This window comes from Primulina eburnea, chromosome 2, assembly GCF_022965805.1.
Source record: "Primulina eburnea isolate SZY01 chromosome 2, ASM2296580v1, whole genome shotgun sequence".
In the NCBI taxonomy this organism is placed as follows: domain Eukaryota; kingdom Viridiplantae; phylum Streptophyta; class Magnoliopsida; order Lamiales; family Gesneriaceae; genus Primulina; species Primulina eburnea.
This window is the reverse complement of record NC_133102.1, coordinates 6,923,122-6,994,899: the sequence shown is the minus strand read 5'-3', so window position 1 is coordinate 6,994,899 and position 71,778 is coordinate 6,923,122. Positions and strand designations below refer to the sequence as shown.

At 36.5% G+C, this 71,778-nt stretch overlaps 5 protein-coding genes and 1 long non-coding RNA gene across 16 annotated transcripts; 2 read left to right on the top strand and 4 right to left on the bottom strand.

Moving 5' to 3' along the window:
* Positions 1-17,214: 17,214 nt before the first annotated feature.
* On the bottom strand, positions 17,215-17,802 carry LOC140824048 (uncharacterized). The gene has a single exon (XM_073185650.1). The coding sequence runs from the start codon at positions 17,800-17,802 to the stop codon at positions 17,215-17,217; it is 588 nt and encodes a 195-aa protein (XP_073041751.1).
* A 13,934-nt stretch (positions 17,803-31,736) lies between these two features.
* Positions 31,737-40,721, top strand: LOC140822846 (uncharacterized). Of its 2 annotated transcripts, XM_073183761.1 has the most exons (7): positions 31,737-32,471; positions 33,560-33,611; positions 34,391-34,480; positions 35,011-35,075; positions 35,162-35,317; positions 35,397-35,487; positions 39,955-40,721. In XM_073183761.1, the coding sequence occupies exons 1-6, from the start codon at positions 31,806-31,808 to the stop codon at positions 35,445-35,447; spliced, it is 1,080 nt and encodes a 359-aa protein (XP_073039862.1). In that variant the 5' UTR covers positions 31,737-31,805; the 3' UTR covers positions 35,448-35,487; positions 39,955-40,721. The 2 variants fall into 2 exon arrangements, with proteins under 2 accessions (XP_073039862.1, XP_073039861.1); XM_073183760.1 differs by lacking the exon at positions 39,955-40,721 and having other exon boundaries at positions 35,397-35,646.
* On the bottom strand, positions 35,583-42,362 carry LOC140822844 (pyridoxine/pyridoxamine 5'-phosphate oxidase 1, chloroplastic-like). The gene is made up of 14 exons (XM_073183759.1): positions 42,151-42,362; positions 41,878-42,066; positions 41,742-41,780; positions 41,345-41,512; positions 41,165-41,270; positions 39,376-39,539; positions 39,035-39,277; positions 38,824-38,912; positions 37,895-37,945; positions 37,710-37,800; positions 36,768-36,872; positions 36,592-36,662; positions 36,322-36,417; positions 35,583-35,962 (listed from the first exon to the last, which is right to left on the bottom strand). Exons 1-14 carry the CDS (start codon positions 42,340-42,342, stop codon positions 35,896-35,898), a joined length of 1,671 nt encoding a protein of 556 aa, XP_073039860.1. The 5' UTR covers positions 42,343-42,362; the 3' UTR covers positions 35,583-35,895.
* A 1,235-nt stretch (positions 42,363-43,597) lies between these two features.
* On the bottom strand, positions 43,598-49,435 carry LOC140822843 (aminoaldehyde dehydrogenase 2, peroxisomal-like). The gene is made up of 15 exons (XM_073183758.1): positions 49,245-49,435; positions 48,838-48,980; positions 47,946-48,026; positions 47,716-47,864; positions 47,403-47,495; positions 47,190-47,313; positions 47,037-47,102; positions 46,877-46,943; positions 46,577-46,653; positions 44,904-45,017; positions 44,509-44,586; positions 44,273-44,424; positions 44,136-44,196; positions 43,818-43,924; positions 43,598-43,737 (listed from the first exon to the last, which is right to left on the bottom strand). The coding sequence occupies exons 1-15, from the start codon at positions 49,351-49,353 to the stop codon at positions 43,647-43,649; spliced, it is 1,512 nt and encodes a 503-aa protein (XP_073039859.1). The 5' UTR covers positions 49,354-49,435; the 3' UTR covers positions 43,598-43,646.
* Positions 49,436-51,919: 2,484 nt separating this feature from the next.
* On the bottom strand, positions 51,920-65,869 carry LOC140822841 (pentatricopeptide repeat-containing protein At3g12770-like). Of its 10 annotated transcripts, none has more exons than XR_012116044.1 (4): positions 65,539-65,865; positions 62,197-65,286; positions 62,027-62,085; positions 51,920-52,545 (listed from the first exon to the last, which is right to left on the bottom strand). XR_012116044.1 is itself a non-coding variant. In XM_073183757.1 (2 exons), exon 2 carries the CDS (start codon positions 65,275-65,277, stop codon positions 62,605-62,607), a length of 2,673 nt encoding a protein of 890 aa, XP_073039858.1. In that variant the 5' UTR covers positions 65,278-65,286; positions 65,729-65,869; the 3' UTR covers positions 61,702-62,604. The 10 variants fall into 10 exon arrangements, 2 of the variants coding, with proteins under 2 accessions (XP_073039858.1, XP_073039857.1); XR_012116048.1 differs by lacking the exon at positions 62,027-62,085 and having other exon boundaries at positions 51,921-52,488; positions 52,529-52,545; positions 62,554-65,286; positions 65,539-65,866; XR_012116041.1 differs by having other exon boundaries at positions 62,027-65,286.
* On the top strand, positions 52,541-61,624 carry LOC140822842 (uncharacterized). Its single transcript, XR_012116049.1, has 2 exons — positions 52,541-53,433; positions 60,196-61,624. It is a non-coding gene; the product is annotated as an uncharacterized lncRNA (long non-coding RNA).
* Positions 65,870-71,778: the final 5,909 nt, after the last annotated feature.

The following is a 71,778-nucleotide window of genomic DNA, read 5'->3' as shown; positions in this document are numbered from 1 at the left end:
GCAAAGACGATTGAGCTCCTGAATCTTAAGCAGGGGAGTATGTCTGTTGATGAATATCAGCAGAAGTTCTTCGAGTTGTTACCCTTTGCCCCTCATATCAGTGGCAGTTCTGAGGCCAAGTATGACCATTTCCTCCAGGGTCTTAACCAGGAGATTTTTGATCGAGTCACTGTCTGTGATAATCCTACTTCTTATGATGGGTTAGTGAACCGGTGTCGCCAGACAGAGATCAGTCTCCAGCGTGGTAGGCTATTCTTTCTTCTAGACCTCCGAGTACTTTGAGCCCTCGATCTCAGTCTTTCAAGAAATCTGGTTCTTCTTCTTCTGGATCTGGATCACGGTCTAGCGGTGTGTTCCGCTTTGGTAAGAAGAAGGTTTCTTGTGTGCATTGTGGGAAGAACCATCCATCGGAGCAATGCCGATCAGCCGCGGGAGCTTGTTTTCAGTGCGGAGAGATGGGTCATCTCAAGAAGAATTGTCCTCAGTTGCGAGGTGGAGCAGGATCTGGTTCCGGATCTCAGACGACTGTACAGCAGAGGAGGCAGGGTCAGGCAGTGGGTAGTTCAAATCTTCGACCTCGTGCCCAAGGTCAGGTTTTTGCGCTGAACCAGGATCAGGCTGCAGATGAAACGGAGAGAGTCATAGCAGGTACTTTTCGTTTATGCGGTATTCCTGCTTTTGTTCTTATTGATACCGGAGCATCACATTCATTCATTTCTGCACGATTTGTTAAGCGTCATAAGTTACCATATGTTTCTCTAGACGTCATTCTTTCCGTTTCTACCCCGATGGGTCATTCGGTGTTAGCAAAGCGTCTAGTGATGGGTTGTCCCTTAGATTTTGAGGGTAACAAATTGATTGCGAATCTTATGATCTTGGAGATGGAAGATTTTGATTGTATTCTAGGTATAGACCTATTGACTACCTACCGAGCTACCGTGGATTGTTACCAGAAGCTTGTTCAGTTTCGTACGACTGAGAGCTCTAGTTGGTTTTTCTATGGTGAGGGAGCGCGACCTCCGATGCCAGTGGTATCTGCTCTGAAAGCCTGTCGTGCTTTAGAGTCGGGCGGGGAAGGCTACCTCATCTATGCGATTGATTCGTCCACAGGTAGTGTTGGTATAGAGGATATTCCAGTGGTTTGTGAATTTCCTGATGTCTTCCCAGATGAGATTCCTGGTTTTCCTCCGGTTAGAGAGGTGGAATTTGGCATTGAGTTAATGCCAGGGACTGCACCGATTTCTCGTGCCCCCTATCGTCTTGCTCCGTCAGAGATGAGAGAATTGAAGCAGCAATTGCAGGATCTTCTTGATAAAGGTTATATTCGCCCAAGTGTTTCACCTTGGGGAGCTCCAGTCTTGTTTGTCAAGAAGAAAGATGGATCTATGCGATTGTGCATTGATTATCGCCAGCTGAATCGTGTGACGATCAAAAACAAGTATCCATTACCTCGTATCGATGATTTGTTCGATCAGCTTCAGGGTACCTCTGTTTACTCCAAGATTGACTTGCGATCGGGTTATCATCAGATGAGAGTTAGAGATGATGATATTTCCAAGACTGCATTTCGTACTCGATATGGGCATTACGAGTTTCTAGTTATGCCATTTGGATTGACGAATGCGCCAGCAGTGTTCATGGATCTGATGAATCGAGTCTTTCGGGATTTTCTAGATCAGTTTGTTGTGGTTTTCATCGACGATATCTTGATTTATTCTCACAGTGTGGAAGAGCATATCCAGCACTTGAGGATTGTGTTGCAGATTCTTCGCGAGAAGCAATTGTATGCTAAGCTGAGTAAGTGCGAGTTCTGGATTGATCGTGTAGTATTCCTTGGTCATGTGATTTCCAAGGAAGGAATTTCTGTGGATCCCAGCAAGATTGAGGCAGTGCTGAATTGGTCACGTCCTACGACGGTGGCTGAGATCCGTAGTTTTCTAGGTCTGGCAGGGTATTATCGTCGCTTCATCGTGAATTTCTCTCAGGTAGCTAGACCCTTGACGCAACTTACTCGGAAGGATGTTCCATTTGAGTGGTCATCTGAGTGCGAAGATAGTTTCAGAGAACTTCGTCGACTTCTGACTTCTGCACCTGTTTTGGCGTTACCGTCAGGATCTGATGGTTTCAGTGTTTACACCGATGCCTCTTTTCAAGGCTTAGGGTGTGTGTTGACGCAGAATGATCATGTGATCGCTTACGCATCCAGGCAGTTGAAACCTCACGAAGAAAAGTATCCTATTCATGATCTAGAACTAGCTGCTATTGTGTTTGCGCTAAAAATCTGGCGTCATTACTTGTACGGGGTTAAGTTTGAAATTTTTACGGATCATAAGAGTCTGAAGTATCTGTTCACTCAGGCTGAGTTGAACATGAGACAACGTCGTTGGATGGATCTACTTAAAGATTATGACTGCGAGATCAAATACCATCCAGGTTCTGCGAATCTCACAGCCGATGCTCTTAGTCGCAAGGTGAGAGCCTCTGCACTTCAGACCAGTGCTATGATTAGTACTATCCAGGATTGTTGTTCATTGGGATTTAATTTCAAACATCGGAAAGGTATGGAGAGCATTCGTGTTGCTACCATTTTATCTGAGCCAGCTTTGTTCGCTCGGATTCGAGATGCACAGATGTCTGATCTCAAGACTCAGAGATTAGCCCGATTGGTTGGTGGAGATAGCAATTTCCATTATCAGTCTAATGGTCTTCTGTGTTTGTCTAATCGGGTTGTGGTACCAGAGGATGATACTTTGAGGGAAGAGATCTTGGCTCAGGCTCATCGAAGCAAGTTGAGTGTCATCCAGGAAGCAATAAGATGTATAAAGATTTGAGGACACGATTTTGGTGGAAAGGGATGAAGCGCAGCGTTTATCAGTTTGTTTCCAAGTGTCTTGTTTGTCAGCAGGTTAAGGCAGAGCACCGTCGACCGGGAGGATTATTGTTGAACTTACCTATTCCCGAATGGAAGTGGGAGCATATCGCGATGGATTTCATTACTCACTTACCATTGTCTTCGAGGAATAGTGATGCTATTTGGGTAATGGTGGATCGACTCACCAAATCTGCTCATTTTCTGCCATATAACCGTGATTTCACTTTCGATCGTATGGCTCGATTGTACATTCAAGAGATTGTACGTTTGCATGGGGTACCAGTCAGTATTGTCAGTGACAGAGATCCTCGTTTTACCTCACGATTTTGGGGTAGTTTTCAGTCGGCATTGGGTACTTCACTAAGTTTGAGTACGTCTTATCATCCAGAGACCGACGGTCAAACAGAGAGGACTATCCGTACACTTGAGGATATGTTGCGAGCTTGTGTTATGGATTTCGGACCCGCTTGGCAAGATCATTTGCCTTTGATTGAGTTCGCGTACAACAACAGCTATCATCGTAGTATTGGTATGGCACCATTTGAGGCGTTGTATGGGCGACGTTGTCGTACTCCATTATTCTGGGACGAAGTTGGGGAACGACATGTTGAGGGACCGGAGTTAGTCCAGCAGGCTATTGATAAGGTTGCAGTAATCAAGAAACGGATTAAGATCGCTCAGGATCGACAGGCTAGTTATGCGAACACCAAGCGGCGACCTCTTTATTTTCAGCCAGGTGAGAAAGTGTTTCTCCGAGTTTCGCCTTTTCGCAGGATTTTGAGATTTGGTCTCAAGGGTAAGCTATCTCCGAGATTTGTTGGTCCTTTTGAGATTCTGGAATGTGTGGGAGATTTGGCTTACAGGTTAGCATTACCTCCGTATCTGTCTGGGATTCATGATGTGTTCCATGTATCTTTGTTGAGACGATATGTAGCAGATGAGTCTCACATCTTGCATCCATCTGAAGTTCAACTAAATACGGACTTGTCTTACGTGGAACGACCAGTGCGGATCCTCGATCGCAAAGACAAGGTGTTGCGGAATAAGATCATTCCTCTTGTCTTAGTTCAGTGGCAGCGCAGAGGCACCTGAAGAAGCCACTTGGGAGCTAGAGAGTCGTATGCGTTCGGAGCATCCAGAGCTCTTTTGAGTTGTACTATGGTTGTAATATGGATGTGTGTGTGTTTTCCGTTGTAATCTAAATATCAGTTGTGTTTAGCAACAATTGAGATATAATAACAAGGTTGTTACTCTTTTTTGTTCATCCTCTAAACTTGATTTCGAGGACGAAATCTTTTTAAGGGGGGGAGAATGTAGTAGCCTGAATTCCAAATTGGGCAATTAACGGATTAATGGTGATTAAGAAGGTTTAATGTGTAATTTTGACCATGGTCATGATCGGACGGACCGAAGATGGTTCGGTAGCACCGAAGAGTTCGGACGATCCGAAGTGGGTTCGGTGGATCCGATCATGAGGTGTCAAGAGTTGATCGACACGTCAGTTTGCATGCAAGTTCGGATGATCCGAAGTGTAGGTTCGGTGGATCCGATCATGAGGTGTCAAGAGCCGATGGACACGTAGGAGTTCGGACGTTCCGAAGTGTGTTCGGTGGATCCGAACATAGCCTATAAATAGTGCTCGGAATTCCTCATTTTGGATTGCAAATTCTTGAAGTTGTGTCTCCTAGTTGAGAGGTTTGGAAGGTTTCTAGGGTTAGTTGTTGGTCGAGCGATAGCCAAGAGCTGCCAGGATTGGTAGCGTAGCGACGCTTGAGTTACGAGGCAATTGACATCAAAGGGCTGTCGACGGACGAAGGTAAACCCTAAACCTTTGGTATTACTGGTTTTGCTAGTCGAGCATGGTAGTATTGTTCATTGGGTATGCTTTTGATGCGTAGGCTTGTTCTAGACCTGATTAGCGGTGTTGCGTAAGGCTAGGCTTGCTGTGATAGAGGTACGAAAGTACTATCCGAGATATCCTGGTCGAGTATACATCCTTATATGTGTTGCATGATTATGTGGTGCATTGATATATGTCATATGATGCATGCTATTATGTCACGTTTTATGATGCATGTTGCATTTCATGTTGAGCCGTATCTCCTTCGAGATAGCCTTTACTGTTGAGCTGTATCTCTTTCGAGATAAGCTATATCTTGTGGGGCCGCTCAGCCCTGTCTTGTCTTGTGGACGCATGGACACCGAGAGTACACAGTGGCCGACGGGTCGGGAGGGCTTCGGTGATCCGGGACATTTTTGGTCCACGTCTGTTCTTGTAGTGGATGCAGTGACCCAGAGGAGTACCGCGCGGCACTATCCACTTGGCGCCTCTAGACTGAGCATTTTGAGATCCTTTGTTACTCCTGTTTCTTGACTACCCTGGTATCATATCATAGCATGTGCATTTCATATAGGCTTGTATACTCATGCTTTTGTACTGGGCGTTCTTATTGCTCACGTCCTCGGTTTTGTTTATCTTGGACACCCCATTCCCACGGGGCAGGCCTCAGGTTGGACAGCTCAGGAGGAGGAGGAGGAGGACGTTGAGTAGCTGGTTGATTTAGTTCTTCGGTATCTTTTTGATTCGATATGGTTGTACCGTATATTTCCTTTTAGTTTAGTTGTCCTGGATTTTCGATTGGGTTGTATAACTATCTTTTGGTGACAGTTTTCCGCCTTTATTTCTGATTGTTTCTAATTAAGTTAATCGCATGCTTAGTTCTTGATTAGTAGGTGATTCTGGAACGGGTCACTACAAAACTAATTCCCCATCATCGAGAGAAAGTTTAGTGTTGGCATCCATAGGCGTAGATCTCGGCTTGCAGCCAAGAAGACCAGCTTCTGTAAGAAGTTTTAAAGCGTAGTTTCGTTGGCAAATCGAAATACCATATTGTGATCTAGCCACCTCTATACCCAAGAAATATTTCAACTCACCCAAGTCCTTCAACCGAAACTTGCTGTCAAGATGTGTCTTTAAATCATTTGCCTCATTTTCAGAGTTGGTGGCAATAACAATGTCATCAACATAAACCAATAGAGCAACAAAAACACTACCTCTTGTGTAATGTCCGGTTACTCGTACAAATGATTATAACGTGTTTATCTCGTTTATTTTGTAGTTAATTACCTCATTAGATTTCACGTGATGAATGAAGTATCAATATTGAGATTGAACATGACTCTTATATTGTTCATGGTGTATTGAGAATGAATATATGTCAAAATAGTGATAGTAAGATGTGTACATAGAAATAGTGTAATGGAAGTTGTGGGAAATGAGATGTAAAGATGGTAGTTCGTACGGGTTTTAGCATAATGATTTGAATATTGATCCAAATTGTGTGAGGCCTTAACCATTAGAAAGCTAAGATATAATGCTACAACTTTCACGTTTTGGGTTTTGTCCAAATCATTGTGGAAGACAAGCCAAAAACGCCCCGAAGTGAGTTGTGTGTATCGTCACTCCTACAATGACACATGTTGGGAGAATGAGCATAACTTTTTACTCAGACCTCCAAATGACCTGAAACCAGTGGGAGATTCAAGCCAAGACATAGGGCTACAACTTTGTAGTTTATGACTTTTCCAGATTATGAAGGGAAGAGCCGTTTCTGGAGCAATTTCTGATGAATCAGTGTGCAGAGCCGAAACTGGCTCGCCCTAGCGGTCAAAAATGTCCGCCCTAGCGAGCCTGTACAGAAATAAAATGTATAGGGCCGAAACTTGCTCGCCCTAGCGGTCAAAAGTGTCCGCCCTAGCGAACCTGTGCAGAAATAAAATGTGTAGGACCGAGATTTACTCGCCCTAGCGGTAAAAAGCGTCCGCCCTAGCGAACCTGCTGTATAAAAGGATAAGTTTTGACTTTTCTAAGCACTTTTACCATTCCTATCTTCTTCCTCAGCAAAAACACGAAGCAAACCTAGAAAACTTTCTCCCAAAAGCTCTCTTCTTCATTCCTTTCATCATTTTGAAGTTAGAATTAAGTTCTCCATCACAAGAACTTCCTAAGGTTGTAAGTTTTCTTCACTTTTAGTTGTTCTTTGTGTAGAGGTGTAACTTTCACTAGTATAGACATAGTAATTAAATTATTGATGTATTTGACAGTATAGGAGCGAGAACATCGTCTCAAACCAGTATTCGTACACTTGGACTGTAAGTTGGCATGTTCTTGAAGTAATACATGAGTAATATTATGAATTTCAAATGCATCTCATTGTCTATTGATATATGTACATTGTTAGTATGTTTATTGATGAAAACATAGCACCATATTCCATTGTTATGTATTAAATATGTAAGGAACTCATGAATATTGATGATGGGTGCTATGTCATGAACAAGAACATGAACATGAAAAGAAAAGGATTGATTTACATGATATAGAGCTTGTTGACATCATGGGTGGTTTTAAGTCCACCAAAGCTATTGGCCAATATATGTTCATGGGGCGTGGGGTTGCCAAAGGTTGCTCCCTGACGTCCAACACAGTAGTAGCTATATAATAAAGCAAGCACGGTAGTACAGGTCAACTAATGAGGCTCAAGTACAAACATGAACATGAATATATGCTATGATATGACATGGTTTAAAGTTTCATTGTTGTCACGACTTGATATATATGTTCCTTCGATGCATATTGATACATATAAGTGCCAACTTATTGAGTTTTATAAACTCACGTAGCTCATGTATTACAGGATCAGGTAGTGAAGATGCATAGGATGCCGGTTCACCAAGGGATGGTTGTGACGTGTCTCACCTCGACAAGAACCGGGCTTCTTATTGTATAGCTTCCGCATATGTATTATAATGAAACTAATGTCAGGGTTTGAAACAAGTTCTATGATATATGTGATGGTACAATGTACGTTTGTATATGAAATATGTTTTTATGTATATATGAATAGTATTGCTTGAGTTTTGGTGTATACAAAATATAGGGACATCATGCCAAAATTTTTATAAACCATCAAAGTGATGCCTCTTGTTTGATTTGCTTCATACTATAGTTATATCATTCAAACCTTATTTTGATTATGGTAATCATGCTAAGTATAGAGTAAGGGTGTGACAATTTAAATGGTATCAGAGCCCACGGTTCTTCGACAGGGAAGACACTGCACTTCATCTACATGGAGAACTCGGCAAGTAAGTATCTTTGTATCTCATAGTTATGCTAAGTTATGTGTCTATGTATCCTACATGTAGGTTAAGATAAGCAACGATGCCACCGAAACGTAAAGTACATGAAGGAGAGTCATCTAAGGGCAAGGCCCCAGCAGTCGAAGGTGAGGGCAGTGCACCACGACCGATAGATGACTTCGCGCAATTACTCCAACAACAAGCAAAAGTCCATGGTGAACAAATCCAGCAGCTACTGGAGATGCAACGGACTACTCATGAACAGGCACAAGCTCAAGCCATAGTACACAGACATGTGCCTGTTCAAACAGACGTATATGATCGTTTTAGACGTTTGAATCCTCCGGAATTCATGGGAAGCACCGATCCAGCAGTAGCAGAAGAGTGGATTAAGTCATTGGAGTCCATCTTCTCCTACCTTCATATGGATGATGCTGACCAAGTGACTTGTGCCATCTTTCTCTTAACAAAACATGCAAGAATATGGTGGGAAAGTGCAAAAGTGGCATTACCGGTTGGACCACTGACATGGGGAACTTTCAAAACCGTGTTTTACAACAAGTATTTCAGTAAAGACGTACGAGCTAAGAAAGCCAGCGACTTCCTTAACCTGAAGCAAGGAACTATGGCAATGACAGAATACATACAACAATTTGAGGCCGGAGTCCAATATGTACCATATATTGCACAGGATGACACAAGTAAGGGCGAACACTTCATGCGAGGACTTCGCTCTGAAATTAAAAGAGATGTACGAATGTCCAAAGTTGCTACGTATGGAGAGATAGTGGAAAGAGCACTTATGGCGGAGCAGGATGAATATGACATTGACATAGACAGGCAACAACGAAGGCAGCAATACTTCCAAAGGAGCCAAGCAACAGGACAAGGCAAGAAGACCGATAGTAAAGGTACCAAACCCGAAGAATCCCGTGGTAAGGGTCCCCCTCCACGTAAAGAACAGGACATACCACCTTGTCCTAAATGTGGAAAACTCCATGGCGGGGAGTGTATGCAGGGTTCTAATGTCTGTTATCGTTGCAAAAAGCCAGGGCATCTCGCCAAGAATTGTCCAGGGAGTTCTGATAAAGTACAGGGACGCCTTTTCTCGATGACCAAAGAGGAAGTGGATGCAGATACATCGATGATTACTGGTATGTTCTTGATTTCTGGTATCACTGCTATTGTTTTACTAGATTCAGGAGCCACGCATTCCTTTATTTCGGAATCATTTGTAAAGAGACTGGGCATTACAGCAAGTACAATAGAGACACAACTCGCCATAGCCTTACCTTCCGGGAAAGAATTACAGACAGATCAGATTGTACGAGGATGTCCAATATATGTCAAGGGTCATCAGATGTATGCTGAATTGATTGTTTTGAAAATGACCGATTTTGATGTGATATTGGGAATGGATTGGCTCTCGATGTATAGAGTTATTATTGACTGTGGTCTAAAGATGATCAAGTTTGCACCAGTAGGAGCTGAACCATTCACAGTAGCGAGTGCAGGTATATCCTTACCTCTTCGGATAATCTCTTGTATGAAAGCTTGTAAATTATTACAGAAGGGGTGTCAAGGATATTTAGCATCTGTTTTAGTTAGTGATCCACCTGTTCGTGAATTAAAAGATACAGATGTTGTTTGTGAATTTCCAGAAGTATTTCCTGATGATGTAACAGGCTTACCCCCAGATAGAGAGATCGAATTTGTAATTGATGTTGTGGCAGGAACTCATCCGATCTCAAAAGCTCCTTATCGACTAGCTCCTACAGAAATGAAAGAATTGAAAGAACAGTTACAGGAGTTGCTTGATAAAGGGTTTATTAGACCGAGCTTTTCACCGTGGGGTGCACCTGTTTTGTTTGTGAAAAAGAAAGACGGTACTCTTCGTTTGTGTATTGATTATCGGGAGTTGAACAAAGTGACGATTAAAAACAAGTATCCACTCCCCAGAATTGATGATTTGTTTGATCAATTACAAGGAGCCGCCATCTTTTCGAAGATTGATTTACGATCAGGCTATCATCAATTAAAAGTGAAGTCAGATGATATTTCTAAGACTGCCTTCCGAACCAGGTACGGGCATTATGAATTTCTTGTAATGCCATTTGGACTAACAAATGCACCAGCTGCTTTCATGGATTTAATGAACAGAATTTTCAAGCCATTTCTAGACAAGTTCGTGATTGTGTTTATAGATGATATTCTCATCTACTCACGAACTGTAGAGGAGCATCGAGAACATTTGCAATTAGTTTTGCAAACTTTGAAAGATAAACATTTGTATGCCAAATGGAAGAAATGTGAATTTTGGCTTGAACAAGTATCATTCTTAGGCCATATTATCTCAAAAGAAGGCATATCAGTGGATCCAAGCAAGATTGAAGCTGTTAATAACTGGCTACGACCTACCACTGTGACCGAGGTACGTAGTTTCCTTGGGCTAGCTGGTTATTACCGTCGGTTTATAGCGGGATTTTCTAAGATAGCATTACCTTTGACTGCTTTAACTCGAAAGAATGTGAAATTTGGGTGGGACGAAGCATGTGATCGCAGTTTCCAAGAGTTAAAGGCAAAATTGACATCAGCACCAGTCCTTGCTATACCAGAAGGAATAGGAGATTTTGTGGTATACAGTGATGCTTCGAAACAAGGTTTAGGAGCAGTTTTAATGCAGCACGGGAAGGTAATTGCTTATGCTTCAAGGCAATTAAAGGAATATGAAAAGAACTATCCCACACATGATTTAGAACTGGCAGCAGTGGTATTTGCATTGAAAATATGGCGCCATTATCTGTATGGTGAACGGTGTGAAATTTACACAGACCACAAGAGTCTGAAATACTTATTCACGCAAAAAGAATTGAATATGAGACAACGACGTTGGTTGGAATTGGTGAAGGATTACGATTGTGTTATTAATTATCATCCAGGTAAAGCCAATGTTGTTGCAGATGCGTTAAGTCGAAAGTCCAGTTCTATTGCTGCAATGCAAGTACAAGAGCAGATTTTATGGGATTTGCAGAACTTGAAGCTTGATGTTATTCCAAAGGGAGCTGCAATTCAGTTATCATCTCTCAAGGTTCGACCAACACTTGCAGATAGAATCAAGGCCGAACAAAGTATAGACAGTGAATTACAACAATTGAGGCAGCGAGATGAAGCAAAAGGACATTCGAACTTTGAATTGAATGAGAAAGGAATTTGGACATATCGTAATAGATTGTGTGTGCCAAAGCAAGGAACAATCAGAACTGATATTCTTATTGATGCTCATGCTACTCCATATTCGATCCATCCAGGAGGCACGAAAATGTACAAGGATTTGAAACCATTATTTTGGTGGCCAGGTATGAAAAAGGACATTGCTCAATTTGTTGCAAAATGTCTAACTTGTCAACAGGTCAAGGCTGAACATCAAAGACCAGCAGGACTTCTGAAACCGCTACCCATTCCTGAGTGGAAATGGGAACATATCACAATGGATTTCATCCTTGGTCTGCCAAGAACACAAAGAGGATTCAATGCTATATGGGTTATTGTCGATCGACTTACAAAATCAGCTCACTTTCTTCCGGTGAAGACCACATACACGATGAATCAATATGCTGAAGAATACATCAAGGAGATAGTGAGGCTTCATGGCATACCAGTGTCCATTGTATCTGATAGAGATCCAAAATTTACATCAGCATTTTGGAAGAGTTTGCATCATGCTATGGGAACTCGATTGTCATTCAGCACAGCATTCCACCCTCAAACTGATGGACAATCAGAACGAGTGAATCAGATCTTAGAAGATATGTTGAGGGCCTGTACTATTGACTTCCCAGGCAGTTGGGACAGTAAACTACCGTTGGCTGAGTTTACATATAATAATAGCTATCAGTCAAGCATTGGAATGGCACCATATACTGCATTATATGGTAGAAAATGTCGATCTCCAGTACATTGGGATGAAATAGGAGAAAGGAAATTATTAGGCCCTGAATTGGTACAACAGACAGCTGAATTGGTAACCAAGATCAGAGAAAGAATGCACACTGCACAGAGTCGACAGAAAAGCTATGCTGATGTGCGACGTCGTCGATTGGAATTTCAGGTTGGTGACCATGTATTTGTAAAGATATCACCATTGAAGGGAATTTTGCGTTTTGGTAAGAAGGGAAAATTGAGTCCAAGATATATCGGTCCATTTGAAATCTTGGAAAGAATAGGAGACAGAGCCTACCGAGTTGCTTTACCTCCGAACTTGTCAAATGTTCACAATGTTTTTCACGTTTCCTTGCTACGAAAGTATTTGGCCAATCCTTCTCACGTTCTTCATTACGAACCATTGGAGCTTGCATCGAATCTCTCGTATGAAGAACGGCCGGTCCAAATCCTCGATAGGAAATCAAAAGTGTTACGAGGCAAGGAAATACCCTTGGTGAAACTGTTATGGCGAAATCATGCAATAGAAGAAGCAACTTGGGAACGAGAAGACGAGATTCAACAGAGATATCTCGAACTATATGGTACGTCAAATTTCGAGGACGAAATTCTTTGAAGGAGGGGAGAATTGTAATGTCCGGTTACTCGTACAAATGATTATAACGTGTTTATCTCGTTTATTTTGTAGTTAATTACCTCATTAGATTTCACGTGATGAATGAAGTATCAATATTGAGATTGAACATGACTCTTATATTGTTCATGGTGTATTGAGAATGAATATATGTCAAAATAGTGATAGTAAGATGTGTACATAGAAATAGTGTAATGGAAGTTGTGGGAAATGAGATGTAAAGATGGTAGTTCGTACGGGTTTTAGCATAATGATTTGAATATTGATCCAAATTGTGTGAGGCCTTAACCATTAGAAAGCTAAGATATAATGCTACAACTTTCACGTTTTGGGTTTTGTCCAAATCATTGTGGAAGACAAGCCAAAAACGCCCCGAAGTGAGTTGTGTGTATCGTCACTCCTACAATGACACATGTTGGGAGAATGAGCATAACTTTTTACTCAGACCTCCAAATGACCTGAAACCAGTGGGAGATTCAAGCCAAGACATAGGGCTACAACTTTGTAGTTTATGACTTTTCCAGATTATGAAGGGAAGAGCCGTTTCTGGAGCAATTTCTGATGAATCAGTGTGCAGAGCCGAAACTGGCTCGCCCTAGCGGTCAAAAATGTCCGCCCTAGCGAGCCTGTACAGAAATAAAATGTATAGGGCCGAAACTTGCTCGCCCTAGCGGTCAAAAGTGTCCGCCCTAGCGAACCTGTGCAGAAATAAAATGTGTAGGACCGAGATTTACTCGCCCTAGCGGTAAAAAGCGTCCGCCCTAGCGAACCTGCTGTATAAAAGGATAAGTTTTGACTTTTCTAAGCACTTTTACCATTCCTATCTTCTTCCTCAGCAAAAACACGAAGCAAACCTAGAAAACTTTCTCCCAAAAGCTCTCTTCTTCATTCCTTTCATCATTTTGAAGTTAGAATTAAGTTCTCCATCACAAGAACTTCCTAAGGTTGTAAGTTTTCTTCACTTTTAGTTGTTCTTTGTGTAGAGGTGTAACTTTCACTAGTATAGACATAGTAATTAAATTATTGATGTATTTGACAGTATAGGAGCGAGAACATCGTCTCAAACCAGTATTCGTACACTTGGACTGTAAGTTGGCATGTTCTTGAAGTAATACATGAGTAATATTATGAATTTCAAATGCATCTCATTGTCTATTGATATATGTACATTGTTAGTATGTTTATTGATGAAAACATAGCACCATATTCCATTGTTATGTATTAAATATGTAAGGAACTCATGAATATTGATGATGGGTGCTATGTCATGAACAAGAACATGAACATGAAAAGAAAAGGATTGATTTACATGATATAGAGCTTGTTGACATCATGGGTGGTTTTAAGTCCACCAAAGCTATTGGCCAATATATGTTCATGGGGCGTGGGGTTGCCAAAGGTTGCTCCCTGACGTCCAACACAGTAGTAGCTATATAATAAAGCAAGCACGGTAGTACAGGTCAACTAATGAGGCTCAAGTACAAACATGAACATGAATATATGCTATGATATGACATGGTTTAAAGTTTCATTGTTGTCACGACTTGATATATATGTTCCTTCGATGCATATTGATACATATAAGTGCCAACTTATTGAGTTTTATAAACTCACGTAGCTCATGTATTACAGGATCAGGTAGTGAAGATGCATAGGATGCCGGTTCACCAAGGGATGGTTGTGACGTGTCTCACCTCGACAAGAACCGGGCTTCTTATTGTATAGCTTCCGCATATGTATTATAATGAAACTAATGTCAGGGTTTGAAACAAGTTCTATGATATATGTGATGGTACAATGTACGTTTGTATATGAAATATGTTTTTATGTATATATGAATAGTATTGCTTGAGTTTTGGTGTATACAAAATATAGGGACATCATGCCAAAATTTTTATAAACCATCAAAGTGATGCCTCTTGTTTGATTTGCTTCATACTATAGTTATATCATTCAAACCTTATTTTGATTATGGTAATCATGCTAAGTATAGAGTAAGGGTGTGACATCTTGTCCGTAGAAACAAAGAGTTATCAGCATGAGACTTAGAGAAACCTATATCTAACAATGCGGCAGAAAACTTTGCAAACCATTGGCGAGAAGCTTGTTTTAAGCCATAAATGGATTTATGTAGTTTACACGCCGCATTTGGAGGTAATTTCTCCCCCTCTCTGCAATACCCTTGGGGCAGAGACATGTAAACCTCTTCCAAGAGATCACCATGTAGAAAAGCGTTGTTTACATCAAGTTGAATTAAGAACCAACCGCGAGCAGCAGCTAAGGCCAATAAAACTTTAACAGTTACTAGTTTAGCCACTGGGGAGAATGTTTCAAGATAATCAATGCCTTCCGTTTGTGTGTACCCTTTGGCAACAAGGCGGGCCTTGTAACGCTGTAAAGAACCATCAGCAGAGAATTTAGCCTTGTAAACCCAACGACAACCAATCAAAGATTTGCCGTGTGGCAGGGAAACAATTGACCAAGTGTTATTTGCCTCTAAAGCATTGAGTTCTTCTGCCATTGCTTGTCTCCACTCAGGAAGAACAACAGCTTGAGAATAATGTTCTGGTTCAATGATGGAAGAAATATTGCTGACGAGAGCAGAAAATGTAGATGAAAGTCGATGAGAAGTAAGATATGAGGACAACGGATATGTGGTTGGACAAGAAAGATCAGATGCAACTGTAAAACAGTGGTAGTCACGAAGATGATGTGGGGCACGAGTTAGGCGATTGGATCGAGTATGTTGCTGTAAGTTTTCTGAAATGGGTAATGGGGGATCATTTGTTGGAACAACACTATGAGGAAAAATATCAGAAGAAATACTTGAGGATGGAATGGCTTTGAAAGGGAAAATATGTTCATGAAACATAACATCCCGTGAAATGAGTATCTCATTGGTTTCCATATTTAACAATTTATACCCTTTGTAACCTGTAGGATATCCGAGGAAAACAGATTTGATGGCTCGAGATGAAAATTTGTCACGAGCAGAGACAAGCGTGGAAGCATAGGATAAACAACCAAAAACTCTCAAATGTGAATAAGAGGGCAGTTTATTATGCAACAACTCAAAAGGTGACCTGTTGTGAAGTAACACTGATGGAGTTCTGTTTATCAAGTAAATGGAAGTGAGAATACAATCAGGCCAATAAATCAAGGGAATGTTGGATTGAAAGAGAAGTGCACGAGCCACATTCAAAATGTGTTGATGCTTACGTTCAACAACTGAGTTTTGTTGTGGCCTTTCCACACAAGAATGATAATGAACAATCCCCTTTTGAAGGAAAAAGGCAGTGAAGTTGAGTTCGGGAGCATTATCACTCCGAACCCCTTTAATGTTGACATTAAACTGAGTGGATATCATTTGATGAAAATCGGGAAAAATATGTTGGACATCACTTTTAGCTTTCAACATGTATGCCCAAGTGAAACGAGAATGATCATCTACTATGGTTATGAAATATTTATATCCCTCAACTGAAATTGAACTAAAAGGACCCCAAATGTCAATGTGTAAGAGTTCAAAAGACATGTTACACAGAGTAGGTTGAGAAATAAAAGGCAAACGCTTTTGTTTTGATAAATGGCAGATAGAACAAGGCACATTGTGTTGTTTGACAAAAGTAGAACCCAAGTATTTATTCAAGACAGAAAGTTTAACAAAGGAAGGATGTCCCATACGAAAATGCCATAAATGGGAAAGATCAACAGAAGTATTAGTATTACAAACGACCGGAGATGAAGCTTTTCCGAACTTGCTCAGCACATAAAGATTTCCAATACGCCTACCCATCCCAATCATCTTGGACTGATTTGTATCCTGAATTTTGCAAATACTAGAAAAGAAACAAACAGAACATGAGAAAGAATTAGTAAGAGAAGTGATGGAAAGCAAATTGAATTTAAATTGTGGTACATATAGGACATCATGAAGGACCAGTTCTCTGGTTAATTGAACCGAGCCAACATGAGTAACATTGATTGAGAAATTATTTGGAAGGGTCACTTTGGAATTGATCTTTCTAATTGTGGTAAAGAGAGACATTGAGCAACAGATATGATGTGTGGCTCCTGTATCTATTACCCAATCAAAACGTTGAATGGTAGGAAGAATACCATTGAAGCAGAACACTGAGGGTTCTTGCTGTTGTTGTTCCAAAGTGGAGTTACTCAAATTCTGAATCTTCGAGCTTAAAAACTCAATGAGTTGATTACATTGTCCATGTGTGAGGGAATCAACAGAAACAGTGGAAGCAAGATCTGGAGGAGCATAAGTCTGACATGATTGTGCTGGTGCTTTGCCAAAAGGTAGCTTTGTCCCAAACTTAGGATGACCAGGAGGAAAACCATGTAATTTGTAACACTTATCAACAGTATGGTTAGTGTAGTTGCAATGAGAACAAACCTTATCGCCTTTGCCTCTGGAATTCAAAAATTTCTTGACATTGCCTACAGCAGCAGATGTGCTTGGGACAAAGGAAGTATCAATATGTCCAGTGGTAATAGACCTCTGCCTTTCCTCTTGGACTACAAGAGAAAACACTTTAGCAATAACAGGAAGAGGATCCACCAACAATATTTGCGCACGTATCTGAGAATAAGATTCATTTAGCCCCATGAGAAATTACATAACACAATCCTGATTATGATAATTCACCCACTCTCGCATGGAACCACAGTGACAGACAGAAACAGGTTGGTAGTCTTTCAATTCATCCCAAAGCGTTCGTAATTTTGTGTAATACGAACTGACGCTCAAAGATCCTTGACTAAGTGCACTAAGCAGCTTTTTAATCTGATAAATCCTTGGAGCATTGCTTTGTTGGAAACGATCGCGCAAATCAACCCAGACCTCATGGCAAGTTGACATGTACATTAAGCTATCAACAATTTCTCGCACAACAGCATTTAAAATCCAAGAGGTTACCATGCTGTTACATCGATTCCAAGCGCCGTATAGCAAATCATTAGGAGAAGGACGAGCTATAGAATTATCCACAAAACCTAATTTGTTCTTAGCAGTCAACGCCATGACAATAGCTCTGCTCCAGGTGTTGTAATTTGAGCCTGAAAGCGGATGAGAAACTAGAACAAGTCCTGGATGATCACCATTCTGCAGGAAGTAAGGATTGCTTGAATCTTCAGCAAAAATGCGATTGACGGAAGCGGAATTGGCATTGTTGTTGATCGCTTGACCACCGCCTTTCACCATCGTCAAAAATTGAACTAATCGAGAAAAGAAGCAGATGATGCAAAAGCGAGCTGAAGATTAAAGGAAAAAAAACGATCGTAAAAATGATCGATCGAAACTTTTGTTTAAGCTCTGATACCATATTAGAGAAATGAAATTGATGCAGATGATGCAAAAGCGAGCTCAAGCTCTGAACTAAAGAATTACAAAACTGAATTCAAACTAACTAAGAGGAGCTATTTATACTGTATGTGTGGAAAGACTTATACTGTATGTGTTGACAGACAAGCCAAGCTAATTAATTTCTAACATTGAGTTCAACCAAACCGATCCGGTGTAATTGCTCACCAAACTCATACCTAATACATACGGACATCATCATTACCAAAAGAAATCAATATAATTATCTATGTTCATACTTCCAATGGCAGCTCTCAGAATTGCATCTCGTCCTCTCCGTTCTCTTTCTCTGCCTTCGCGCATAAGTATGTAATGTGTACCCATTATGCATGTAGATGAGTAAAAAAGATCGTTTTTATTTTCCTCGTTTCCATTTTTACTTTTGAATTTACGCCCATTGACTTAGAAATTTTGTATTTCTGCATTTGAATGACCAGATTTTTAATTGATCCTAGTCTATTTTCGTTTCATCTTGGCAACCATATGCTATGCATTTGTTTGTGACTAGATTAACAGGAACCTTGCATTTGTTTGATGCATGTAGTTGACATGTGCTAATCTAGATGTTTGAGATGGCATGTAACTGACAGAGGTGGTCATTAATGAGAAATTCTTGTATGTTATTGTTGTAGTTGTATATTCATGTAGTTGTATGTTTGTTTGGCTATTATTTTTATTTCTTTAAATCTCATATTTGTATCTGGGTATTTTTACATTTTTGACAGTAAATCTTGTATGTTATTTCTGGACTTTAATTGAATATTTATGAAGGAAAAGGACGGATATTATGTCTTCCGAAGCATTTCATTCCATATCAGAGATGAAGAGTGATAACCATTGAAGCGTGAAAGATGTTGGATGGGAATTTGTACACTTTTGGTGGATCCTAAAAATTTGGATAAATTAAAATGTAAGTTGTGTGATAAAATTATTGTTGGGACAGCGTGTTCTCGTACCCAAAACGTCGTAAAAATTTAAAATTTTTGTTTTTGGGCGTCATGTGTTTAGAAACATTCATAAGACGTTTAAAATTAAATAATAGAGTGAAAAATCAAATTTTTATATATTAAGATTATCATACATTTCTTATAAGAAATAAAAATTATAAGTATGACCGAGCAAAATTATATATATATGAATAAAATGTTAAAATTTTAATACAAGTGATATTATTTTTGGATTTAGATTATGAGTTCAATTCTCATTGATAGAGTATATATATGTACTCAACGGATAGAGTATTTGTTTTTTGAATTTAGATTATGAGTTCAATTTTCATTGATGTTATTTTTTTATTCATTTATTTTTCAATTTATTTTTTAATTTATATATCGAAATTATATTATACTTCCTCATTATTTCTTATAGTTATATTTTAATCTTTATTTAAATATAAATAAAAAATTATAAAAAATATTATACAAAGACGTAACGTTCACTAGTGATAATAATGATGGTGATGATTAGGGGTGTTCAAACTTCGGACAAAACCGAAAAAATCGAAAATCCAAACCGAAAAAACCGAACCGAAAACCGAATTTTATAATTCGGATATAAATGTTAAAACCGAAATTAATTTGATTCGGTTTCGGATTATAAATGTCAAAACCGAACCGACCGAAAAAACCGAAATTTAATTAAATTAATAATATTATTTTTATTTTATATTATTTATTGAGATGATATTAGTGAATGAAGAATTATTTTGAATAATACTTAGTTGATTATTGTTTATGTAATTCATTTGTATTTTATATTTAAATATTTTACTAAAAAATCATTTAAAAAGATAACATATTATATTTTATAATATATTTATATTGTTAATTAAATAATTGTATCAAAACCGAACTAACCGATCGAAATAACCGAACCATTTCGGTAGAAAATCGAACCGAACCGAACCGAAGAAAAATGGTTCGGATATCGGATTATATATTTGTAAAACCGAAAACCGAAAAAACCGAAATAAAAAACTGAAGAACGAATCGAACCGATCGATGAACACCTTTAATGATGATAATAAAATAAGCAGTTGAGTATATTTTTTCGAATCTGGATAAATCTTTTCTTGAATAATAAACAACGAAAAGCTGCCTTTATTTTATTAAATGAAATTAATAATTTAATTTGGGGCAGGCAATCGTCCCATGTGGAAACATCAGTCACATTCACAATCAGTATTTATTGGTGTGTCATTTTCCCACGTCTCCAAACAAGATATTAATTAATATTGTATTATTTAATTTTTAATAATCAATCTACATCGATGATTTCAAAACTTCAATTGCTTTTGTGGTACCTGCCTTATTTCCAAAAACCACGATGATATAGTTTTAGATTCGTGAGATGGATCTCTTATTCAGTTTGATTTTTTGATTTATAAAAAACATAAAAAAATGTTTTTTTATGATTATTATTTTTTCATTTCAAGTATAAATCCAGTTGATTCGTATCATTAATATAGATTTGTAGAATCCAATAAGGTAACCATGATTTTTTTGTTAAGATTGACTAAATTAAATAAAAATAGAAAAAATTTGTGTGAGACGGTCTCACGGGTCGTATTTATGAGACAGATCTCTTATTTGAGTCATCCGTGAAAAATTATTACTTTTTATGCTAAGAGTATTACTTTTTATCGTGAATATCGGTACAGTTGACTCGTATTACAAATAAAGATTCGTGAGATCGTATCACAATAGATCTACTCATAAAAAAATTAGTGTGTCAATATATGTAAATTATATATTATAATGGAGAATTTCAACTTGATACACTAACGAATATGTAAAAACGAAAAAAGTAAATCTCATTCGAGACGGTCTCACGGATAAACTCTGTTCATATTTACAATAAAAAGTTGTACTTTTTTGCATAAACAAATAATATTTTTTGTGAATGACCTAAATAGAATGTTCAGTCTCACAGAATTGACTCGTGAATTTTTATAGGAAAAAATATACATGACATAAGTTGAGATATACTACTTTTATTTGTATTTTCATCAAGCTTGTATCTAAAAATGGTAGAAATATAAATAAAATTGAGATGAAAATATTTATTTATTTCAAAACATTAATTTACGTTATTGAATAATTGTGGTCCTTCAATTCTATATATACATCACGCATAAAATATCAAAGAGCGCGGTCATAAGTCTATAACCTAGCAATAAATAATAAAAAAATGGGTTATTAAACAAAAGCTCATAAAAACAAAATTATATATAAAAAATTGATTATAGAAAATGTGCTACTTAATTTAAGCCCACAAATTATTAGGTCTAAAAACTAGAGGCTGGTCCAAGCTGAAACCAAGATAGTCCGTTATAGTTTTTATGAGAACGTCTCATAAAAAATTTACGGGAAATTGGACTTCAATCCCCAGCCGTTGTTTTTTTTTTGTGTTCAGTCCCTAGGTATTTTTTTAGTACCACATTTCCACATGAAGTGTACCACATTTTGTATGACATAGTACCACAATTTTGTGGGTAGGAAGTGAACCCAAAGATATATTATGATTGAAGATTTTTCACCAACTTCCCCAAAAATTTACTCAATATTATTTATATTATGTGAAAGGATTTCCTAGTGATATTATTAAGTTTATACACAAAAATAACATTTTTCTAATAAACAAAAAAATGTTATCTAGACAAATTATTAAATTTATTATTTTATCCGTACTATATTATTACAATTAGGCTTAATAGAGTAAAAATAATGTCAAAACATGTTTTTTTAGAATACCTCTATTTTTTTTTATAACAATAAACAAACACTCAATTTTTTATCCAATAGAATCACCTCAACCTGTCAACCACGTGATTATGGTTGATCAAGATCTGTATATTTTGGCTAAAAAATCTGAAAAAAAAAAAATTGATTTTTAATTTTTCCAAATTTCATTTCTAATTTTTTTAACAAGAATACTAAACATCGGTTTTTAATAAAACCCGCCTAGTGTATTTTTAAAAAAATATTCTCTTTTAATTCAATAATATCCACAACTTTATATATATTAGTGCATCGACGCATGCGTTGCGTGTTTATATAATATTTTTATAATTCATTTGGTTTTATTATTATAAATTTAATAGAGACAATATAAGGATATGCAATTGGATAAAAAAGAATCTATGGTTTCTGGCCGAACTGCCTCTTCTATTTTAATTTTTTTACATTGAAATTTTAACCCAACTTGTATTTATATCATGTAGCTGAATTAGAAAATGAAATATAAAGTCCGTAAAAGTTAAAATTTCTATATTTAGCCTAAGTACAAAAAGAAAGACCGTGTTAGCCCAAAAAGAAAGTATAAAATTTCTCTATTTAGCTCAAAACAATTAAGATTTTAGCCCAAAAAATACAATTGTTACGAAGTTAATTCACATGTATTATTTTCATATTTTGTACTTTATTAATAAATTTTTTAGCCCGATTACTTTTGACATATCAGTAAATATCTTGTGAGACAGTTTCGTAGATTTTTATTCGTGAGATCGTAAACTCTGAATATATTTATAATAATAAATAATATTTTACATAAAAAATAATATTTTTCATAACTGACCCAAATAAGATATCTGTTTTACAAAATTGACATGTGAGACCGTTTTACAAAAGTTTTTGTGTTGACATAAAAAGAGATATGTTTTCATGATTTGGGTAGATTTAAATATTAATGTCACAAAATTGAAGAATGATATAATTTCACAAGAATTTGTGTTAATATAATTTAACAAGAATTTGTGTTAATATAATTTAACAAGAATTTGTGTTAATTTTTATATATTAATATTTAAATTCGTTATAATCCAGTAAATTAAGATTTATAGCCAAAATCAAATGTCCCGATCCATTTGGTTGGGCCAACACAATTTTATGTATCAATGTTGACTCAACAAAGCATCCGAAACATAGAGATATGGCTTAAGAGATCGAGCTTATTTATATCCAGGTGGGGGAATTGAAATTGAAAGAAAATGTGGTAATTTAATTTGGATGGAAATTTAATAAAATTGGGGGAATGTTTAATTCAATCTGTAATATATATTTGTCTTTAAAATTATGTATGAGGATATTTCTGGAATTTTAAATAGAGACAATATGATCCGTAAAAAAATAGAAAGAATTGTTTTTCGAAAAATTAAATTTAAAATTACCAATTTCGAAAATTTAAATTATTGGAGATAAAATATAAGTGGTTAAAAGAAATTTTCGAAATGATGAAAAAGCTTCGTCAAGAAGGCAAAAGTTGATTTGTGGAAGATGTACTATCGTATAGGATCGTGACACATGCGATAGGTGTGATATATAAAATAAATAGAGAAAAATGTTTTTTTTTCCTTCTAAATTTAATTATTTAGAAAAAAGAGTTATTTTTAAGGGGAAATTGCTCATAAATCCCTAAACCCAAACTTAATTTGTCCCTAACTCCCTAGCCATCAAAAACTCTCTTTTAACTCCCTAAACCTATAAAATTGACAAAACTACCCTTATTCTCTATTTTCTTTTAATTGATTCTCCGCGCTTCAAAAATGGTATCAGAGCATGGTTAATTTATTTCAAACACGAAAATTTTATTATTACTAGTAACTAAATGTATGAGAAGGAGGATTTCGAAAAAATTATGAATCCGAACTTTAGTTCGAGGAGAATAATTTACAAGAACTATTCCAATATTTTGGAATATACACAAGTTTATCTAACTATCGTTAGATATCAGAAACAGGAGAACAAAGGTATGTCCCAATGGTGACCACCAAGTTATGGTACAGATCTGATGGAAACATCAGACAAATGACGGTATATGTCATGTATCAAGAAATGAAAGGATTTAGGAATCCCCGAAATCATTTCAATCTCTATTCCAGAAACATTAGTTTCCGAATAGAGCTATTCAGATGTTCTATAAAGCATCTGAAACAACTCATTGAATCAGGAAATTTATCTTCTGATGAAAGACAGCAGTGTTTGCAAAACTTTGCATACACAAAAGGTAGACTCTTACAGGCCGAAAAGACCAGATCTTCAATGATCTGTTAAATATGCCAGGGACTACCATCCAGTTCGAAATTGAACTTATTTCCCTGGAAATAAATCAATTAGAACAAGAATTACAGCGAAGTACATGCTTCACTGAACTCAGAACGAAAGGTATGCGTTTACAAGGTTTAAAGAACCGTAAAAACATACTTCAAAATCTACTCAGAAGAAATTCTTCAGAGAACAATGGATTTGTATAGACAGAAGATCTACGAAGGGAAGCAACAGCACCCTCAGGTAAAAATTTATGATTCAGAATAATAAATTTCTGGAGATAGTACCAGACTCCTCTAAGCTCTCTCTGGATCTTAGAGAAATACAGAAAACGGTACAAAATTATGGCAATATGCTATATTATGTACCTCAAAGGATTGAAAAGGTCCTAGAAAAACAAGAAGAAATTCTTGAAATCTTAAAGGATATTCAAACAAGAATACAGAAACTAGAACAACAACCAAGTTCTAGTAGAAGAACTTCAGGAGGCTGGTTACCACCATCTTTTGGTACCGAACCTTTGTTACATCAACAAGGGAAGGCCAGAGTGGTGTCAAAACCTTTAACTGAAGAAGAAAAGATGATCAATCTAATCAAGTCTGTCTCAGAAAAGAAATTGATCTGATGACAACTTTAGAAAGGATTGGTTTGGAGGATCTACAAGAGCTTGCAGAATCTTTCGCAAATCTCAAAGTAGTAGATCTAAAGATGAATACAGCAGTAGGTGAAACACCACCTGCAATAACCTGGTCATCTTCTCAGGAACCACCAAGGGAAAGTATGGGATCTCATAATGTAAATATGAGAGAATCTCAGACTGATTTCCATACCGGTGGAGGATCACACCCAGCGGGAACAAGGGCAAGGAGAACTCAAATTCCTTTGCACCAAACACCCTATGGGAAAACTGTTTTAGATCCTATACATCCTTACGGGGTTATGCTTAACCTTGATGTATTGGACTTCAAAAACAGAGAAGATCTCATAGACGATTGGACATCTGCTATGAGAATTGCAGCAGGAACACTTGATCTCAACAAAGAAGGATTCATTAAACTTTTAGAAATGAGTCTTATGGGATCAGTAAAAATTGCTTGGGACATGACTTCAGCAGACATGAAAGAGTCAGTCCTAGTTGGGGAATCTCTTAGTGAGATCGCTGGAAAGATGGCTACCCTATTCAAAGCACACTTTATAGGGGTAGACTATTTCAACAGTCAAGATACAGAGAAGAAGAAAAAATATACTCAAGCTCTGTATAGTCTTGAATTACATGATATATGTTTGGTAGATGAATACATTATGTTATTCACCAAATATAGATGGAATTCAGGAGTCGAAGAAGATATAGCTATGCAGCTTTTCTTCGCAAAAATGCCAAGCCCTTGGAGAGAAATGCTCATAAGGGAATACGTACCTGGTAATCCAGATACATTGGCAAGAAGAGCCTCTTTCCTTAAAGGGAAATTAGCAGAATGGTGTCACATGGCAGCATTACAAAAGAATTACAAACGACTAAGGGGTATCAACAAAAGAACTCCTTTGTGTTGTAAGGAAAATGATCTTCCAACAATTATTGGAAGTAAACCACAGAAGCATAAAAGGAAAAGTTTTAGGACTCATCCTTATGCACGAAGTGGAAGAAGTTCTTGGAAACCAAGAACCGTATGGTCTAGACAGAAAGCCAGATCTTATAAATCTGGACAAAGAAGCGGACCATCAAGAAGTAGGATATCATCCCAAGCATCGAGCTCATCTCGAAGCGCGGGAAGAACACCTACAAAGAAAACTTTCAGAAGAGCTCATACTAGAGCCAATGAAAGTTTCAAGGATTGTAATTGCTGGACATGTGGAGCAAGAGGTCATATCTCGACCAATTGTCCAGAGAATGAGAAAAGAGGTATTAAACGTTTTGATCCTACTCCGGATATTGAAGAAGCAGTTTATTACCAAGATCTTATTCAAGTATACCGATTTGAGGATATCGCCTCAGATGAAAGTATATATGAAGAAGAAGAAGTCGTCTTAAGTCAAGAAGAATCTGATGGAACGGAATCGGAATCTGACTGAAGACGAGGTGTTTCGACACGAAACACATGAAGATTTGTCTGGGTTTTTTAGCCAGACAACAATATCTCATAACATGGTTCAAAGAATCATGAGAGAAAATCCGAGTTTACAGAGATACCAAGGTTTCTCTGCAGGACAGGTAGAAAAGTTCTTAGGAAGTCTTGGCCTAAGAAACAGAAAGCATCATCTAATCTATAAAGTTTCTAGAAGGGAAATGACAATCCCAATGGAACTTACAGGAAATAAAATGGAGATGCAGTTAATTCCTTCCGAAGAAATAAAGGAAGAATTACAAAAACTCAAGATAGAAGTAGTAAGGACTATGTCCTGGATTCATATAGGAGCAATCCAGATTATGATACAGGCTACTTTCAAAGAAGGGATAGATTCACCAATTGATATCGCCATATGCGATAAAAGAATGGGGAATCTACAAGATTCAGTACTGGGAACAATCTCAGGAAACCTCTGTGCAGGAAAAATTGTAGGAGTAATCTATCCAAGGATAGCCTACAACCTGGCATATCGAGACTTCAGCCGAGCCTTGACATTACATCAGAATTTTAAGGAAAAAAGGTTGATGAAAGAAGGCAATAGACCATATTCTATTACCTATCAGATTTCATATGCTCTATCTAATACACATCATTCTGAGTTGTTTATTAGAAACGAATTTATTGAAATCCCTGAGATATTTGGAAAAGTTGCGCAGGCAATTTATCCAGAAAGAATTGAGTTTCCTTTAATACAGGAAACAGATATCCAGATCCAAGACAAACCAATTCTACAGAGGAATCAAAGTCTTAGATTGGAACCAAGAAGACTATCTTTTCAAGGAGATAGAATTACAAGTTACAGATGGGATAAAAAGCCTGTCATAGAAACAGTATTTGATATTACAAAACAAAGGAATCAATTTCCTTGTAATTCAATATACTATTTGGAACAACCGATGATAGGAACTTACCAAGGACTGATTAATATCGGAGAATTGGAGGTTCATATTCAAGGAATTCCAGGAAAAGAATCAGAACGATTGATTCTTGGGCTAGAGTTTCTCGAGGAACATAAACCTTGGAAACGTCTAGAGTATGGAATGAAGTTTATGGCAGAAGATAAAATGTGGAAAATCCAATGACCACAAGTCCATTCTCCATATACATTCCAGTAGGAATGTTGTATGAACAATATAAGGCAGAATACTTTGCTGCATATATTGATTCAGGTGCTGGAATATGTACAGCAAAACGAGGAGTTTTTCCAAATAATTTGGAAGAAGAGTTACCCAAGATTGCTGGAAGAGATTTTTCCAGAAGAATCTTAATCTTATGTAAAGAGATTAAGATGACTGAAATCATGATTGGCGGTGCTGGACAAACACCTTGGTACAAGGAAAATGAGACTAGAAGATTAGTATTCACAACACCATGTGCTCACAAAATCATAGTCCAGAGACTTCGGGAGGCATTTTACAGAAAATTGCCAATCCAGTTTCGCAGCAAGCGTGGTGATTCAGGAAAACTTCTGAACCCAAAAATGAAGGATTCAAGACGGTTTGGAGAAACAATGCTCCAGTTAAGAGCAGATAAGGAACTCCAACCAGAAGATATAGAATGCCTTAAGATAACTCTACACACAAATGAAGTAGAGTTTGAATCTAAGGTATCACTGGAAGATGTCAAGAAGAGGATCAAAGAAAATTATAACGAAGATCCCTTGGCATGGTGGGACAGAAATCAACTCAGGGCTTGCCTTAAGATCAAGGAAGGCAAAGAGTATGAATTTGTCCGTTGTAAACCCATCCCAATGAACATCATTGATCAGAGGGATATGCAGATTATAATCAAGGAACATTTGGACCTTGGATTAATCAAAGCAGGTATGTCACCATATAGCAGTCCAGGTTTTCTGGTAAGAAACCATGGTGAAATTAAACGAGGAAAACCCAGATTGGTTATTAATTATCAAGAAATTAATAAGATTCTGGAGTTTGATGGGTATTTTATACCTAGTAGAGAACACTTGATTAGTTGCATTCGCAATGCCAAGATATTCTCTAAATTTGATTGCAAGTCTGGATTCTATCAGATTCGGATGCATGAAGAAAGCAAGAAATTCACAGCTTTCTCCACACCTCAAGGACATTATATTTGGGAAGTATTATCAATAGGATTGGCTAACTCACCCCAAATATTTCAAAGAAAGATGGATAATCTTTTCAAAGATTATTTCAAGTTTATGTTTGTTTACATCGACGATGTTTTAATAGCATCCAAAGATATGAATGAACATGTTAAACATTTGGAGATTTTCTCTAATGTTTGCAAGAAAGAAGGACTGGTTTTATTTGAAAAGAAAGCAGTCATTGCTACAAGAAAGATTGAATTCCTCGGAATTGAAATCGATGAGTCAGGAATAATTCTGCAAGAGCACATAGTAGAAAAAGTGCATAATTTTCCAGAAAATCTCAAAGACAAGAAGCAACTTCAAAGTTTTTTAGGGGTTGTTAATTTTGCTGGGATGTTTATTAAAAACCTAGCAAAACACAGGAAGGTGTTCAGTCCATTATTGAAAAAGGATGCTAGATTTATATGGACAGACGAACATACAAAAGGACTTATCCATTTAAAGAAGGTTTGCAAAAATTTTCCAAAGATGGCTATTCCTCAAGACGAGGATGATCTGGTATTATATACCGATGCCAGTGATCATTGGTGGGCTGCAGTATTAACAAAGCTCACACCAGATGGAGAACAACCATGCAGATATTGTAGTGGGTTATTCTCAGATGCAGAAGCCATAAGATGGCATATCAACGAAAAGGAATTTTATGCAGTAAAGAGGGCTTTTGAAAAATGGCCATTATTTTTACTTGCAAAGAAATTCACTTTGAAAGTTGATAACACTCAAGTTAAAGCTTTTTTGAGGAATAGAATTGAGTCTAAACCGGAGAAGGCTAGATTATTACGATGGCAAGCTTTATGTCAAAATTATATTTTTGATATTATGATAATAAAATCTCATGAAAATATTCTTGCAGATTTTTTAACAAGAGATGGACAGCATTGACATTGATGCTATTATCAAGATGCAGAGGCATTTGAGGGAACACCTTGAAATGCTTCAAACCGAGTTCAACAAGTTAGCTGTTAACGCAGAAGTTGCGGGAAGGCTACAACAAGCTGATAAGAGAATTGTCTCTGATCGAATTACAGGATGTTTACAGGCATATACTCAGTTATGGTCTGTAACGCAAAGGCCTATCCTCCAGGGCATTGAGAGACCACTGGTTTCTCAAATGGAGAGTTTTCGAGTACATGACTCTATACCTGTAGCGGGGGATTCAAATACCCCTTGCACAAGTGTTAAGTCGGGATCATCACGAGATGAGTCGGCTGAAACAAAAATTGAGACTCCTGATCCTTATCTTGAGTCCTCAAGTCAACCCTTCACCTCGGGGATTGAAGAGGGAGAGATCAACCTTAGGCCTCGTATTGACAAAGGCAAAGCTAAGGTTGGTACTAATGAAGGTGTAATTTCTCCATTTCAGGTTTATCAGCAGAATTGGGAGAAATTAAAAACACGTATTGGCATTAACCCAACTACAAATAGGGTTGATGTTTCAGGAAAATATCCAAGGGTATGGATGAAACCTAATTCATATCCCAAGGAGGTTAAAGCTTGGTATGAATTTGGGGCTCTTGCCTCAGTTTATACTACATCACCCAGCTTTCCAGAAATTTCAGGTCTACCAAAATGGATCCAGGAAGCTGTTCACGAGACTTGGGCAAACAATGATTATTTGTCCAGGGGAGATGTTCTGGAGCTATACTTCTTTAGTACAGCACCAGAACCAGCAGGAAAAGGTTCTCACGAAGCCTTCCATTTCATCAAGCTAAGGAGGCCAGATTTGAATGTCCAGAAATTTATCAAGGACCCTCCGACAGAAGAAACACCCCTGGTGTCTTCAATAACTGAAGATGACATTTCTATCAGAAGAGCTTGGGGTATTTGGGTCTGTCTCACTGAGATGGACAAAGTCAAGTTTCCGTTCAAATTCTACAATCATTCAATGAACGGATCATTCCTGTTAAGTACCATGACAGGAAAAACAACAAGTTTTGCAGAAGATCTATTTGAAAAGAAAAGAAATCTTTTGTGGATTAGCAAGCTGCCGGCAAGTAAAGAAACTCGTCGGAAATTCTGTAATATGGCACATGTAGGAAGATGGTCTGAAAACATCTGTCCAGAATGCCAAAACCAGAAGGAACCGGAATTTGGTAAAGGATTCAAGCCGAGATCTGATCGGAAACACTTTACCGATACCAGTACAAGTGGGGATGGACCACATTCACGATTTCCTCGAGGAAGCCGAAAGCCGAAGATTCCTCGACAAAATTAAAAGGGACATGTGACCCTCCATTACAAAAGCAGGACCACTACCATATGAGTGGTAGAAACAAGACAACCACTAATTAGTGGTAAAGGACAAATAGACCACCAATAACAAATGGTGGATGACTCAGCAAGCATTGGATACCAATCTAAAAGGAATCCAATGAATAAAAGTAAATTAACTGGTCCCGAAAATTCATCCATAAATAAGGACAGAAAGGAAACCAGTTAACACACCAGAATCAAAACTTAAAATGTATCGTGTATATTTGAAAGTTTTGAAAAGAAGAATAACATACAAGAGGAAAGAGGCAGAAGCACTGAAATGGTTAGTAAATCATTTCAAAGAGTATAAAAAAGATGAAATTACTGCCGATATCCTGGAAACTCATCGTCAATGGTATCTAAGAGAAATAAAGGAGGATGAAAAGTTGATGTCAAGATTAATAATCTAGACAGGGACCCCTCAACCACCAAATGGTCCCCAATGCAAGCTGTAAAGGCTTATGGAGATTTGAAATCCGAAGTTCAAATCCGAAGGAGCCTTCTATAAATAAGGCAGGAAGAAGGAAGTGAAGATCATCAAAAATTTTCTCCATTTCTTTCATACAAGGTTGTAATATTTTCTTTCAAGTTTTATGTGTGTTAAGAGTTCAGCTAAGATAAGTAGCTAAAACAAGTTTCTCCTCCTCTACAGGAGGTTACTATGTAATAAATAAATGTTTGTGTTTGAATAAAAGAGATCTTTGCTCTTAGCCCCTATCATGTATTATTTTCAAAAATTTGATCTTTTGCTGTACGCTCTAAGGTAGGAAACGAATTAGAGCTGTGCTAAGTATTGCTGAAGGAATCTGCTTAGTAACCATCGGTTGCGATCGTGTGGTTGGACTGTGAGGAGCAGTTCGTAAAAAACGGTGGATATAACCCGGTGGTACTCTAGTCAAAAAGGTAAAAGATTCAATTTATTTTACGGAAGCATGATGGGCCTTTTACTACAAAAAAGAAATCAATTATTTAAAATAAAGATATAAGGGCAAACTTGGAAATTTGAGGGATATGGGGAGTTGAAACAAAGTTTTAATGGGGTAGGGAGTAAAGAGGAGGTTGAGAATGGAAATAGGGAGTTTTTGACAAAATCCCTTATTTTTAATTTATAAAAGTATTAATTTTTTTTATTATTATTTTGATAATATAGTATGGATTTTATAAATTAAATAATAACTAAATGAAAATTTTAGTTTAACTGTTTAATTAATTTATTATTACCAGTGCCTTAATACACGACTACGCCTTCCGATTCAGCATTTGTTTCCTTTCGATCGACAATTTTTGGAGATGGAGGACGAGAAATTGGCGGCATACTACGATGAACTGACTCGTAAAGGAGGCGGCGCCGCCCGATTCAAGCAAGGACTCGGCTATACCTCTTCCGCAAACGACGACGTTCCATCCAGGGGCTCCGCGCTACCCACTAGCGCCTCATCCTTTCTCAGTGGCTTCGTCAAAGCTTCGAGCCCTTCTAAATCATCTGAACTCGAAAAACAAGCTCAGATTCAATCCATCCAGAACAAGCTCAGTATAAAGCCTACAGAAAAAATCCGAAACCGAGAATTAAGCCGCCGGAGCCCTGTTCGAGACAGAAGTAGAGATAGGCATTCACGCCGGCGAAGTAAGAGCCGCAGCGGTAGCAGAGATAGACATCCAAGGCACCGAAGTAATAGCCGTAGCCCAAGCCGGGACAAACACTCAAGGCGCCGAAGTAGGAGTCGGAGTCGAAGCCGGGATAGGCACTCGAGGCGCAGAAGTAAGAGTCGCAGCCGAGATAGCTATTCAAGGCGTAGGAGCACGAGCCGTGATAGGGTGTCGAGACAAGGGAGTGGAGAAAGGAGCAAGAGGAGTGGATCACATGAAAAGGGTAAAAAGCAGATAGAGGTGCGGAATGGTGGCAGAAAAGAAGGTGGAATTGATTTTGCTAGATTGATTGAAGGTTACGATCGCATGGTGAGTATTGCTGCAGAGAATTTATTGCCATGTTGGTTTCATTTTCATCACATATGTTTTCTGCAAGTATTTTTTTTAGGTTGTGTTGCATGTGACGTGATGTATGTGTACTTTTATTTTATATAAAGGGAATTCTGTCTGTGGATTGTGTGTCATACAACTATACAAGAATGTGATAAGTGTTATATTCTACACCAGTTACTAGATAAAGAAACATGCATCAGATGTTGATGGAGTTGAAGCAATCTAGGTAATTAGCTGTAGGTAATTGCTTTTAAAGGTATAAATCACTTGGACTCTCAAAAAACCAATTGTGGTGATCACTCATGTATTAAACTAACCTTTAAGTTTTGATTTCTGATACATCAAAGTCTAATTATGCTTCATGTAATGAAGAATGGTTGAGGCTATGAACTAGATCTTTTGTTACCTGTAGTGAAGAAAGTTCACATTATGGTTTCCTTTGTGGATAGGATGCCTCATACTAATGTGGGAATAGTTGTTCAGTTTCAGTCTTTCATTTGATGCCACTTTCTGGTGATTGGATGGATGGATCAATGAGATTCTTAGGACCCTGATCAAGGTGCATGTCACTTTTGATTGCAGGTTTGCTCGAGTGTGAATTATGCTCTAATACTTTGCTGAATTCCGAGACCCGGGATATTTGACTAGAACCGGTTGAAACTTCATTTAAGTGTGGATAGTGCACTCAAAGAAGCTGCATCTAGTCGTCATTATTCGCTTTATTGGTTGTGTACAGAATTAAGAAAAATAATTTGAACCTGTAGCCATCGTTAGCATAAGATTAAAACCTTTGTCATTCTCATTTAGACTAGACAAATTTTACATGGTCGATGCATGCAGTGTTGTGACTCTTTTTCTGTCATTTTTTTCCTTAAGTCAATGTAGATCTCACTAAGCAAAGAAGAAATTTGCAGAATATGTATCACAGACGTTTAGATACATTTTCAGAATTTACCTTTAGATGAAAGCACAGTATGTGTTGCAATTAAATTGCTTAAATTTCCTCTATCTTAATTGTCCAGCTATGTTGTAGCCTGGTAACGGTTCTATTTTCATTTGAATAGACTCCATCCGAAAGAGTCAAAGCCAAGATGAAACTTCAACTATTAAAAACTGGTAATGATGTCCTCCTTCCTCAACTTAGCGTTTCTGATGTGCAAATCCATGTTCATTTGTTGCATGATTGCTACAAAAAATTTGCTTCTGGTATTGTTAGTGATAGTTGCCTGTCAATTATGCCAGCATTTATCTTTGTTAGATTTTATTTCAACCAGTCTAAATTTGGTATGGATATCTCCATGTTTCTTCTGAAACCACCTTATCAATGTATCTTATTTGGATTTCATGGTTTTTTTGGGAATATGCCATTTTTTAGCGATAATACTCCGTAGAGGTGAAATGATTGAAGAATCTAATGTTAAAGACATTGATGCAATAAAATCAATATAACCCCCTGAAAAATCTACAGGCTTTCCTGAAGTTGTGATTTGTGCAATTTTCCTACATATAGGGAAAAAAGGTTCAACTTTTGCCTTTGTGTGTGCTTTTAAATTACTGTTCTATCCATTGGGGATGACTGCAGACAACTGTCCAATTTCATACATATCATGTTTTGAGACAATTTAACAAATGTTCAATTGATTTTAACTTCCATAAACGTCTCAGCTGTGGACACTGATTCATAGATTTCCACGCTGTGGTTTATTAGGCACATTTTGCTTTTGGTTGCACCACACCACAGTCAATATTGGTTTGACTTTATTTTCTTGGAATCACTCTCTCTGTTGATTAATTTTGTGAAATTGTGGAGTTCTGAATAATAGTGAATATGCGATATTGGTTTTATGTTTTATTTCGTTATCTGGTTTCTGATAATAAAATAGTACTGCTTGTAGCTGAAAATGATGAAACGATGGGAAAGGGATCAGGATGGGAACGATTTGACTTCAATATGGATGCCCCTCTAGACGACGAGGAAGTTGAAGGTTAAGACTTACCTTTTATTTGATTTTCAGTGGTTTTCTCCACTGGAGAGCCATGTCTCTGTTTTTTATTATTAATTTTGAAATAGTTTTTTTAACGAGTACATAATTCTCAACACAAAGATTAATACCGCCTTCAGATTTATTTCATCACTACTGTATTGTTCCTTATATGCGAACTGTGAACATATTTTAAATTTTCAGAATAGCTTATTTGCTATTTAAAAAGAAAATATTAAACCAAGCACAATCTTAATGAACAACATATTACATCAACTGAAGAAATAATTTATGACTACACAATTTTCCAACTGTTGAGTCGAAATTAACTGAAGCCAGCAAATCACACCTTCACTCTTTATGGGATGATCTTTTTCTGTACTTGTAAATTGGATTTGATTAAATTTAGTTTAGATATTTCTCTGTGTTATGTTGCAATGATTATGCTTTGTAATAGTTGATGTCAGTAATCTTCCCGGAACAACTTTTTTTTCAACTTAACCTTTTTCTGTGTCGTGCCCACCTATTTTCAGCTGGAGAGGATGATGCTGTGTTAGTCAAGCACATAGGACAGAGCTTTCGTTTTTCCGCTGTTGAGGTAACCCACAACCTTGTTTATGCTTATTTGTGTATCTACATATTTTTCTTAAGAAAAAATCTCACTGATTTGTTTTGTTTCATTAGAGGCGCAAAGAGGAAAAAATCAAGGCTGCTCATGATGAAGCTATGTTTGGGGTCTCTTCATTTTCACTACCAGCAGAATCGAACGAAGAAAGTGAAGATCGTCTACAAAAAGAAACTGTTGAAACTAATCCAGTGAGCAACCTTCTCAGTGACCAGGTGCAGGAAATAACACCATTTTGAATTAGATTTTTTTTATTTTGTAGTGCTGCGAGTTTATAAATTTTTGTTGCCGCAGGTTCTTACTATGCAGCAAGGATCTTGGCGTGATCGTGTCCGTAAAACATGAATTATCAAGCGAGACCTGGCTGAGAGATCCGTTTATACGAGTAATTTTCTTCTCTTATTTTGTTTTTTGTTAAAATATAAATTTTTACACTCACAATATGATCTTATCAGCTCTGCCAACTTCTTGGGTCCATCATGATTTGTACTTGTGTAATGACTTAGAATAATGTAATTAGAACAAAGACTAATTTTTCCTCTTATCTAAAACCGGAAGGAAACAAATAGTTATAAACAAGAATGGACTGGAAACAAATAGTTCTTTGGACTCCCCAATCCAGTCCATTTCACTCCCGCTTGACTTAAATATTACGTCCTCCCATGAGTGTACGTGTGTGTATTATTATTATATGTAAACAATACATATGCAAACTTGTTCACGAATGAAGCAAGAAGCCAAACGTGGCAAGAAGCAAGCATAACCCTGTCAATGAGGATGCAATGAATGCCGTTCATGGAGCCAATCTCTCTATTTTCCATAATTTCTTTCCATCAATATCCTGTGGAGAGTAGCGCAACCTGTCAATGTTGTAATACAAGATTACATTAGTTGAAAGAGGCTATGAGCCAGCCGAACCATGTTGCTTGCAAATGGCTCACGATTGGCCCAGTCAAAATCTCAGCTCGAGATTGAGGAAATTAGCTCAAATGGAAGGCTGACTGCTGAAATATTAAAGGATGAATGCCATGGAGCTATAAAATCTCGACGAGCCTGAGTTCACCACAAGCGATTAATGTAGAATTAGTATTTGCTAGTATTTGCTATATTAGAGGATGAATGGAGCTTCTCGACGAGCCTGAATTGTTCTCCACAAGCGATTTATGTAGCATTAGTATTTGCAATATCTACACACATCGATAGTTCGACAATATCTTACCTATCATGCAAGTTCGATGGCTGCCCTTGCCAAAACTCGAAAAGCTCCGGTTTGAGTCTGTATCCTCCCCAATATTTGGGTCTTGGAATCAGGCTTCTGGATACCATTTTCAGATGCTGAAGTTAGTTAAGACTCAACTAGTGAAATAAGGATGGTTTGCTTTGTAGGTGATACCAAGTCAAATGTTACTGTAGTATACAATCTGCTGAAATGGTGCATCCGGAGTAGATGCATAATTAGCATTTAGTGGTTCAGAAAAAAATAACAAACCCGTCGGAGAATTGAGCTTTGAGTTCTTCTTGTTGCTGGTGGAGAATCTCCCGTCCAGAGATCACAGTGCTCTGAAGAAAAACAAGAGACAGAACTTGGTTAAATATTCAGAAAATGGAGAAATTAACAAGATATAAGAGATCAAATTCTGAGATAGAAATTGGGAGAAAGAGAACCTGCTTGCTAACTATTGCTCCGATCTGGCTCCCTCTGGGACGGCTTTGGAAGTATTGCTCAGATTCTTCATCTGCAACTTTTTCCACCGATCCTTCAACTGTTATCTATAGCAACAACACAGAATGAACCTTTGGAATCATTTAAAAGAGACATTATACTATAGAAGCATTTATTCTTGATGATACTATAAACTTTTAAGGGAATCCTACTGATTTTGGAAGCACAAGCTACCAAGTGTTATGGTTCCTTGTGATAGATCGAGTAATCGATCTATTGAGGGTAAGGTCGTTTAGATCAGTTGGGATTCCTTGCTTTCTAATTTTCCTGCCCTCCCTACCTATTTTGTTGTCATATTCTTGAGGCTCGTTCCAAGGGAATCTTATTATCTCAAGAAATATATTTGAGGGAAATTCAAGCTGGTCTTTTATTCATGAAGCTCCAAATTTAAATACAAGAAATGTTCTTATCCCTACCAAGCAACAAAAATTGAAAAGATTTCCTACAATCCAAAGGGGGTAATCATTTATTTCTATGACAGAAATGCTGAGAATAAAATCGAAATCTGTTAGAAGTATGGTGGCTAGAACCCCTTCTTTTCCTTGAACTTCCAATTGGTAAATCTTTTGTAGACAATCTGCTCCTTTATTGCTGGGCTGATTATGGGTTGGATTACATGTACCCCAAGTGATTGTCGTCAAGCTCTAGTTCAGGCTGCAACTTAGTTTTGGAGGTTCAGCATGTAGAAAGGATGTTTTAGGGATGCTGGAGACTATAGATTAATCACCACTTTATTAGTACCTCGAGCTTCATGTTTTACACTTTATATTTTTTAATTGTGATAGGGAAATCCAAGATATTCCCTTGGATAAAGAAAGTTGAGAAAAAAGTACTGATGAATTTACTTCAACACCACCTGATATATATGATAATATATGAGATACCTGACGGAACAAAGCACCCCAATAAAACACGAGAGCTCCACGAGGATTTTCTGATATCTCACGAGCCTTTGGACTTTCATAATTTGTATACCTGATCAGAAGACAAGGGGTAGACATTTCACGAAAGGTAAAAAAGGAAACAAAGCTTACCAAAGGTATCATAAATGTGATAAAGCTGAACTCACCAGACAAAACCATTTTTGTCGAATCCCTTCAGCAACATCATTCTCACCGAGCTACGGCAAACCAACAAGATTTATGTGACTGGTTATTGAAAAAGAAAAGTAAAAGCTAATGTGTAAAAGAAACATTTTTGCAAGAACCAAACAAAATCACCAGACAACAAGATTCCTAGCAATCATCAAATTGTTGGCTAAGGTCAGATCATCATATCAAGTAGAGCATGTGCTAAGATTTGATTTAGCGAGGAGATTGTGGAAACCGACTCTTTAAGCTCCAACAGACTGCAAGATTTAATTTCTACACTTGTATTCTTTCCCAGCATACCAGTAATTTGCCCACATGAGTTTACAGATCTATTATGAAAAAACACAGTAATCACCTCCGCCATCATCTTCACCTTAGTCTAAAACTATTTGGAACTGCTGCATGGATCTTGGTCTCCTTCAAATTACAGCCAAATATTATCTTCAAATGATATAAATATAACTTATTCTGCCCAGTTATTGTTTACTATCTTCTCCTTTTCTACAAGTCTACCTAAAATTTTAATTGTTGCCATCCAAAAATTTTCTGTAACACTTATTTTTAATTCGATCTATTCTCGTGAAATCATTTATCCACCAAAACACTTGGATCTTGGCTACATTTCCTAGCAAAAGTTCAAAACATATTGCACTGTAAGCCAATACTAAACCACGGAACTACATTTCATTTCAACTCAACAATGAATAAAAATCTTCAATAATCCAGAGGCTAAAAAAAGAAGAAGAAAAAAACAACAAAAAGCCCAAGAAACACACAAATGTAAAACTATAGAAACCGAAGTACATTTCTATCCAAACATTCCTACAAATTCATAGATAATATTCATGTGTTTAGTTAGCAAGCATATCACTGGCGATCGACAAAATAAGCACCGCAAAAAACTTACGGTTTCCCTTCTTTTCCAGCGGTGGACAGTGCCATAGCATTTGGTTCCTTCACACCTGATGCAATCGCATCATCGAACCATTTTTGGAACTAGAGAAATAGAAAATGCTTCAGCTGATAAAGAAGAAAATTTTGCATACTACAGTAGTAAGTCATCATCTCAAACTACAGGCAATTTAGCCAAGTTAACTCAGGTTGACATGAAGTAATACCTGAGTGAAGGGATCCACCTCAGCTCGGTCCTCAGAAAACTCTGGAGCGATATAATTCTCTCTAAGAGCTGATATGTCGATCTGTGGAGGCTTTCCAATTCGGATACACATAGAAGTCCCAGGATATGTTGGCAGTTGAAGCTTGAAATTTTCTGCAATGGATGGGGGAACAAATCTGCCACCTAGAAAGTGGTGTCGACCAGAAAATTTTTTGGCACACGTCTTAGGAGCAGTCAGTGAAACCTATACACAGTGGTAGCAGCATTTTCATTTCCTCATCAATATCAATATGAAAAGTAAAGGGTGAGGTGAACACTAATTTTTTAACAGTAGATATATACCAGCATGTCTGGTTTGATGCCTTTGCCACTAAGATCACCTTCTTCAACATGCCATCCAGATGGAATATCTACAGATACTATGGCAGGCAATTTCTCTTTTTGATTGAGATTTCTTAATGCCACCAACCTTTGTATCAGATTATCAAAAGGAGGCCTTGGGCTACCTGGATGAGTTGAGTAAAATATTGTAGACATAAAATTGGATAAAACTAATGCTACTACAAAATAGCAGATGACAGAAATCAGATGAAAGCTGCTCGTATCTTGAACTCACTGGCATTAATGGAACTTGAAGTGTACACGGACAAATAACATTTTTAAAGCATAGCAACAAATATATGAATCTGCGGCTCTTTTGATTTGATAGTTTGATATAAACTAGAATCAAATTTCAAGGCAAACACCAATTCTGATGAAGTATATTTATGGCCGATATGAACAAAAAGCAACCTAACAAATAGGCATACACATTTTTCTAGAAGAGTTAAGCAGGTCTTTGACATAATTCTCAGAGGTAGCGAGCCATCAGGATGTTTATGCTTAATCTTATAAATGTCACTCTCTCCATCTGTAATGCAGTAATAACTTGGCACTGTTGATAAATGCAAGGAAAAGTACTATTTGGTCCAGTTCTGACGTTGCTACTGGAAGAAGGAGAAGCCAGAGACGGTTAGGTTGGTAGCAATTCTTTCCACTTGTCCATAATTGTGAAACCCTTTCTTAGAAATTATACATTCATGTAGAGAAGTAGGAAAACGTGCAACGCAATGCCGGAAGGAATGTAAGGTTGTTGCATTTCTTTTTTCAGAAATATTGTATAATACCTCGAAGGAATTTAGACCTCTTATTGCGTCCAGAATAATTTCATATGTTTTCCAAGACATTTGAGAGTTGGATCTCTATAGATACCTAAGATGCGAGAACTTCAGGACAACTGATTTGTTTTCAAAAGTATTATGTTAAGAAAATCTAGTCCAACTACTTTATTTGCATGGTAAAAATGACGTGTTAAACATAAACCATTTTTCTTATGCATAACAAATGTTTTCTCCTTTATGATATAATTTTCCTGCAACTAATGTAATCGATTATGTTGCCTAACAGAAGCTTTGTACTATGTCAGCCTAGAGTTTAGGTCTAAATTCCTAACCACCGAATTAGATGATTGAGTTTTACGCCCACCAAATGGGAGACAAATAAGGAACTCTCAAAGTACACATGTATTGGCTAGAGAAACCTTGCTTTCATTTTTCAATCCAAGTAATTGATCCAGACCGAAAATACCAACCAAATAAAGTTATTAAAGAACTAAATCATTCTCTCCCTTCCTTATAACACACATCGCTCCTTCCAAGCAAATTACTTAAACAAGACATAAAATGCAAGAAAAGCAGAGTGGCTAAGGATTTGGCTAAAAACATGTCACAGGAATGATCAGTAAATTAACTTTCAGAATAACTCCATAAGAAAGTAACCATGACCGAATGAATTATTTCAAGGAGTTTAATACCACGGCATCCTGCTGCAGAAAACCGACAAAGATTTATGTATTTTTGAGAATGAACGATGTTCTTAGGAAGATTCAAATATATGTATTTGGAATGTTAGAATGATGGTAGGATGTTTTGTACAATTTTTCACCTGGGTATGCCAGTGTACTTGTATGAACACTAGACTGTGAATAAAATGTATTTACTTACCCAAAAAGAAAAAATCTGCTAAAGAACGCACACAGGTATTTCCATGCATAAGTTTACAGAAATAATAAATCTAAAGAAAGTACAAGTACCATGAAATGAGGATCCAAATATTGCATCCACTACAATATCATAGCTTTCCGACAAATCCAATGGCAGATCTTCCACTGACAGGAACGGAATGGATAATGACTCTAACTACAAAAACTCATGCATGAGCGAGGCTTATAATTCAAACATGAATCCTAGTAAACTCGATATATATCTATTACCTGTGTTACCAGTCCATTATAAAGAGCCTTAGCAGTACGTATTGGATAACAGACTACTGGTTTGTATCCAAAATGAAGCATATGACGAGCTGCGATAAGACCCTCACCTCCGTTATTCCCCGGGCCACATATAGCAAGAACACGCTTAAATTCAGATGGTTTATAGACCTACAGAACAGTGACATTCTTTAAATCTCGATGTTCCATGAAACTCAAAATTTGAGATAATTTCATGCAGAAACAGATAAGAATCTCTGACACGGGAAAAACATGTGAAAGTCTACAAGATATCAACTTCGCAAACGGATTTTAGCTCATTTGACTCTTCAATTGCTTTTTAAGCCTATACCGTCACAAAGAAACTAATTATAATACAAAATACAGCCAAAAAATTTACCTCAGCAATTGAAGTAGCCAAACTCAGACCAGCCAATTCCTACATTCAAAACATTCCAAAATTCAACCCAACACCCAACGACAATACACACAAAACCACAGCTAATAACTTAAACTTAACAAAAAGAAAAAATGACCATTAACTGATCAACTCTGAACCCAAATGGACCCATGAGAAGTTCATCGATTTCCATAGCTTCCCGCTGGCTTAGATACGATGGGTCCCGCACAAATTCGGCCGACGACATTGCTCTCACTCCAGTAACAAAACCAGAACAGGATTCACGGGAACCACTCCTCGAGCATGAACCCACTAATCCTTTAATCTACAATCACCAGACAAGATTGAAATCAGTGTAAATATTCTAACTTGAAGAGTAAAACTCATCAAGCGCAGGTTGGTCTATTACATGGGAAAGAGCAGGCCCGAGGATTTGATCATTGCTACGAGCAGAAACATGAAGATTCAGTGCAGCAATAGGCATCGGAAGAGGAGAAAATTTGGTGAGAAGACATTGCATGGACTTGCCGTTTACTTTACGCAGCAACATTTTTTCTCTCTTGGAGAGGAACAAGGTGTGGACAGTGGAATGGATATTCATATATGTTGGCCATTCATTAGCAATCGCACGTACAAGTTTTTTTTTTTTTTTAATTAATATTTGACCATGGAAAAAAAGAAAACTTGATTTTGTGTTTAATCTTCTGTTAGAGAAAAAAATGTTTTTGTGATCCACACAAAAAAATTTCTCTATTCATGCAATTACATTTCTTTTTCAAATTTATTACAAAATATTGTTATTAATATATGATATTTGAGTAACAAATATTTTAGATCCGAGTATAAAATTAGAACAGTTATATTAAATATTAATATCAATATTTGTTACACTTGTTTTAGATCTGCCATACAGATAAAATTTTGAGCATTTGGCACGACTATATTAATATCAAATCTTGATACACTTGTATTATTACTCAAATATCATATATTAATATAGTATAAAAGAGTTAGATATTCAAATATTATATATTAGTACCATATTTTCAATGTTTTGTATCAATTTTCATTCGAGAAAGGATATGTGTCATTAATATCAATATTTTTATATATACTTGGGTAATAAAAAATCATATGTTCGTATCAGCTCTGAAAAATATCTGGTAATAAAATATCATATATTATTATTATGTTTTCGATGTTTTGTATCAATTTTATAATTATAAAAAAAAGGATATATGAACCGAAAGAATACATAAACATTATTTAGTGGATCAAAGATTTGCAAACACGATTTTTTTGGGATGGAGATTGATTTTAAAGCCAATTTCCTATTCTCTTGAAATTGTTGACAATCATTCAAATTAGCGCTCTGAGACGCATCGCACGCTTTTGTAATCGTGGTTTTGTTTGTTTGTTTTCGTTTTTTTTATCATTGCTTGTAATTAAGTTGTAAAACAAGGATAATTTGTATGTTAAATAAAATAGATGTATTAAGGTAATTATAGAAACGGACAAGGAATATATATTAAAAAAAATTATTACCGCAAACCAATGTTGTCAAATTTCTTTTACGTAATTTTTTTTTCCTACGCTGTTCATAAATGTTATTTTTTATTATACGAACTAATTGCTTTCATTTAATTATATTTTAAATATTCTGAATGTTTTTATTAACTTAGATTTAGAAAAGAGGATGAATAAAGACAAAGGTTTCCTTGCTAATACTCCAGGAATCTGTTGCTGAATCATCTAAAAAGTTCCAAAGTCTTTTTGGGAAAAAAGATTTTCACAAAAAAAGAGCAATTAACCAAACAAAAATAAGAAGGGATTTTATTCAGAATGTTCTGCACGAGTTTTTATTAAAACTTAAAGTCCAGAACAGTAATACAAATCAGTTAATTCTCATAGCTTAGAAGGAGATTGATACCAACCCCAAGGATCACTAGAAACATACTGTGTCACCTGCTTGATATTCAAGTAGATTTCCAGTCCCCTGCGAAAACAATAAACTAAAGTTAATGATACACACACACACACAAAAGAGGTAACACACATAAAAAGGCTTAGAATTACCATTCCCCGAGTTCACGCCCAAAACCACTACGCTTTCTGCCTCCCCATGGAGCTTGAGCAAAGCATGGCTGTGAGCAGTTGACCCAGACAATTCCCGCTTGAAACGCCTTCAAGAAAATAAAGACATTATTGCATCTCCATTTGTATACGGATCAAACTTGTTTAGTTGAAACTTTCTAGAATAGTTTATGTAGCATCAAGAGAAAATGTTTTGATACATAAAGTTTTTAAGTGTGGATGCTACAAGTAGATTGTGGATGCTACAAGTAGATCGTTTTTCTTTTGTGTAGCTAAATATTAAATGCAAAAGATTATTACCTCGGTCAACCGCTCGCACCTTTCAGAATCTTGTGATAATACAGCAGAACCCAGACCGTATCTGTAAAAGATAGTTTAGAAATCGTATCATAACCAAAGGCTACAGGATATATAAGAATCTATTCACAATAACCCACTTGGTGTCGTTTGCTAGTTCGATGGCCTCCTCTTCAGTTGAGAAAGTTTTAACACAGAGAACTGGTCCAAATACTTCTTCTCTCCAGATTTGCATAGAGGTCTTTACATCAGTAACTATAGTAGGTTCAACAAAGTAGCCCTTCTTGGAATGCTGCAAGTCGATAAAAAAAACTTAGGTAAATATCACCATAAGCAGATTTAGAAGTGGTCACAGGCAGTGATTTGGAGAATTTACCTGAGGTCGTGTGCCACCAGTCAAGATAGTAGCACCTTCCTCTTTAGCCGTTGAGATGAACTTCATCACCTTCTCATACTGCAGCACACAACATAAAATTAATGAATAATACCATCTCTTTATTCTAGACAGAAGTTTCGATTTGTTCAACTATGCATATAAGAGGATGAGTAATTGATAAAAAAAACTGTGAGCGTATTCCAGGAACTTTTTCCAGGACACATCAACAAAGAAACTGAATGTTGGTTTCCATTTCTAAAGTTCTTACGAACAAAGTTGTTTCAAGCAGAAGGAGCCCAACCACATTTAATAACATATTTTCAAGGAACACCAAAAGTGATTCTTAAATTCTTTATTTAGTTTCAACGACACCAAAAGGAAACAATCTTTCTTACCTGTCCACTGCTAACAACGGGGCCAAGCCTGCAACCTTCCTCCAAGGGGTCTGAAATCTTAATGTTTTCACACCATTTTACAAGCTTGTCTAAGAACGGCACTGCAATACTTTCCTGAAAAAACTTCTAATGTCATTGGACAATTTGTGGAACACATCAAGCATTCAAGACCGGATTTTCATCAAGGGCTAGAAGACAGACTTCCAGGTGTGCGTCAGAATAGAAACTGTTCATCAGTTATTATTAATCCGCAAGAGATACGTAAAGGTGCTAAGCTGCCTGTTTGTTATCCATGCATAGTTTCCACTCCAGAAAGTGATTTTCAACTTCTTATATTCGGTCAATTGAAACAAGCAGATGAAGAACATTTTTTTCACCCTAAAACAGACTGAGTGAACATATAATCCTACTTTTTACACGTGCTTTTGATCAAATTCATTTGTTCAAGGCTAGGTGGAGAAGAGTCGATCATTTGGTTAGCTAGTCATCTTTGATCAGCCTTGTTTCCACAACTTGTATCTTATACATGTCCATTAAGTGTTTCATCGCAGTAAACTCATTCCATGTTGTTATGCTGGTTCAAAGAAGTGTAAATCGTGACAGAAAAGTGCCTTGATGATGACGATCAAGTGAAAGAATGTAATATAATGTGCGTATAACGGTAGAAAACAAATATTCCCCAGAGAGAATCTCTGTAATTTTCCCTGGCAACAGCCAGTGTGCAACAGTAAAAAAATATGCTGAATGAATTAAGTCTCTTCTCCCCCACTCCATTTTATTCCCTGTGCCCCATGTGTTTTCCTAATTGGGCCCTAGGCCTCCTAGTGCATACAGATCTGATTTTGGGATTTGATTTATCATCTAGGCCCGTAACACATGTGCATAAAATTGTTCACATGGCATTGCAAATTAAGAAACTGTTGACCGTTAAAGGGGAGAGATTGTGAAGATTACTTTTGTGCTCTCTTCAGATTCTATAATTTTTTTTTTTGCTAGGAAACATTATATATTATTATTGATTTAAAGAAAGTGTTACATCTGCGACGGATGAGAAATCTGCGACATTAACGTAATCTTCAGATTCTATAATAAATATTTAAAGAGAATTTCATCTCTCTCATGTGATTAACAATGAGCCCTTTTAAATTCTATAACTTATGTTAAATCTTTACCATAATAAAAGAACCCTACTTGTTCTTATCTGTGTGACACCAAAATATTGAGTGCCAAAATATCCTACGGGTGCACTTGGAGAGATGAATTTGAAATTCATGGATTTCGATTATAGTTTTATACTTTTATTGTTTACAACGAAACAATAGATCAAATCTTAACTACACACCTTACTTGTTTACACATTAATAATACAAATTAGAATGAGTTTCAAATTACACCATAACTGAGTGAATTTGAAATACATCCAAATCAACATGAAATATTTTATAAAGATGTAAATGATGAGTTCAAAGTTCATAGTCTTACTTCTTTAAAAAAAAAAAAATACATTTGAAATTCATTGATCCAAACGCAACCTAAAAAATTCACAAAATACAATTCTTTACACTAATATTTTCTATACATGCTGTGTGCACTAGACACTAATAAGTATAACGAGAGAGGAAGCTCATCACACACTCACAGAAGCTTTTTTCCATGCACCATTTTATACTTACATGCACTATGAGTCGAGAAGTAGCACTGCATATCTGGCCATTTGTCCAAAAGCAACCGAAGAGAGTCCACTCAGCAGCTGTTTGAACAGTACACAGTGTTAGCAGATTTCACACACGAACTCTGAAATCACAAATTCTGCTGGAAAAGTGTCGTTGCAACCCAATCAATCTGGCTTTCATAGGTAAATGAAACCCTTTTTTAACCACAGGCCAATGGAATCAGAATGTAAATACTGGACATTTTCTTCAAAATATGTGAATTGTAGAGAAAACTATCGCTTTAGTTTGAAATTCTTGAACCTTTATCAAGATCAACATCTTCAAACACAACAATTGGACTTTTTCCACCAAGCTCAAGTGTTACTGGCTGGAAGAAGAGACAAAAAAATTCAGACGAAGTTCAGAGTACAATGATTGCACAGTAAACAAAAAGTAACTGCACTGCACTACTAAAACATACTTTTACAAGTTGGGCAGCAGCAGTCATAATTTTGCTCCCCGTAGCACTACTCCCAGTGAATGCTATCTGTTGATCAAATATGAAATCGTTGACACTGTCAAATAACAAATGGACCAAAATAAAAAGCAAGCATAGACTGCCAGACAACATTACCTTATCAACATGCGGATGAGAAGCCAAAGGGGCACCAGCTTCTGGCCCCAATCCAGTCAAAATGTTGAGGACACCTGGCGGAAGACCCACCTCTCTACACACTTCTCCCAACTCCAAACAAGTACTGCAGTTGAAATAATCGTGGTCAAACTATACACCTATACAAGGCACCAAAATGCAGATTCCAAACAATGAATCTAAATATATACTCACATAGATGCTAATTCAGATGGTTTAAGTATAGCAGTACATCCAGCTGCCAGGGCAGGGGCAACTTTCCATGTTGCCATCAAGAGAGGGTAGTTCCTATGAAATTATAAAGAAATAAATTTACAACAATCAAAACTGCCGAACAAGGTAGTTTAGAAAAAAAACCTGTAAAAATCATCTTCCACGTCAACACGACTAAGAAGCATAATCAGGAAAAAGATATCTCGGAAATCAATCTTCCAGTGGTACTAAGAGAGTTATCCTAGCAAACCAGATTCAGAAATAAAATTCAGCCAGCCAAAGAGTACACACTCACCATGGTGTAATCAAGCCAACCACGCCAATTGGTTCTTTCAAAACATGGCACTTAAATGTTTCCATTGGAACAGAAACATGAGTTTTTTTCTTTGAATCCATTGCTTCAGCAATATCGGCATAGTATTCAAAACATCCAGCAACATCATCCTGGAGAAGAGAGATAATAAAAATGATATAAATCCTTACGCACAGAATCAGATGTTACGTTCAAAGGCATTAAATACATACCATATCCCAGGCGGCTTCATCCAATGGTTTCCCACAATCAATTGCTTCAAGTTTGGCTAGTTCTGACTTCCTTTCTGTAATCTATACATGTTACGGGAATGGATAAGAATTTGGAAATTTAAAGCCCGAAAGCTGGATTCAAGACCCCACTATTAGTGAATAAGAACATCTCACTAATGATTATCCGTCAGAAACAAATACCAAAGGAAGGCCAAATCTAATACCACGATTAAAAAGCAAGAAAGAAAAAGAAACAGAATTGAAAAACATTTCAAGATTTTCTTGCTCCATTGGAGATCAAAACTAAAAACAAGTGAAAATAGCAGAAAGCAAATTTTTTCATGATCTTTAAAATTTAAAATATGATATATTTTTTTAAGAAGATGAAAATCACAAATGTAGTAAAATGGGAAGATCACAATTCATACGAGTCACCACACACAAATTTTCAGAAAGTAGAATTGGAAGACACATTGTTAAAGTACACTGATCTAACATCACATAAAACAATAGTCACATAAGTCCATGTATTTGATATCATATTGTTGACCAACTTTCCCATGTATTTTCAGCTATTCAAACAATCAAGCTGATTCTTTTTCTTTCAGTTTACTGAAATTTCCTTGTTTTCTACAATATGAAATCTCAGTCTCTTGAATTTGCTAATCCCAAAGGCTAATAGCCACAATCCTAAACTGCTAAGGGCAAAGAAGCAGGTAACATTACAATCATTTAGAAAACTCGGGATACAATACACTGAAGGCTAAGCAACAAAATGATGCGAATGAAATATCAATTCAATAATATGCACTTGGAATCAGAAGCTCGATATTTTGATCATCTTTCCCTTCAGATTTTAACAGAATCCCAGATCGCGAGACACCCCACATACCTTCGCAGCAATGGCTCGCAAATACTTTGCACGATGGGCCCCAGTTGCTGATGCCCAATCTTTGCCTCCGTTTCGTAAGTATGCTTTGCGAGCAGCCTCCACTGCAATATTTACATCTTCTGCAGTAGCTGCAGGAATAAAGCCTGAAACACATAAAAAATCATGAGCCCCATAAACCTTGCGCCATACTTGTTCATCAATTTTAAATTAAGAACTCGCTACCCAAAAATCTGGTTCGGTTTCAAATTTAACTTGCGCAATTCATTTTCACCCACTTTCGAAATAAAGAAAGTTCACCATTCGCCGATAAACAAACGAAAGTAATATCTGCACACAAACAGCCACAAAATAAAAAGAAAAAAGAAACCACAACACCGCAACCCACAAGAAAAGTTCAAGGGATGCACCGATGGTTTCTTCAGTGGCGGGATTGATGATCGGTAAGCGACTCTTCTTGACGGGCTCCCTCCATTGGCCGTCGATGAAAAGTTGCCGACTGGGTATCGGGGTCGCCATTATCGGTGTGGTGTCTTACTGCACTGGACGGGTATCTTTGAAAGTTGATTGAATACAATCATTTTAATATTTTTTTATGTCATCAAACTAAATAAGGTAAATGCTAGCGTACATTTAATTTTAGATTATGCTTATAAATTAACTGCAAATTTGAGGAAAAAAAAATGTATCCGTCAATATTTGAATTAAAAATTTAATATCTAACAATAATTTTTGAAACATTAGTACCGACAATTATATACTTTTAGTTTTAATTCCTACGAACCCAAAATATATATTTTTGTCTTTTTTTAAAATATATTATTTTATCCACAAAATTTACCAGTATTTTTTCCATCTAAAATATAATTTTAAAAAAATATTATTTCTCAATTATCATATAATAAGAGTAAACATTTATTTTGACATACAAAGTAGCTGTTATGGGATTTTATATACTTGATTTTGCTACTTGAATACTCCAAATATATAAGAAAATATTATATTTTCGAGCAATAACCATAAATTCAGTCATTGTTGATGTTCTCATGAAAAATATCTTAATATGACTTATTCATGTCATCTTATTTAAAAAAATATAGATCATCACTCGTCATGATCATAAAATTAAGTATTTTTTTACCTACAAAGTACCAATTTTAAAGTTTCATATTCTTAATTAGCTATTTGAATATTCCAAATGTGTAAGAAATCCTGGATCTTTGAGATATCACCATAAATTCAATAATTATTGGTCTTTTTTAATTGAAAATGTGTTAAGATGACTTATTCATGCCGTCTAATTTTCGAAAAAACACAGTTTCTCACTCATCACGGAATTAGAAAAAATACTTATTTTGACCGATAAATTACCTATTTCGAGATTTCAAATATTTGATTTGGCTATTTGAATACTTCAAATATGTAAGAAAATACTTGAGTTTCAAGAATATTAAGTGACTTTTGATTGTGTCATTTGTGGAGTTAAATTGTGATACCTAAATTGATGCAAAGAGTATATAATTAGAATCTACAAATACATTATTTTATCCCCTAAATACCCTCATATCCAATTGTTTGTGGATGCCAAAATATAAATTGAAGTTAATATTGAATGACATTAATGATAACATTCGTGAAATAAAAATGTTATACCTAAATTAATACAAATAATACATAATTCGAATCCACGGATACTTGATTTTATCCTTTAAATACTCAAATTCGATTATTTGATGATGTCAAAATATATATTTTCAAGTTAATAATGAGTGTCATTTGATGATGAGATTTGCGAATTAAAAATGTGTTACCTATATTGGTACAAATAGAACCTAATTTGACTCACATATACTTGATTTTTCCCTTTTAAGACTCAATTTTGATTATTTTGGGATATAAAAAAATATAATTTCAAATAATATTGAGTGACTTTTGATGTGTCATTTGTAAAGTTAAAATATGATATCTAATTTAGTATAATATTTTTTAGAATAGTGATATTTCAGTAACCATCACAATGTAAAGTAAGATAAATAAATATAATTATTAGATAAAGTTGGGTATTTGTAACATTTATGCATCATTTAAGTCAATCAAGTTAACATTGGTAACCTTTATTTATCATTCCACTCAAATAACTTAAAAAAAATAATTGGTTGACTTCAATATTAATTTAAGGAGATGAATCATAGTTGAGTAAAATGGTAAGAAATGAAGTTTTCTCAATTCACTATTTTAAGCAAATATCTTGTGCATAAAAAAAGTGAATTAATTATTATTTTTACTTTATTTTCAATTTTTATGTTTAAATATATTATTGTTTTTTTTTCTCAAAATACAATTTATGTTTATAAGCTTTTTTTAGCTAATATGATGTGTTATTATTTCTTTATATAACTTACTTGCTAACAAAATGCAAGTTTTTGAAAGATTTCAAATTTAAGATATTCACGCAATTGTACCGTAATATATAATCTATCAAGAACAATTATTGTCACATATTTTTATTTACTCCACAAATGATAATTAAATATTATTTTAAATCTTAGAGATAAAATGTTTTTAACTTCTGATACATATTTAATAACTAATTGAGTAATAAGTAGAAAAATATCAACAACATATACCAAAATATTTTCTTACACCTTTATATTACTTAATAATTAATTAAAATCCATCAAATCATTCTATTTAAACAGTTATCTTGCTTAATTAATTCAAAGCTATACATATAATTATATATGTATTGTTATGTTATTTCAATGACAAAAACTCGTGTGAGACAATCTCACGAGTCGTATTTTGTGAGACGGATCTTTTATTCGGATCATCCATGAAAAAATATTACTTTTTATGCTATGAGTATTACTTTTTATTATGAATATCGATAGAGTTGACATGTTTCACAGATAACGATTCGTGAGATCATCTCGCAAAAAACCTACTATAGTTCAATTTAATAATTAATATGATGAATTATTATTTATAATTCATATAATTTGTTTGGATCTACATTTTTTCGGACAAAATATTGTTTAATAGATTGAATACATTACGCCAAAAATAAAAAAATATTTATATTATTGATTTAATTCGATTTTTGTTCTACAGAATATGGATGCCAAAGCCAACATTTGGCAACATCCTGCAGAAAGAACTGAATATAAACAGAGAACAGAATAATTGACAATGAAGTATTGCTGAGTTGATGTAATCCAATTAATGTTGCCAAAGATGGACGGACTCAGTTGAGATCGAGATCATACATAACAAGGTCTTAGAGGTGGATTATCTGGGAGGCACGGCGGGGAAGAAGGCGTGAGTGCTCCAAGTACACAGCTTGCATACTCTTCGGTTTAAGTCCCGAGACAGCTTGCTTACAAAAAAATCAAATTTTAAAGGACCTTAAGAAAATCCTTCCAGAAGTTTAAACACCATGTAATACTCTCACTGTAAGTGCTCCACCAGCAACTCAAGAATATTGTTGAGTGTCGACACTCCTCTCTATCATTGTCATTCTTACTTGCATAACACATTTGCTCCCTTCAGATGTTCTAAAATATTCTCATAATATATTAAATGAGAAGAATTAGACATGGTTTTGCACCCTCTGCCTGCCAACTTGGTCACTACTTTCCATCAGTGATCAGATGCACAATCAACCAACCACGAATGATTTATTCATTTCAGATGCTGCTGCTCTTCCCCTTTCTGCATAATTTAACCACAGGAGCCCTCTAAGTATCAAAGATGGAATGAGTAAATTTTATAGTATAGGAGATTTAGAATAATTCCAAGAAACCAGCATAGAACAACAGTAGATCGTAATTTTCTCTAATAAGCACATCGATTAATTAACTTCCATACTGGTACTTCCTTCCCCTAAAATGAGTGTCCCAGTAAATACAGAAAGAGAGAGAGCTTTTGAAATTAAAATTGTAACTGTAAATTCCTAGAAAATTAGATAGAAAACACCAGAAAATACAAGCAGTTAGTGAATCGAAAGTCAATAGAACCCTGTGTGGTCATTTGCTTTCTACATCAACAATTTTTATGTCGTACCATTTCTTCGAAATAAAAATGTTTCTAAATGCTATATCCACTTCCTCTTTAACCAGTTGTACATGAAAAGGTATTACCAAGTCAAAGTCAAAGTCAACACAAATTAATTGTGTTCTGACGGTAATTAATCAGCATTTCACCAAAGCCTGGACCAAATGGATGCAGTTCAGGATAAATGAGCATTTACTGTAATTTCAAAGAAACTTATACAAGATAACAAGAATACAGATTTCAGACGAAAAAAAAATCCACAAATTGGCTTTCTTTTTTTCTTTTTTTTTTATTACCAAGAATTTTGGCTTTCAACTTTAGGTATCAAAAAATTCCGATCAAATGTCCTACCTCATGATATAAAAGAATGAAAGTCCGAGGTTTCTTTATGACATATGGTCACAAACAAGTGCCAAGCTGAAGAATATGGAGACAAGTTCAAAAGTCTGTCAATCATTTGACACGACATATGCGCTAGGAAGCTAGAGCAAGAATTTACTGGAAGTGATCCAAGTCAACCCAGAATAAACTTATACAACAATCTAGGTGTTGGAGCAATATTTTAGGCCCAAGAACAAACAAGCCCAAGTCTAAGAAAAAGAAAGGATGAGCCTATCAACAATTTAAATTAGTTTGAATAAGTCAAAAGACGTTCAAACATAGTGGAGCAGATAGTGGAGATTATGGGGGAGTGGAGAAAGAGGACACAGCGGCTAGGAAGAAAAAAGAGATCGGGAATACAGAAAGACACACACAACTCAACTCTACAGAAAAATCTGCAAATACTCTATGCAAAATTTTCAGTCTTTCATGCCTTAGTTTTCAAGCGTTCCAATTATCTCTAGCATTCTAGATCTTATCGCTTTAGATTCAGAAACTTTATATTTTATATTTCTATGTCTTGTAAATTTCTACAGTTTATTGAAAATATAAACGATGTCAGAGATTTATTCCTCAAATTCCAATAGTTTTCTTCATTTTGGCGTTATAGTTGTTTTAGGAGATTAGAACCGACGGTCAAATTTAGAATTCACTTTCGTTTGTTTTTAGAAGTTAGATTTTTATCATTTTTACGCAAATCGGTGCACTTTCGCACCTGGCACGCCCGCAACACCAAATATTGTGCAAACATATTTTTGTCACGCCCGGTGGGACCATCACTATGCCGCTAAGGAGAAAAGAAAACGTCAATCAAGGGGATGGGGAGTCTCAACCAAGCCAGGAAGAGATTCACGCTCCACTGACAGAGCAGCCGGCCGCTATGGCCGCTGAAGAGCCGACCAGGGAGTTGGATTTGCATCCAAGTAATGTTCCAGATATGTATGCTCATATTTCAAACCGTTTGGTTGAAGAATTGACTGCGATGAAAATTGAGGAAATATCACAAGCACTATCCAAGGCTGTGTCTGATTGCTTGAAGACAGTATTGGGTAAACCAAACCAGTCAACCAACAAAGAGCAGAACATAAGTGAAAAAGAAGGGAACCAAGGAAGCAACCAAGTCCAGGGAAATAACAACGTCCATGAATTTGACCAGGGGAGTTGGAAACTCAAGGGCTGGCGATCCTCGCCGCCCGGAGTTTACTATCCCAAATCATCCAGAAAGAAGGTATACACCACCTCACAAGAGAGAAGAAACCTTAGGAGGAAGATCCCAGCCATATCCACGTGCTCATGGAGTGGGGAGTTCGAAACAACAGGCTACTCAAGTGTACAGTGTGACAAATCCTCTATACCAACCAGGAGCTTATGATGATATATCGCACATGGATTATCAAGGAGTGGATGGGGGCTTCCCAGGAGGTAATATTGGTTTAAATGCATGGTTTCAAGCTCGGGGGGCAAATTACTACCATCACCAACTCCCCACTCGGAACATGCACGAGATTGATCCAGACTACATAGACGTGAATAACCCGTACCCATGAGGTTATAGAGTTCATGATTTTAGTTTATTCTCCGGGGAGGGTGGTCAATCGAGAATGGAACATATAGCCAGATTCACCATCCAGTGCGGGAAATTAGCCAACTTGGAGAACTTCAACAATCTAAAGTTACGGCTATTCCCGAATTCCCTCACTGGGACTGCATTCGCTTGGTATGCTTCACTCCCCAGAAATTCAGTGATGAGTTGGCAAGAGATGGAAAGAAAATTCCACATTCAATTCTATAGAACAGAGCCAGAAGTCTGCATTGCCGACTTATCCAGAGTCACTCAAAAGAAAGGAGAGTCTGTGGAATATTTTATCGACATGTTCAAAAAGATGAAGAATAGATGCAAGGTGTTCTTACCTGAGACAGAGTTCGTGAAGATGGCACAAAAAGAGCTGGATTTTGAATCAAGGAAGAAATTCCAGGGAATGGAGTTCAGGGATTTCTTCGAGCTAGCTGCAAAAGTGGCTGAATACGTAGAACTATTGCGGGAAGAGTCGTACAAGAAGAAAACTGCTATGGGGACTTATTATCAGGAGGTGGAAGACGTGGCACTGGCAGAGATTCGGTCAGCTGGTTCTTGCACAGCTCCCTTACTAAAAAAGAAGCCAGCAGAACCTAAAAAGAAGAACAGCTCCCAACTCCCCAAAGACATGCAGTATACATTTGATGTGTCAAAGACCGAAGAAGTTTTCGATTTCTTGGTAAAAGAAAAATTCTTCACATTCCCACCTGATCACATGATGCCACCTACAGAAGAGCTGAAGGGACGAGAGTATTGTAAGTACCACAACTCCTACAATCATGCTACGAAGTCTTGTTGGGCGTTCAAGAACATCATGCAGGACAGAATTAACAAGGGAGTTGTGAAATTCCCTAACAAACAAGAGTCTATGGCGGTGGATGATGATCCTTTTCCCCCAGCAGCTTTGGTTAATGTGAATATGACAGATTTGAGGGATTTTCTCGATGAGAAAAGAAACCGATCCTTTGCAGTGAAAGACCGAGTAATCAAGAAATACTGGGTTCCAAAGGGTCAATTGTTTGAAGCTCATGGAAGGTATAGTGCCGATCGAATGCGAACTGTTCAGCAGCGTTTCCCTAGAAGTGTTGGTGAATCCGCGGCCTATCGGCCGAGGAACCAACATTTCTTTGAAAGACCAGTGCTTGAGAATCAAAAGTTCAGAGGGGAATCATCTCGTGATCAGCACCACATACGTAGAGTTGAGTCACGAAAGGTGGAAACCAGGAAAATATCAGCTGATCAGTGCATGGAGCGGCGTGCGTATGAAATATCAAAAGGAGAAATGATTGAGAGCCGGAGAGCAAAGCCGAGATACGTCCTTCCAGCCAGAGGAGAGTTCAGTGAGTCTTGGAGAGTGGCCCAACACAAAAAGTTCCCTAGGCCACCGACTAGGACTCAAAAGAGACGGCTGTTGAGAGAAAGAGATATTGCAAGAAGAGAAGAGTCCGCTAAGTTGAGAAATGAACCCACAATTGATGTTCCACTCTCCAGGGAGCCAGTGGGGAGTAAGTCTAAGTTTGGAAGATCGGCTACTGAAGATAAGTTTGTGGAAGATGATGATGATTTGTCAAGCGAAGAGGATGATCAAACAAGAAAAACAATTAATTTTCGCGTTGGAGAATTTCACATCACCGTGGACTGTGCCACTGGAGTAGTGATACTACCCGAGAGATTTAAATTGATGGAAGAAGAGAGTGGGGAGTTGATGCCCCAAGAATCAGTGCAAAAGAAAGAGCATGCAAATAAACTCCCTGAAGGGAGTTCAAGAGTGATTATCAAGGAAGATCACCCGAATAAGCCTAAACAAGTGATACTTGAAAAGCCTACACCGGCCATGACCAAGCACATAAGGCCGTTGTACATCAAAGCCCACTTGAATGGGAAGCCAGTGTCCAGGGTGTTGATTGACAATGGCTCAGTTGTGAATGTTCTTCTAGTAAGGATGTTAAAAAATCTGGGCAAAACTGAAGAAGACTTGATTCCTTCGGAAGTTTCGGTTGCTGCATTTACAGGGAAAACCACCAAGAACATTGGGGTATTCCACGCTGATGTTATTGTGGGGAATATGTCATCGTTATGTGCATTTTTCGTGGTAAACTCCTCCGCCAACATCCAAGAGTTGTTAGGCAGAGATTGGATCCATGCAAACCAGTGCATACCATCCTCAATGCACCAACTGTTGTTATTTTGGAAAGGGGATGATGTGGAGGTTGTAGAAGCTTATGGACAGCCGTTTCAAACAAGTACAAGTGCAGTTGAGGCTAGATATTACAATGGGGATTTTGGGCCCATCAAAATTCATAGCAATAGCAAGAAAGAAAATCCATTGTACATGCAAACACCAACTCCAAGCTCGGTGTTGGAAAGAATTCTCAAGCCTATTGTTATCGTGCCGCCTAGGCCGATAATTCAACCGTTGATTGAGGAGGTTGATGATTGATTTGAACCAAAAAGGAAAAGAGGTAGCTGCAACCTCTATATGGAAGGCGCATGAGCAGCAGGTTCTGGATGGAGTATGCAATGAGGAACAGTGGAATACCCATGAGACGGAAGTGATTTATGAAGATGAGTTCGAAGAGAAGTATGAGCAAGATGAGCTTCAAGTTGATGAGTTATTAATGACGCCATCTCAACTGAAAGATGGACAACATGAGGTACAAGACTCGTTAGAAGATATCAACTTAGGGAACTTGATGATCCTAAGCATATATATGTGAGCACATTGTTGGAAGAAGTGATTAAATAAGATTTTATCAGTTTGTTGAGGGAGTGAGTAAATAGAGCAGATGAACTTTATCCAGCGGGGAGTTGGCCTCTGGGGATACTTTGGTGTTGGCTTGAATAATGAAAATCCGAGTCCATAATATCCTTCGAGCAACTCGAAATGAAGCTACATGGGATGGGATTTTAGGCCACCGAGACATGGGTGGAAAAAGTTCAAAAGGGCATGGAAGTTTGGTTTTGATATGGAGTTGGCCTTATGGCCATTTTAACATATGTTTCATTTTGGTTATCCTTACTCGAGTACTGAGAAATATGGTAGCGAAAGTGAGCTCCACAGCCACTTTTGTGAGTTAATTTATGGTTTGAATAGTAGCATATCGAGAGCTGGGTTTTTCACTTCTTGAAAAGAGATTTTGAACGTGAGGAGTTGACCAGGTGGCCACTTGTGCATACTTTTTGATTGATATTCTTGTTGAATGTTATGAGAAATCATGGACAAAGTAGGCTACAAAGCCACTTTTACAAATTTGTATCGATTAAAAGAATGATAAGGTGTGGGGAGTTGGGCAAACCGGTTTATGTTACAAGCAATGTGAGAAGGAAATTGATTGGATTAACTCAGAATAAACTCCCCAACAACATCCAACATCACATTCAACCCATCTCCACTCCCCAACAACATCCAACACCACATTCAACCCATCCCCAATCCCCAACAACATCCAACAATCAGAAGGACAAATCAACAGTCAACAGATAGAGAGCGGAGCCACCGCATGCAAGAACAATAAATAGACGTTTATGCGGGAGAGAGGTCCAACTAAAGTGCGATGCATGCAAATGGCTGCTTGGGTAGGGGGAATGTGACCCAAGTGATAGTGCAACACACAAAGAAAATATTAGAGTTACCTCTTGGCTGTCAATTCATGGTCATATGCACGTTCATTGAACAAGGGAGCTAGTGATCGAGCGGGGAGTTATGCCAACACATGGCTTGAATCAGTTGTTTGTCGGTGGGGTGCACAAATCATCCAACTCCCCGCAGGAACTCGATTCTAGCAAAGAAACAAAGGGCAGTGACATGTAAACATCTACAAGGAGCCAACATAGAAATGACATAGAGTAACATGATAGTGATTAAGATTGTGGCAAAACAAGTCATCATTCCCTCAAATTTCTCCAGGCAAGTCAAAGTGCCTCAGGGTTAATCATACAAGGCAGGAAGAAGAAACCAAATTGTATTGCATAAGATTCAAGAAAGTGGCAGTACATTTACCGATGGCCATAGAGGTTGGAGTCATGAGTAGGGGCAGACAGTGGTGACTCGTGCTTGAAGCTTGAGCGACGACCTCAGTTGGATACCAGAGCGGAAGAACTATGACGAAATGTAAGAAGCAGCGGCACATACATGACATATGTGTGATACAAGAAGGCTTCATGATCGGAACAAGTTTGGATCTTGCAAATGTTTGTGTGTTTTCATTTGGGCAAATTTACAAACACCATGAAGGCACAATGGTGATCAAAATAATTAATGGGTTGGCACGACCGGCGTAGTGGAAGAATCAAGGGACGAAGGTTAAGATAAGATGGTGACTTGCGCAGAAAATGCACCTGTGGAGTTCGAACCAGGGAGTGTGCGATGAAGAAGTGCCTGCAGCCGTGGTGTGGTCTGGAAAAAAGAAACACGTGAAGAGGGATGGTTGCCAGATTTTCAAACTTAGAAACTGAATGAAGAAAGTGATGGTATGAGATTGTGTGAGATTATGCAAGATAAGCAATGAGCAGTAGATGAAAGTGGTGAAAGGGAGAAAGAAAGGAAGAAAGAAATGAATGGGAGAGCTTGAATCCGTAGAGCGTAAAGGAGAAAATTCCAAAAGACAAAAAAAAAAACTTAAAGTCCAACATGGAATGGACTTGAGTGCGAGCCCATTTAACAAGAAGAGCAATTTTGGGCCACACTATTACAAATTAGTGTATTAAAATGGGTTTATATACAAGCGTTTTGGCCCACGGGCCAACGCTTGCGGGGGGCATTTGTTGGAGCAATATTTTAGGCCCAAGAACAAACAAGCCCAAGTCTAAGAAAAAGAAAGGATGAGCCAATCAACAATTTAAATTAGTTTGAATAAGTCAAAAGACGTTCAAACATAGTGGAGCAGATAGTGGAGATCATGGGGGAGTGGAGAAAGAGGACACAGCGGCTAGGAAGAAAAAAGAGATCGGGAATACAGAAAGACACACACAACTCAACCCTACAGAAAAATCTGCAAATACTCTCTGCAAAATTTTCAGTCTTTCATGCCCTAGTTTTCAAGCGTTCCAATTATCTCTAGCATTCTAGATCTTATCGCTTTAGATTTCAGAAACTTTATATTTTATATTTCTATGTCTTGTAAATTTCTACAGTTTATTGAAAATATAAACGATGTCAGAGATTTATTCCTCAAATTCCAATAGTTTTCTTCATTTTGGCGTTATAGTTGTTTTAGGAGATTAGAACCGACGGTCAAATTTAGAATTCACTTTCGTTTGTTTTTAGAAGTTAGATTTTTATCATTTTTACACAAATCGGTGCACTTTCGCACCTGGCACGCCCGCAACACCAAATATTGTGCAAACACTAGGATATCAAATTCAAGAGAGAAATCTCAATGTAAAAAATAATCTGCCCACCAAAAATTGTTAATATAGTGCCACAGTCATTTTTCCGCATACAAATACTTTCTAAACAACCACAATGTATAATTCAAATTACCACTCGGCAAATCAAAGACTCCAAACCACAATGTATAATTCAAATTACCACTCGGCGAACCAAAGGCTCCAAAACTTTCTCAAGATTCTGACATCTACACAATTTCATGACATCCAGCACATTAATATAAAAAATATAAGAAATTAATCAGTGCCACCATCAATTATTTTTTAAATTTTTTCACAAAGATGTACTCTCAAATGATGCTGTCCCAAAGCATCCATCATGGGGAATCCTTATTACAACTGATAGCACCATAGAGCCCAGCTCAGTGACTTTAGTATGTTATCCAGAATTAAACACAGTGATGGAACATATATTTATCTTGAAGACATATTTACATGTTCACACGGAATACTTTGTCAATTAGTTCTAATGTTCCTTATTTTTGAAGAATCATATGCATCCTAATTCCTAATCTAATTTCCCTTAGTTATCATTGACCACAAAACTCAGAAAACCGATTCTAATACAATTTCAATCTTACAAAAGATTAAGTCGACGAGACTATTTATATTTTTCGCCGACAGGATCAAATAAACAAGTTGCACTCGCTCCTCCATCATTATGCTTTTACTTCGACACAAAATTCAAAATCGAACAACCAAAAGCTAAACATGAAGTATATCCAAAATCAACAACTCTCTACATCGGATAATATATGAAAGGTCAACAAGACAACCACCAAAAAACCCACTTAGAAGGTGATTTCCGAGGGTGGTTGTCGTCCAAAGAAGTGCCTTCCCAAAAGATTTAAAGAACTCATGTTCCATAACTTACGAAGAGCACATAAAGCAGCAGATTCAAATAATGGGTTGCCAGTTAAATGTGATAGTGCTCCCATTCCAAGAATGAGAGAACCTAAATCAAGACAAGAAATAGATCCCATACAACAGAAATGCGTAAATGTCTGTGTATTCGCCGGTATGCATTTAAATTTGCGAGAGACCATTTAAACAACTCCAAAAACCCAAATTATCACATAATGCAAAGATATCATTTCTTTGGCAACTCGAATCCAAATTTTCTACACTTTTGTTCTTTCAAACTATTTTCTGCTCCATAGAAATACATTTGGCACAAGAGGTGGCAGAAGTTAACTACATGCGTCATCTAACCATATTTTACCTTTGGCTAGGGACAGGATTTGATTTCAAGCCATTTATAATTGATTACTAGCTACACCATGTTAAAAGTTTAGTCTCATGGAGGGAGAATATTTATACAGCTGCTAAAAGTGTCAAATTTAACTTTTTCCAAAGAGAAGGATGCACATGAACAACAGTGTTTTAAAACTACATGATTATCTGACCGAGCTAAAAACATTAAAGTTAGTAATCTTTCTAATTTATTATAAAACGAAGAAGAAAATAAATATAATCATGTTTTCTTAAAAAATTCCCGAATTCCATTTTCAACTTTTGAATTTTGAGAAATAAAATATCAAAGTAATTTCATGAACAGCCAGCCGTATATGGAGCACCCGTACAACAAAAATATCAGCCAAGGGTTTAAAATGTCAATTTACAAAGACATTGGATTTTAGCTCATTAATTTCTCACAAGGTTTTCAATATTTCCAGCATTACACAGAATGTCCAAATGCAATTTATTCTGATTCTCAAATTAATATTTGAAGAAGTATCTTCAAATTGATCCTGCATATGGCAGCCCAGTAAGGTGTCAAAAGCAGGTAAAAACCTTGCTCTAACTCCTCGGCCAGGACAGGAAGTTAGTTTTTGTAGGTTCCTCCAGTTAACCTGTTTGTAGAATCAGTTAAAAGAACATGAGCAGAAACAAGTCCTCCAAGTACTCTTATGTGGCACTTTATCAAACTAAATGAAGTTTTCAATCAATAATGTTGACACTACCTCAAAAAGATTTATCCTTGCATCAAAATCAAATGTTAGATCTTCAGATAGAGAATTAACAGCCCTTTCAAACTCAGTGTCATTTCCCAAGATTGCGAGGATGACCAGAGAGAGAGAGAGATTTAGCACACGGCATTCAATTCCAGGCCATTATAAGACACCAGATAAACATAACGATCTCAAATTAACACCTAAGTCTCCAAACTCAAAGAAATCAGCATGTTGAACCTGGATAATGATTCAATAAGCGTCATTGCAGATCCGTTGTGCCTTTGTGGTAGGTGTTCAAGCTAAAATTTGACCAAATATAGTTAATTTACTCGATGTTAGTACATTCCAGTAAGGTGTAATGCTCACCATGAGATTTCTTTAGCAACATAATAGTGCTACACGGAGCCTCCAGAAATGTTACCAATAATCCCCACAGGAGCAAGATCCATCTCTAAAATGGTGGAACCGGTTAACATCTCTGATAATAATTTCCCTTGAAGCAATTTTACAGATGAATTTGAATGCTGTATGGCAGTCCAAACAGATTCGAAGATTTTTTTTCACCCTGATAGGTGCTCCATCTGGAGTGGAAATCAGCCCGAAAGCAACTGCAAGCTTTTCGCTATGATACGAGAGAAGAACTTCTTTTTCTTTCTTTCTAACATCGTGGAGATCAATCTCTACCATAGGAACATAACCAGCTTTGGCCATTAGTTGTCCCAGCTCCTCGAGTTTTGCATATATCTCTTCACTTCTAGAATGGCTTCTATCTCCAACTATAAATGTGTAGATATTGTCTTTTATCTCCATCCAACTCATCCCCGGTTCCTTCTTCACTTTGCTGTCTTTCATTAGTCTTCTCACCTTTGCAACATTTTCCCATAATCCTGCAGATGCGTATATATTTGCAAGAATAACATGGGTACCAGATTTTTCTGGATCAAGAGTATAAAGCATCTCGGCAGCACGTTGTCCTAGCTCTAGATTCTTGTGAATTTTTGCAGCACCAAGAAGACCCCCCCAAATGGTGGCATTAGCTTCAAATGGCATATTATCCACGAGATTCACTGCCTTGTCCAATTTTCCAGCCCGGCCAAGAACATCAATCATGCAAGCATAGTGCTCTTGTGTTGGTTCTATGCCGAAATTCATTTTCATGGTCTCAAAATACCACCCAGCCTCATTAACAAGCCCGGCATGATTACACGCGCAAAGGACACTGACTAACGTCACATGGTTGGGAGCAACACCGTCTTTCAACATGTCATTGAATAACTGGAGGGCCTCTTTACCATGCCCATGTTGCGCAAGTCCCCCAATCATTGCAGACCATGAGACAACACCTCTCTCAGGAACCTCAGAGAAAGCACAACCAGCATCCTCTATACTTCCGCATTTAGCATACATGTTGACAAGTGAATTTCCAGCAAAAACATCTGATATGAACCCTAATTTCAACACATGAACGTGGATTTGCTTCCCCTGTTCATAAGCAGATAAATTTGCACATGCATTAAGAAGCGAACTGCAAACAAAAGAATCTGGCTTAAGATCCATGTTTAGTAGCTTTAAATAAAGTTTCAAAGCTTCTTCGCCCTGTCCATACTGAGAATAAGAAGTTATCATTGATGTATAAGATGGCAAATCAAGATTTGGGCACTCTTCAAATACTCTAGCCGCATCAAGCACCTGGCTACTTTTTCCATACGAATCAACAATACTGTTTACAATGAAACTATCAGCTTGGTAGCCTGATTTTATTATAAGTGCATGAATTTGTTTGCAGGCGCCAACATCCTGCAAATCTGCAATCGCATTAAGAACCACTAGTATGGTTGCCTGGTCAAATCCCATTGTCTCTTTGTACATCTCCATGAATAGATACATAGCTTCTCCGTTCTCCCCATTTTGCGAGTATCCAGAAATCATTGCATTCATTGCAACCAAGTCTTTGTGCGGCATCAACCGATAGATTGTTACCGCATCCTTCACCAACCGACACTTGCAATACATGTCAATGAGACCAACACCCACAAAGCTATCGTTCATCATCTCCATCCGAATGAAATAGCAGTGAAACTGCTTACCCAATTCTTCTAATCCCAATGCTGCACAAGCTTTACAAGCACTTGATAAGGTGAACATATTGGGGTGAATACCCGATCTCTTCATCTGTTCTAACAATTCTAAAGCCCTTTCATGATACTCATTAAGCACACATCCAGCGATGGCAGCATTCCACGAAATAATATCAGGTTCTGTAATATTATCAAAAACAGTAACTGCATCTCCCAGATCCCCAGCTTTTGCGTACATGTCAACTAGTGCATTCAATGAGAATGGATCATCCTCATATCCAAGCTTAATGAGATAGCCATGGATCTTCTTTCCCTGATAAATATCTCTTAGCCCTGTCGTGGCATTTAATATAGTTGACAAACTGAACTCATCGGGCCTAACTTCACTGGCAACCATTTCTTGAAACAACGCCAGTGCTTCCCAAAAAGAATCGCTTTGTGTGTAACATGATAACAGGGCGTTAAAAGAAACAACATTCCTTTCTGGAATACTCTCAAACAATCTCATAGAATCAACATAATTGTCACATTTAGCATACATAACCACCAACGTATTTGCAACAAATACATCTGATTCAAACCCAGTTTGCACAATAATCCCATGAACTTGCTTCCCAAGCACAAAATTTTTGGAACCCGCACATGCCTTGAGTATGCTGGGGAAAGTAAATTCATTACATCTAATTCCCAATATATGGATTTTGCGAAAAGCCAGAAGGGCTTCTTCACTAAGGCCATTCTTGGCATACCCAGATATCAAAGAGGACCAGGATACCACATCTTGTTCGTGATTTTCTTCAATCAGCTTGCATGCCTGGCTAAAAGCTTTACACTTGGAGTATAAATTAATCAAATGGTTCCAGTATTTTGAATCCTTGGATAACCCGACCTTTAATAGGTGTGTATGAATTTGGAGGCCTTCATTTAAAGACTTGGTCAGAGAAAATTGAGATAAAAGCTTTGAGTAGGAAATGTTGCTCGAGGCAAATTTCGTGACTGTGGGAAGAAGCATATACTCCAGCTGCAAACCAAACAACGATGAGAGAAGACAGAGCAGGAGAGTTATATCAGTTTAATGTCGAACTCAAACAACCAAGCATGGCACAGAAAATTATTTAGTGACACACTTGAGGGCATGATCAGAATAGAAATAAGGAATCGGATTTAATAAATAGATATGAAAGCCAACAATTCAAAACACAAACAAGTCAAATTAAGTGCATCTAGAGACAAATAAACATGCTCAAGCTCATGTAAGGTTCAGTTCCAGGACCAAACTATCTTGTTTGTCTCGTAGAAGATGAAAGCTTAACTCAAGCTCTAGCATTAGTAGAATGTTCCATTCCAACACAATGAGCTGTTAAGGCAAGGCGCCAAATACAAGTCTTAAGCCATCAAGAAACTGGAAGAGACCAAAATTCCCCTCCCAAATACTGTAACATGGCGGGGAGCAATGAACATACAGATTCATACAAATCGAGTTCCCGTCGGTTGCCTTTAGGATTAGGGTAACAGTTAACAGAAATCAGAATGGTGGACAGACGGGAAAAAGACAGAACGATGAAGATGAAGTCCGGTGTAAGGCAATTGGATCCATTTTCTTGTTGGTTTAGGAAAGAAATGGGCCTATCATAAGATCGGGTATTTTAAAGCCCAATACAAAAATAAAAATAATAGAAATTTGAAAGTGAAAATAGGCTCAATAATAAATATATACTAATTACTTTGTACATGCGATGGATTAACTAAAGTAAAATTTAAGAAATTATAAAGAGACTAAATTGATATATGAATTGTCGTAATAAAAAAAATAAAAATAAAATTGTGTTGAAATTTTTTTAAAAAAATAAAAGTATAATATTTTAGTACTATATAAGGATAAAGTTGAAAGAAAAAGTGTGTGTTCTTATTAGGTTGTTGTTATCATGTCATCAATTTTAATAAAATAGAATAAATAAATATATCTGGTTTAATCGATTTTTAAATTTAAACCTATACTAAACCGATTAAATCGAATTGATCGATTTTTTTTAAAAAAAAAACTGAAATACCGAATAAACCGGCCGGGCAGTGACATCGGGCACATGAGTTGAACTGCCCGGCCGAGCTCTTTAATGGCTTCAGGCACGTTTCCTTTCAATGTTGGGCCTGAGGCAGCTCTTAATCCAATCTTGGGCCTACATTTTGATATTGGGCTTGTACCGACTATATAATTAATTTACAGGGAAATACTCCATGTGATTTGGTTTCTAGGACAGAATAGATCACTATCCCAACTTGGTAAAACAAGAAAACAGGATGAAATACATTTCTGCAAATACGAAATTAAAACTTTGGTACAATGGGAGTTTCTCTGTTCCGAATATGAGTCAGTAACCATTTTTTTCCTTCTTATTTGTCGTTTTTAATAAAATTTCCTTTTTTTGGGTTCATAATGTCACTCATTTGGGCGACGAAATAGCTTAATTGGATCATGACTGAAAATCACGTACATAGTCTTGCAAACAAATAAAATTTAGACGAAAGCAACTGGCTTACCAACCAATGACCCAACTCCGCGATCTTCGTGCTTCGATTTGGTGTGGTTCGACCTAATGCTCTTCAATTTAAGGAAAATATGGGAAACATGTTGTGTATCAGACGACCCAAAAATAAGAGAAGGTGCAGAAAACTCACCTCAGCGATGCATTAATATTAGTTTACAATCAAAGAATGAAATGTTGAAGCAGGAAATATCCATTCCAATCGGAGCAATTTTGGAAAATTTGTGAGAAAGATATTGCCATATCGGAATATCAAGGGTTATTGGGTATATAAATTTTGTTTTTTTGAAAAATATTTTTTATATCTGATTACAATAGGGGATTAACTGCTGATTGTGAGGGCTAATTTTTTTAAATTTAAAATGTGAAATAACTGTATAAGGTTAATCATTTTGTTAAGATCAATTAACCAAACATAGGATAAAATTTAGGGATAAAATTTAGGGATTTATCATTAGGCTCCACTTTTATACTTTAGCAAAAACTTGTGTGAGACGATCTCATATATCGTATTTTATGAGAGAGTAGGTCTCATGTGAGACCGTCTCACGGATCACAATCTGTGAGACGGGTCAACCCTACCCATATCCACAATAAAAAGTAATACTCTTAGCATAAAAAGTAATACTTTTGCATGGATTATCCAAATAAAGATCCGTCTCACAAAATACGACCCGTGAGACCGTCTCACACAAGTTTTTGCCTTTATGAGATATATCTTTTATTTGGGTAATTCATGAAAAAAATAGTACTTTTTATGCTAATAACATTACTTTTTATTGTTAATATTGGTAGGGTTGACATGTCTCACAGATAAAGATTCATGAGATCGTCTCATAAGAGACCTACTCATACTTTCAATACTACACAAAAATAATAAAAAATAGTTACTCTGCACACACGATGCGTGTGTGTACAATATTTTTTATCATTATCGATGAACTAAAGTGAAATTTGACAAATTATGGAGGGACTAAATTGATATTTAAATTGTTGAAATAAAAAAAATAAAAATAAAAGTATGGATTGAAATTTAAAAAAAATAAGTGTAATATTAGTATCATATAAAGGTAAAGTTGGAAAAAAAAAAGTTGATGTCCTTTCTAAGTAGTTATTATTATGTCCTCAGCTTAAATAAAATAGAACAGATGAAGCGTGAGAATGTTTTTTGGATGGTCGATCACAATTTCCTAAATTACCCATTAAGTGACAATTGTAGTAGCATATTTTCATGGAAATGCATTGTAACTGCGCATGCAATTTTCGCGAGATCTGACAGATCATGACTTTGTGTAAGTTTCATCAAGGCTCCCCACAAATTAAAGTCTAAATAAAAAAAACTCTTTGATGCTGGAAAATTTGCAATAACCTCCTCATCTAAGGTACAAATTTAATTTCATAATCAGCTGCTTCTTTCCTCGAGCTTGTCTCGAGAGTATTCGAGTTGATGGAATAAGTGAGGGCTTGACTAATCGTCAGAACTCGGACTAGTCTGTCACACAGAGTTTACATAGTGCAGCTTATTTATTTAATATGATTTACAAGTTATTGCGTTAATTCGAAAGTTTACCAAATTGGTATAAAAAGACGGTGGTCGCGAGTTTAATCGTGATATCGTTGTCACATTGAGGCACAAATTCAAGGGGGTGGAAATGTCATTTACGACATAATGAAACGAAATAGTGGCATATCTAATTATGCAATAAAAATATTTCTTTCACTTATAGACAATAAGTTATTAAATAGTTATTATTATATACCAAAAGCCTTTATTCTTTAGAAAATAGAGCTATAAAAAAATAACTTATTATTCTAAGCTATGATTTTCGTCTCTAACGTTTTTCCCCCCAAGTTCTTAAAAATAATCCTCAAAGCACCTACTCTCTGATACATTATTTACTATAATATATTTTTTAAGATATCGTTTGGTTTGTGGCATGAGACAAATATTAAGAAGATAAGTAATATTTTTTTGGCAAAAACTTGTGTGAGACGGTCTCACGGGTCGAATTTGTGAGACGAATCTCTTATTGGATCATCCATGAAAAAGTATAATTTTTTATACGAAGAGTATCACTTTTTGTTGTGAATATGGGTAGGGTTGACCCGTCTCACATATTAGTATCCGTGAGACGGTCTCACGTGAGACTCACTCTATTTTTTTATAATAAAATATAAAAAATGATAATTAAAAATGGAGGTTAATTAATGATATATTGGTTAAAGAAAAGTTGTTTTAAAAGGGTAAAATAGTAAAAAAATATGAGTTAAAATGAAGAGGTTATATTTCAAATCAGGAGTCAAATGGAGGTTAATTAATTAAATCTTCCCTGAATTAGCTACATTGAATAATATCTCTACCATAATTAACCACGTAAAAATTAAATTATAATTAACCATAACCAAATAAAATAAATAAATAAACGAAAACAAGATCAGATTCAATTTATTTATGTTCATCTACATATAATTCATAAAAACAAAACACAAACCCTTTAATTAAAAATAAATAAAAATAATAATCATTGTTTGTTCTTTTGACATTTTTCTTTGATCCATTGAAACCCTACAGAAGTTCCTTCTCTAACCTTCTTCACACCTGTGGAAGCCACTGTTTTAGTTTTACCAAGGCTTTCCCCAACCTTCTTCCCGTACTTCGCCGCCACTCCGCTTCCCTTCTTCTTCTCCGGCAGAGGATCTGACCCGCCGTTGTCCCACTGATCGGCCCACGAGCCCCCGTCCATCACCGTTAAATTATTTTTCCCTTTACGAAAAGAGATTGAAATAGGAGAATTATCCAAGGCAGAGCGTGTTAAATATTTATAGGCCGATTTCTGAAGATTTGGTGCGGATTGTATTTTATTTTCTTTTAATCAAAGAATCAATATAGTAATATCTCGTTGTTGTTATATCGGGTTTTCATCCATTATTTTTAAAATTTGATTTTTATGTGATAATTTTATTTTTCAAAATTTTAATCTTATTTTTTGAAATGTTGAAGTGACAGAAAAATAATGAAGTGATATAAATAAATATTGATATGATAATAATAATATTAAATAATCGAATTTTTGTGTGTCTGAAAATAATAGTAAAATAATAATTATAGGGAAAATGAGGTAACAAGGAGTCAGCCGCGTTATAAATTGAAAAAAAAGCAATGATCCTGATTTTACCTTTTTTATCCATAAAAATAAAACCTTAAATAATCAAAATAAAAACTCCTCCCCGAACTCAACCCAAACATAAAATTCCACATCAATTTTTCCTCAAACTCCATCCAAATATGTAAAACTCGACCAATATATGAAAACATAGACACAAATATGAAAATCCGTCCCAAAAGCAAAAACTTAGCTCAAGTATGAACAACTCAATCCAAATATAATAAACTCGACTCAAATGTAATATTTATATAATTATTTACATAAATAATATTTATATAATTATTTACATAAATATTTATTCATTAGTGGTAAGATAATGTGTTGTACAAAATTCTGCATTTGACTCTAGATTGAGTCAAAATGTCACGTTTTTTTTATTATTTTATTTTGATAAACATGTATAAAAACTATCTTTTCTTTTAAATCAGTCTATTTGATCAAATTAAAAAAGTCAGAAACCCTCCTGCTAAAATAAATTGACGAAGAGTAGTATATATTTTAATGACCCATTAATTATGCCTTGTCATTCGGTAGAATGAGTCTCATGTGAGACCGTTTCACAGATCATAATATGTGAGACGGATCAACCTTACCTATTTATTCACAATAAACAGTAATGCTCTTAACATAAAAAGTAATACTTTTCCATGGGTGGCCCAAATAAGATATCCGTCTCACAAATACGACCCGTGAGACCATTTCGTCTCACACAAGTTTTTGCCCATTCGGATATCTGCAAGAAATAATTAAATGCTGCAATGCTATTTCAAAGATCAGATTTAACAGGAAACACAATCCATGCTAGAAAAAAAAAAAGGAGAAAAGGCTTAAAAGTTTTAGCTCTAGTGAAAAACATAAGGCAAAAACTTATGTGAGACGGTCTCACGGATCATATTTGTGAGACGAATATCTTATTTGGGTCATCCCTTGAAAAGTATTATTTTTTATGCTAAGAGTATTACTTTTTATTGTGAATATGGGTAGGGTTGACCCGTCTCACATATTAAGATCCATAAGATGGTCTCACATGAAACTCACTCAAAACATAGAACAGACCGACTCTCACAAATGCTAATTTTCCTTTTTTTAAAAAAAAAAAACTAAGTATATTTAATTCTTAAATAAAATGATTTTTTTCCATTTCAAAATATAATAATCCCATGAATTGGTAACTTGATTTTCTCCCGTGACCCACAAAAAGAATTTATCCGAATATGTGTGTGTGTATATGCCAAGGGCAATATGGTAATTTCGTAGTGCCGTATAAGGTAGGATGCATAAAGAATTTAAATGGAGCCGCCCTACGAGGCTACGACCTTTCGACCAAAGTACCAAATCCGATCATCTTCTAGAAACCAACAACTTCAATAATCCTGTATTCGGTCATACATGACGGTGATTAAAATTGATATTATTCGATTCACTTATTAAATTGAATAATAGTAAGTTTTTTTTAAAAGAAATGTAATTAATAATATATAATAAAAATTTATTAATATCATAAGAATATATATATATATTAAATTGAATAATAGTAAGTTTTTTTTAAAGAAATGTAATTAATAATATATATATATATATATATATATATATATATATATATATAGACAAACAAAATCTTATGAGACCGTGTCATAGTCAATTTTATTAGATAACTCTCCGGTCTGATCTATTAAAAAATTATTTCTTTGTCAAAAATATTATATTTCACATGGATCAGATCGTTTCACAAATATAGATATGTGAAAACATTCTGAATGATACTTAAATATTTGGCAAAAACTTGTGTGAGATGGTTTCACG

Bases quoted from the DNA above. Each gene is read 5' to 3' on its own strand.
- LOC140822843 (XM_073183758.1), bottom strand. From the start codon at position 49,353: ATGGCGACCCCGATACCCAGTCGGCAACTTTTCATCGACGGCCAATGG. The intron at 48,981-49,244 runs GTGCATCCCTTG...TATGTGTTTCAG, and splicing joins CGCCACTGAAGAAACCATCG to GCTTTATTCCTGCAGCTACT. The intron at 46,944-47,036 runs GTATGTTTTAGT...CTCTTCTTCCAG, and splicing joins CTGCTGCCCAACTTGTAAAA to CCAGTAACACTTGAGCTTGG.
- LOC140822846 (XM_073183761.1), top strand. From the start codon at position 31,806: ATGGAGGACGAGAAATTGGCGGCATACTACGATGAACTGACTCGTAAA. The intron at 34,481-35,010 runs GTTAAGACTTAC...ACCTATTTTCAG, and splicing joins AGACGACGAGGAAGTTGAAG to CTGGAGAGGATGATGCTGTG. The intron at 35,318-35,396 runs GTGCAGGAAATA...TTGTTGCCGCAG, and splicing joins GCAACCTTCTCAGTGACCAG to GTTCTTACTATGCAGCAAGG.
- LOC140824048 (XM_073185650.1), bottom strand. From the start codon at position 17,802: ATGGTGAAAGGCGGTGGTCAAGCGATCAACAACAATGCCAATTCCGCT.
- LOC140822841 (XM_073183756.1), bottom strand. From the start codon at position 65,592: ATGCTAGAGCTTGAGTTAAGCTTTCATCTTCTACGAGACAAACAAGAT. The intron at 65,287-65,538 runs GTCCTGGAACTG...TTTGGTTTGCAG, and splicing joins GAGACAAACAAGATAGTTTG to CTGGAGTATATGCTTCTTCC.
- LOC140822844 (XM_073183759.1), bottom strand. From the start codon at position 42,342: ATGAATATCCATTCCACTGTCCACACCTTGTTCCTCTCCAAGAGAGAA. The intron at 41,271-41,344 runs GTAATAGATATA...GAGTTTTTGTAG, and splicing joins ATAATGGACTGGTAACACAG to TTAGAGTCATTATCCATTCC. The intron at 36,663-36,767 runs GTTCTCTTTCTC...GTTTTTCTTCAG, and splicing joins GAGCAATAGTTAGCAAGCAG to AGCACTGTGATCTCTGGACG.